Source organism: Oncorhynchus gorbuscha, unplaced genomic scaffold (genome assembly GCF_021184085.1).
Source record: "Oncorhynchus gorbuscha isolate QuinsamMale2020 ecotype Even-year unplaced genomic scaffold, OgorEven_v1.0 Un_scaffold_1107, whole genome shotgun sequence".
Taxonomy (NCBI): Eukaryota; Metazoa; Chordata; class Actinopteri; order Salmoniformes; family Salmonidae; genus Oncorhynchus; species Oncorhynchus gorbuscha.
The window spans coordinates 127,818-199,906 of record NW_025745986.1 but is presented as its reverse complement, the minus strand read 5'-3'; the positions used below and the strand labels follow the sequence as shown (position 1 = coordinate 199,906).

Here is a 72,089-nt window from a genome sequence, read left to right as displayed (position 1 = left end):
CTGAAATGTTTCATCTTTGGTTCAGACAGTTGGTTGTACTGTCTCCTCAGCAGTGTGATGGCACTCTGCTGTGATGGATCACGTTAGTAGACCAGGTACTGTAGAGAGGAGATGACTCAGGAGAGGAGATGACTCTGGAGAGGAGATGACTCTGGAGAGGAGATTACTCTGGAGAGGAGATGAGGAGATGACTCTGGAGAGGAGATGACTCTGGAGAGGAGATGACTCTGGAGAGGAGATGACTCTGGAGAGGAGATGATTCTGGAGAGAAGATGATTCTAGAGAGAAGATGATTCTGGAGAGGAGATGATTCTAGAGAGGAGATGATTCTGGAGAGGAGATGACTCTGGAGAGGAGATGACTCTGGAGAGGAGATGACTCTGGAGAGGAGATGACTCTGGAGAGGAGATGACTCTGGAGAGGAGATGACTCTGGAGAGGAGATGATTCTGGAGAGGAGATGATTCTGGAGAGGAGATGATTCTAGAGAGGAGATGATTCTGGAGAGGAGATGACTCTGGAGAGGAGATTACTCTGGAGACGAGATGACTCTGGAGTTGACACCCACCTGAGGAAAGAGAACAAAAACATTAAAGAAATTACATTAAATTTAATTGAACACATGATGAGTGTGTTAGTGTGTGTGTGTGTGTGTGTGTGTGTGTGTGTGTGTGTGTGTGTGTGTGTGTGTGTGTGTGTGTGTGTGTGTATGTGTGTGTTTGTTATGTGTATGTGTGTGTATGTAGTGTATGTGCATATGTGGGGAAACCAAGCCCCCCCACCTCCAAAAAAATTCATTTTACAACCTGTGTTGTGATAATTGTGTTGTTTGCCTTGACATCGTGATATATAGGCCTTGACATCGTGATATATACAGTGGGGCAAAAAAGTATTTAGTCAGCCACCAATTGTGCAAGTTCTCCCACTTAAAAAGATGAGAGAGGCCTGTAATTTTCATCATAGGTACACTTCAACTATGACAGACAAAATGAGAAAAAAAATCTAGGAAATCACATTGTAGGATTTTTAATGAATTTATTTGCAAATTATGGTGGAAAATAGGTATTTGGTCACCTACAAACAAGGCTCTCACAGGCCTGTAACTTCTTCTTTAAGAGGCTCCTCTGTCCTCCATTCGTTACCTGTATTAATGTTTGAACTTGTTATCAGTATAAAAGACACATGTCCACAACCTCAAACAGTCACACTCCAAACTCCACTATGGCCAAGACCAAAGAGCTGTCAAAGGACACCAGAAACAAATTGTAGACCTGCACCAGGCTGGGAAGACTGAATCTGCAATAGGTAAGCAGCTTGGTTTGAAGAAATCAACTGTGGGAGCAATTATTAGGAAATGGAAGACATACAAGACCACTGATAATCTCCCTCGATCTGGGGCTCCACGCAAGATCTCACCCCATGGGGTCAAAATGAACACAAGAACAGTGAGCAAAAATCCCAGAACCACACGGGGTACCTAGTGAATGACCTGCAGAGTTGGGACCAAAGTAACAAAGCCTACCATCAGTAACACACTACGCCACCAGGGACTCAAATCCTGCAGTGCCAGACGTGTCCCCCTGCTTAAGCCAGTACATGTCCAGGCCCGTCTGAAGTTTGCTAGAGAGCATTTGGATGATCCAGAAGAAGATTGGGAGAATGTCATATGGTCAGATGAAACCAAAATATAACGTTTTGGTAAAAACTCAACTCGTCGTGTTTGGAGGACAAAGAATGCTGAGTTGCATTCAAAGAACACCATACCTACTGTGAAGCATGGGGGTGGAAACATCATGTTTTGGGGCTGTTTTTTCTGCAAAGGGACCAGGACGACTGATCCGTGTAAAGGAAAGAATGAAAGGGGCCATGTATCGTGAGATTTTGAGTGAAAACCTCCTTCCATCAACAAGGGCATTGAAGATGAAATGTGGCTGGGTCTTTCAGCATGACAATGATCCCAAACACACCGCCCAGGCAACGAAGAAGTGGCTTCGTAAGAAGCATTTCAAGGCCCTGGAGTGGCCTACACAGTCTCCAGATCTCAACCCCATAGAACATCTTTGGAGGGAGTTGAAAGTCTGTGTTGCCCAGCAACAGCCCCAAAACATCACCGCTCAAAAGGTGATCTGCATGGAGGAATGGGCCAAAATACCAGCAACAGTGTGTGAAAACCTTGTGAAGACTTACAGAAAACGTTTGACCTCTGTCATTGCCAACAAAGGGTATATAACAAAGTTTTAAAATAACTTTTGTTATTGACCAAATACTTATTTTCCACCATAATTTACAAATAAATTCATTAAAAATCCTACAATGTGATTTTCTGGATTTTTTTTCTGTCATTTTGTCTGTCATAGTTGAAGTGGACCTATGATGAAAATTACAGGCCTCTCTCATCTTTTTAAGTGGGAGAACATGCACAATTGGTGGCTGACTAAATACTTGTTTGCCCCACTGTAGGCCTAAGGCCTTAACCGACTTGCCTAGTTATTAAAGGTTAAATAAACGTGAAATAAATGAACAGATGCCCCAAATGCCGACTTCAGTAGTTAGCTGTACGGAATGGCTGTGAGAAGGACCTGATCACGTGACGGGTTAATAAGAACTGAGATATCTGAGAGAGCCGTGCGTGTGAGTGGTGCTTCAGAGCAAGGCTATGGGGAGTACAGCCACGGCCAAGCCTTAGAATTATTACATACAGCCCAAGGGCACAATGGCCACTGTGGCAGCAAGGCATTCATTTAGTTAAAGGGCATTATGGCCACTGTGGCAGAAAGGCATTCATTTAGTTAAAGGGCATTATGGCCATTGTGGCAGAAAGGCATTCATTTAGTTAAAGGGCATTATGGCCACACAAGAGGGCATCAACGGCCATGGAAGCCGGGAAATTAGAGCCCTGGTATCAACAGCCTATACTGTTGGGATATTACAGTAAACAGGATAATAACTAGGGTATCAGCCTATAATGTTGACTACAGTAAACAGGATAATAACTACGGTATCAGTCTATAATGTTGACTACAGTAAACAGGATAATAACTAGGGTATCAGTCTATAATGTTGTGATATTACAGTAAACAGGATAATAACTAGGGTATCAGCCTATAATGTTGACTACAGTAAACAGGATAATAACTAGGGTAACAACAGCCTATAATGTTGACTACAGTAAACAGGATAATAACTAGGGTATCAGTCTATAATGTTGTGATATTACAGTAAACAGGATAATAACTAGGGTATCAGCCTATAATGTTGACTACAGTAAACAGGATAATAACTAGGGTATCAACAGCCTATAATGTTGACTACAGTAAACAGGATAATAACTAGGGTATCAACAGCCTATACTGTTGGGATATTACAGTAAACAGGATAATAACTAGGGTATCAGCCTATAATGTTGACTACAGTAAACAGGATAATAACTAGTGTATCAGTCTATAATGTTGTGATATTACAGTAAACATGATAATAACTAGGGTATCAGCCTATAATGTTGACTACAGTAAACAGGATAATAACTAGGGTATCAACAGTCTATAATGTTGTGATATTACAGTAAACAGGATAATAACTAGGGTATCAACAGCCTATACTGTTGACTACAGTAAACAGGACAATAACTAGGGCATCAGTCTATAATGTTGTGATATTACAGTAAACAGGATAATAACTAGGGTATCAACAGCCTATAATGTTGACTACAGTAAACAGGATAATAACTAGGGTATCAGTCTATAATGTTGTGATATTACAGTAAACAGGATAATAACTAGGGTATCAACAGTCTATAATGTTGACTACAGTAAACAGGATAATAACTAGGGTATCAGTCTATAATGTTGTGATATTACAGTAAACAGGATAATAACTAGGGTATCAGTCTATAATGTTGACTACAGTAAACAGGATAATAACTAGGGTATCAACAGTCTATAATGTTGACTACAGTAAACAGGATAATAACTAGGGTATCAGCCTATAATGTTGACTACAGTAAACAGGACAATAACTAGGGTATCAGTCTATAATGTTGTGATATTACAGTAAACAGGATAATAACTAGGGTATCAGTCTATAATGTTGACTACAGTAAACAGGATAATAACTAGGGTATCAACAGCATATAATGTTGTGATATTACAGTAAACAGGATAATAACTAGGGTATCAACAGCCTATAATATTGACTACAGTAAACAGGATAATAACTAGGGTATCAGTCTATAATGTTGTGATATTACAGTAAACAGGATAATAACTAGGGTAACAGCAATTTAAGGAATGGGATAACTCATCTCATATGTGTATACTGTATTCCATACTATTCTACCGTATCTTAGTCACTTAATAATGCTTACATATCTTGCATAACTCATCTCATATGTATATACTGTTATTCTATACTATTCTACTGTATCTTAGTCTATGCATAACTCATCTCATATGTATATACTGTTATTCTATACTATTCTACTGTATCTTAGTCTATGCATTACTCATCTCATATGTATATCCTGTACTTGTTAGATATTACTGCACTGTCGGAGCTAGAAGCACATGCATTTTGCTACACCTGCATCAACAACAACTGCTAATCACTCTCAAAGCTGATCCGTATCCACCATGTCTTAGATCTCTCAAAGCTGATCCGTATCCACCATGTCTTAGATCTATCAAAGCTGATCCGTATCCACCATGTCTTAGATCTATCAAAGCTGATCCGTATCCACCATGTCTTAGATCTATCAAAGCTGATCCGTATCCACCATGTCTTAGATCTATCAAAGCTGATCCGTATCCACCATGTTCTAATCTATCAAAGCTGATCCGTATCCACCATGTCTTAGATCTATCAAAGCTGATCCGTATCCACCATGTTCTAATCTATCAAAGCTGATCCGTATCCATGTTATAGATCTATCAAAGCTGATCCGTATCCACCATGTCTTAGATCTATCAAAGCTGATCCGTATCCACCATGTTCTAATCTATCAAAGCTGATCCGTATCCATGTTATAGATCTACATTTACATTTACATTACATTTAAGTCATTTAGCAGACGCTCTTATCCAGAGCGACTTACAAATTGGTGCATTCACCTTATGACATCCAGTGGGACAGTCACTTAACAATAGTGCATCTAGAACTTAGGGGGTGGGGTGAGAGGGATTACTTAACCTATCCTAGGTATTCCTTAAAGAGGTGGGGTTTCAGGTGTCTCCGGAAGGTGGTGATTGACTCCGCTGTCCTGGCGTCGTGAGGGAGTTTGTTCCACCATTGGGGGGCCAGGGCAGCGAACAGTTTTGACTGGGCTGAGCGGGAGCTGTACTTCCTCAGTGGTAGGGAGGCGAGCAGGCCAGAGGTGGATGAACGCAGTGCCCTTGTTTGGGTGTAGGGCCTGATCAGAGCCTGGAGGTACTGAGGTGCCGTTCCCCTCACAGCTCCGTAGGCAAGCACCATGGTCTTGTAGCGGATGCGAGCTTCAACTGGAAGCCAGTGGAGAGAACGGAGGAGCGGGGTGACGTGAGAGAACTTGGGAAGGTTGAACACCAGACGGGCTGCGGCGTTCTGGATGAGTTGAAGGGGTTTAATGGCACAGGCAGGGAGCCCAGCCAACAGCGAGTTGCAGTAATCCAGACGGGAGATGACAAGTGCCTGGATTAGGACCTGCGCCGCTTCCTGTGTGAGGCAGGGTCGTACTCTGCGGATGTTGTAGAGCATGAACCTACAGGAACGGGCCACCGCCTTGATGTTAGTTGAGAACGACAGGGTGTTGTCCAGGATCACGCCAAGGTTCTTGGCGCTCTGGGAGGAGGACACAATGGAGTTGTCGACCGTGATGGCGAGATCATGGAACGGGCAGTCCTTCCCCGGGAGGAAGAGCAGCTCCGTCTTGCCGAGGTTCAGCTTGAGATGGTGATCCGTCATCCACACTGATATGTCTGCCAGACATGCAGAGATGCGATTCGCCACCTGGTCATCAGAAGGGGGAAAGGAGAAGATTAATTGTGTGTCGTCTGCATAGCAATGATAAGAGAGACCATGTGAGGTTATGACAGAGCCAAGTGACTTGGTGTATAGCGAGAATAGGAGAGGGCCAAGAACAGAGCCCTGGGGGACACCAGTGGTGAGAGCGCGTGGTGAGGAGACAGATTCTCGCCACGCCACCTGGTAGGAGCGACCTGTCAGGTAGGACGCAATCCAAGCGTGGGCCGCGCCGGAGATGCCCAACTCGGAGAGGGTGGAGAGGAGGATCTGATGGTTCACAGTATCGAAGGCAGCCGATAGATCTAGAAGGATGAGAGCAGAGGAGAGAGAGTTAGCTTTAGCAGTGCGGAGCGCCTCCGTGATACAGAGGAGAGCAGTCTCAGTTGAATGACTAGTCTTGAAACCTGACTGATTTGGATCAAGAAGGTCATTCAGAGAGAGATAGCGGGAGAGCTGGCCAAGGACGGCGCGTTCAAGAGTTTTGGAGAGAAAAGAAAGAAGGGATACTGGTCTGTAATTGTTGACATCGGAGGGATCGAGTGTAGGTTTTTTCAGAAGGGGTGCAACTCTCGCTCTCTTGAAGACGGAAGGGACGTAGCCAACGGTCAGGGATGAGTTGATGAGCGAGGTGAGGTAAGGGAGAAGGTCTCCGGAAATGGTCTGGAGAAGAGAGGAGGGGATAGGGTCAAGCGGGCAGGTTGTTGGGCGGCCGGCCGTCACAAGACGCGAGATTTCATCTGGAGAGAGAGGGGAGAAAGAGGTCAGAGCACAGGGTAGGGCAGTGTGAGCAGAACCAGCGGTGTCGTTTGACTTAGCAAACGAGGATCGGATGTCGTCGACCTTCTTTTCAAAATGGTTGACGAAGTCATCTGCAGAGAGGGAGGAGGGGGGAGGGGGCGGAGGATTCAGGAGGGAGGAGAAGGTGGCAAAGAGCTTCCTAGGGTTAGAGGCAGATGCTTGGAATTTAGCGTGGTAGAAAGTGGCTTTAGCAGCAGAGACAGAGGAGGAAAATGTAGAGAGGAGGGAGTGAAAGGATGCCAGGTCCGCAGGGAGGCGAGTTTTCCTCCATTTCCGCTCGGCTGCCCGGAGCCCTGTTCTGTGAGCTCGCAATGAGTCATCGAGCCACGGAGCGGGAGGGGAGGACCGAGCCGGCCTGGAGGATAGGGGACATAGAGAGTCAAGGGATGCAGAGAGGGAGGAGAGGAGGGTTGAGGATGCAGAATCAGGAGATAGGTGGGAGAAGGTTTGAGCGGAGGGAAGAGATGATAGGATGGAAGAGGAGAGAGTAGCGGGGGAGAGAGAGCGAAGGTTGGGACGGCGCGATACCATCCGAGTAGGGGCAGTGTGGGAGGTGTTGGATGAGAGCGAGAGGGAAAAGGATACAAGGCAGTGGTCGGAGACTTGGAGGGGAGTTGCAATGAGGTTAGTGGAAGAACAGCATCTAGTAAAGATGAGGTCGAGCGTATTGCCTGCCTTGTGAGTAGGGGGAAGGTGAGAGGGTGAGGTCAAAAGAGGAGAGGAGTGGAAAGAAGGAGGCAGAGAGGAAAGAGTCAAAGGTAGACGTGGGGAGGTTAAAGTCGCCCAGAACTGTGAGAGGTGAGCCGTCCTCAGGAAAGGAGCTTATCAAGGCATCAAGCTCATTGATGAACTCTCCGAGGGAACCTGGAGGGCGATAAATGATAAGGATGTTAAGCTTGAAAGGGCTAGTAACTGTGACAGCATGGAATTCAAAGGAGGCGATAGACAGATGGGTAAGGGGAGAAAGAGAGAATGACCACTTGGGAGAGATGAGGATCCCGGTGCCACCACCCCGCTGACCAGACGCTCTCGGGGTGTGCGAGAACACGTGGGCGGACGAAGAGAGAGCAGTAGGAGTAGCAGTGTTGTCTGTGGTGATCCATGTTTCCGTCAGTGCCAAGAAGTCGAGGGACTGGAGGGAGGCATAGGCTGAGATGAACTCTGCCTTGTTGACCGCAGATTGGCAGTTCCAGAGGCTACCGGAGACCTGGAACTCCACGTGGGTCGTGCGCGCTGGGACCACCAGAGTAGGGTGGCCGCGGCCACGCGGTGAGAAGCGTTTGTATGGTCTGTGCAGAGAGGAGAGAACAGGGATAAACAGACACATAGTTGACAGGCTACAGAAGAGGCTACGCTAATGCAAAGGAGATTGGAATGACAAGTGGACTACACGTCTCGAATGTTCAGAAAGTTAAGCTACGTAGCAAGAATCTTATTGACTAAAATGATTAAAATGATACAGTACTGCTGAAGTAGGCCAGCTGGCAGTGGGTGCGTTGTTGACACTACACTAATCAAGTCGTTCCGTTGAGTGTAATAGTTTCTGCAGTGTTGCTATTCGGGGGCTAGCAGGCTAGCTAGCAGTGTTGTTTACGTTACGTTGCGTTAAAAGAACGACAATAGATGGCTAGCGAACCTAGAAAATCGCTCTAGACTACACAATTATCTTTGATACAAAGACGGCTATGTAGCTAGCTAAGTAGCTAGCTACGATCAAACAAATCAAACCGTTGTACTGTAATGAAATGAAGTGAAAATGTGATACTACCTGTGAGTGCGACCGGGTAGTTGAGATCTATCAAAGCTGATCCGTATCCACCATGTTCTAATCTTTCAAAGCTGATCCGTATCCACCATGTTCTAATCTATCAAAGCTGATCCGTATCCACCATGTTCTAATCTATCAAAGCTGATCCGTATCCACCATGTTCTAATCTATCAAAGCTGATCCGTATCCACCATGTTCTAATCTATCAAAGCTGATCCGTATCCACCATGTTCTAATCTATCAAAGCTGATCCGTATCCACCATGTTCTAATCTTTCAAAGCTGATCCGTATCCACCATGTTCTAATCTATCAAAGCTGATCCGTATCCACCATGTCTTAGATCTATCAAAGCTGATCCGTATCCACCATGTCTTAGATCTATCAAAGCTGATCCGTATCCACCATGTCTTAGATCTATCAAAGCTGATCCGTATCCATGTTATAGATCTATCAAAGCTGATCCGTATCCACCATGTCTTAGATCTATCAAAGCTGATCCGTATCCACCATGTCCTAATCTATCAAAGCTGATCCGTATCCACCATGTCTTAGATCTATCAAAGCTGATCCGTATCCACCATGTCCTAATCTATCAAAGCTGATCCGTATCCACCATGTCTTAGATCTATCAAAGCTGATCCGTATCCATCATGTCTTAGATCTATCAAAGCTGATCCGTATCCATCATGTCCTAATCTATCAAAGCTGATCCGTATCCACCATGTCTTAGATCTATCAAAGCTGATCCGTATCCACCATGTCTTAGATCTATCAAAGCTGATCCGTATCCACCATGTTATAGATCTATCAAAGCTGATCCGTATCCACCATGTCTTAGATCTATCAAAGCTGATCCGTATCCACCATGTCTTAGATCTATCAAAGCTGATCCGTATCCATGTTATAGATCTATCAAAGCTGATCCGTATCCACCATGTCTTAGATCTATCAAAGCTGATCCGTATCCACCATGTCTTAGATCTATCAAAGCTGATCCGTATCCACCATGTCTTAGATCTATCAAAGCTGATCCGTATCCACCATGTCTAATCTATCAAAGCTGATCCGTATCCACCATGTTATAGATCTATCAAAGCTGATCCGTATCCACCTTGTCCTAATCTATCAAAGCTGATCCGTATCCACCATGTCTTAGATCTATCAAAGCTGATCCGTATCCACCATGTCTTAGATCTATCAAAGCTGATCCGTATCCACCATGTCTTAGATCTATCAAAGCTGATCCGTATCCACCATGTCTTAGATCTATCAAAGCTGATCCGTATCCATGTTATAGATCTATCAAAGCTGATCCGTATCCACCATGTTCTAATCTATCAAAGCTGATCCGTATCCACCATGTCTTATATCTATCAAAGGGAAAGGAAGCACCATATGAAAACAAAACAAGACAAGCCGGTCGTGTACAACTCACGTCAGAAGAACCCACAGCCCTATTGATGAAATCTGATCACCATGACGATAACTCTTCAAAAGCTCTCCAACCTGATGAGTCTTCAGGGCTGTTTAAAATCCTTACCTTTCACTACTACAGGCTGCTGTGTTGTCCAACCATTGTCCTGTCGGTCTCAATACAGAGCTCTATAGGAGAGTGGGACTGGACACTTCCTGCAGTAGGAGGATATGTCCAAAATGGCACCCTATTCCCTACATAGTGCCCTGTGGGCCCTGGTCAAATGTAGTGCACTACATAGGGAATAGGGTGTCATTCGGGAGGCATGTTGTGAGGAACACTACTCTGTTATTGTACCCTTGGATGATGTCATCGTCAAGGGTGACGGAGACGTTATTAGACCATTTGATGTTTTCTCTGTCCATGCTGTTATCAGGCCGTCTCATGTTTTCTCTGCTGTTTCACAAGGCCTTCTGAGAAGCAGGAGACACATTTTTGAACGACAACAAATGAAACATTGAAAGACGTGTTTCTCACCTACAGGTAACATTCTGAGTATGTTGTCTAACAGCACCATATCACCAGGTAACACTGAGTATGTTGTCTAACAGCACCATATCACCAGGTAACATTCTGAGTATGTTGTCTAACAGCACCATATCACCAGGTAACACTGAGTATGTTGTCTAACAGCACCATATCACCAGGTAACACTGAGTATGTTGTCTAACAGCACCATATCACCAGGTAACATTCTGAGTATGTTGTCTATCAGCACCATATCACCAGGTAACACTGAGTATGTTGTCTAACAGCACCATATCACCAGGTAACATTCTGAGTATGTTGTCTAGCAGCACCATATCACCAGGTAACACTGAGTATGTTGTCTAACAGCACCATATCACCAGGTAACATTCTGAGTATGTTGTCTAGCAGCACCATATCACCAGGTAACATTCTGAGTATGTTGTCTATCAGCACCATATCACCAGGTAACATTCTGAGTATGTTGTCTATCAGCACCATATCACCAGGTAACACTGAGTATGTTGTCTAACAGCACCATATCACCAGGTAACATTCTGAGTATGTTGTCTAGCAGCACCATATCACCAGGTAACATTCTGAGTATGTTGTCTATCAGCACCATATCACCAGGTAACACTGAGTATGTTGTCTAACAGCACCATATCACCAGGTAACATTCTGAGTATGTTGTCTAGCAGCACCATATCACCAGGTAACATTCTGAGTATGTTGTCTAGCAGCACCATATCACCAGGTAACATTCTGAGTATGTTGTCTATAACTAGCAGCACCATATCACCAGGTAACATTCTGAGTATGTTGTCTAGAAGCACCATATCACCAGGTAACATTCTGAGTATGTTGTCTAGCAGCACCATATCACCAGGTAACATTCTGAGTATGTTGTCTATCAGCACCATATCACCAGGTAACATTCTGAGTATGTTGTCTATTACTAGCAGCACCATATCACCAGGTAACATTCTGAGTATGTTGTCTAGAAGCACCATATCACCAGGTAACATTCTGAGTATGTTGTCTATCAGCACCATATCACCAGGTAACATTCTGAGTATGTTGTCTATCACTAGCAGCACCATATCACCAGGTAACAATCTGAGTATGTTGTCTATCACTAGCAGCACCATATCACCAGGTAACATTCTGAGTATGTTGTCTATCACTAGCAGCACCATATCACCAGGTAACATCCTGAGTATGTTGTCTAACAGCACCATATCACCAGGTAACATTCTGAGTATGTTGTCTATCACTACCATATCACCAGGTAACATTCTGAGTATGTTGTCTAGCAGCACCATATCACCAGGTAACATTCTGAGTATGTTGTCTATCAGCACCATATCACCAGGTAACATTCTGAGTATGTTGTCTATCACTAGCAGCACCATATCACCAGGTAACATTCTGAGTATGTTGTCTAGAAGCACCATATCACCAGGTAACATTCTGAGTATGTTGTCTATCAGCACCATATCACCAGGTAACATTCTGAGTATGTTGTCTATCACTAGCAGCACCATATCACCAGGTAACAATCTGAGTATGTTGTCTATCACTAGCAGCACCATATCACCAGGTAACATTCTGAGTATGTTGTCTATCACTAGCAGCACCATATCACCAGGTAACATCCTGAGTATGTTGTCTAACAGCACCATATCACCAGGTAACATTCTGAGTATGTTGTCTATCACTGTGGTCCTGTGTAGCTCAGTTGGTAGAGCATGGCGCTTGTAACGCCAGGGTAGTGGGTTCGATCCCCGGGACCACCCATACGTAGAATGTATGCACACATGACTGTAAGTCGCTTTGGATAAAAGCGTCTGCTAAATGGCATATATTATTATATTACTACCATATCACCAGGTAACATTCTGAGTATGTTGTCTAGCAGCACCATATCACCAGGTAACATTCTGAGTATGTTGTCTAGCAGCACCATATCACCAGGTAACATTCTGAGTATGTTGTCTATCACGAGCAGCACCATATCACCAGGTAACATTCTGAGTATGTTGTCTATCAGCACCATATCACCAGGTAACATTCTGAGTATGTTGTCTATCACTAGCAGCACCATATCACCAGGTAACATTCTGAGTATGTTGTCTATCACTACCATATCACCAGGTAACATTCTGAGTATGTTGTCTATCAGCACCATATCACCAGGTAACATTCTGAGTATGTTGTCTAGCAGCACCATATCACCAGGTAACATTCTGAGTATGTTGTCTATCACTAGCAGCACCATATCACCAGGTAACATTCTGAGTATGTTGTCTATCACTAGCAGCACCATATCACCAGGTAACATTCTGAGTATGTTGTCTATCACTACCATATCACCAGGTAACATTCTGAGTATGTTGTCTATCACGAGCAGCACCATATCACCAGGTAACACTGAGTATGCTGTCTAGCAGCACCATATCACCAGGTAACACTGAGTATGCTGTCTAGCAGCACCATATCACCAGGTAACACTGAGTATGTTGTCTAGCAGCACCATATCACCAGGTAACACTGAGTATGCTGTCTAGCAGCACCATATCACCAGGTAACACTGAGTATGCTGTCTAGCAGCACCATATCACCAGGTAACACTGAGTATGCTGTCTAGCAGCACCATATCACCAGGTAACACTGAGTATGCTGTCTAGCAGCACCATATCACCAGGTAACACTGAGTATGCTGTCTAGCAGCACCATATCACCAGGTAACACTGAGTATGCTGTCTAGCAGCACCATATCACCAGGTAACACTGAGTATGTGTAAATGTACTTGGTAAATAAAGGTGATTCTGAAAAGAACACATTTCTTTTTTCAAAGGAATCTGTATTTTTGATATAAATGGAATGTTCTAGAATAGTTCCAGTTTCACTTGGTTCTTCTATGTGCCATCATGGGCAGGCATTTCTATCACCACAATGGGAAGGAGAAAGAACAGGCTTTTCCCCACTATCCCCATTTAGTTTCACTGGTCAGTAATAATGACCCTTTAAAGGTCAAGATAGAGCAGTGGCATGGATAGTTGATGGATGGATGAATGATGGACAATGGATGGATGCTGGATAGATGAATGGACAATGGATGAATGATGGATAATGGATGGATGCTGGATAGATGAATGGACAATGGATGGATGGATGGATGAATGATGGATAATGGATAGATGGATGCATGCTGGACAATGGATGGATGAATGATGGACAATGGATGGATGAATGATGGACAATGGATGGATGAATGATGGATAATGGATGAATGATGGATAATGGATAGATGGATGCATGCTGGACAATGGATGGATGAATGATGGACAATGGATGGATGAATGATGGATAATGGATAGATGGATGCATGCTGGACAATGGATGGATGAATGATGGACAATGGATGGATGAATGATGGACAATGGATGGATGAATGATGGACAATGGATGGATGGATGAATGGATGAATGATGGACAATGGATGGATGGATGAATGATGGATGGACAATGGATGGATGGATAATGAATGCTGGATGGATGATGGTCAATATGGAGAAGTGGAGCAGTCTTCCATGAGACAATAATTGAATCATATTATTAAACAATGTTTACCTCTTAGATTTTAATTTGTCAAATTAAATAGAAATAATAGGCTCTGTAACAGTGAACATTTACAAAACATTTACAAAAGTAAGAAGATATTGTATACAACATCATATTTACAAAGTCATGCTTAACATATAAAGAACCGTAACAGAACATCAAGGGTAACGTGATGCGTCAACCAGCAGATAAATAATATGGACATTAAAAGGAGTCCCAGAAGTTCAGTCCACAGCAGAGTTCAAGGTGTCAGATCTGAAAAGGTATGGATAGGAAACAGTCAAATGGATGCTGCTTCACCTTGCCCTCTGATTGGCAACATACTTGGACCTAGGGAAATCCTTTCAGATCTGTACAAGTGGCAATGGACCTAGGGGTTAGGAGCTAGAGATTAGGAGGGGTTAGGAGCTAGAGATTAGGAGGGGTTAGGAGCTAGGGATTAGGAGGGGTTAGGAGCTAGGGATTAGGAGCTAGGGGTTAGGAGCTAGAGATTATGAGGGGTTAGTAGCTAGGGATTAGGAGCTAGAGATTAGGAGGGGTTAGGCGCTAGGGATTAGGAGCTAGGGGTTAGGAGCTAGGGATTAGGAGGGGTTGGAGCTAAGGTTTAGGAGCTAGGGTTTAGGAGCTAGGGATTAGGAGCTAGGGATTAGGAGCTAGGGATTAGGAGCTAGGGATTAGGAGCTAGGGATTAGGAGTTTTGGGTTAGGGGTGTGGAGGTGTTAAGGACTAGGGATTAGGAGGGGTTAGGAGCTAGGGGTTAGGAGCTAGGAGGGGTTAGGCGCTAGGGATTAGGAGGGGTTAGGAGCTATGGGTTAGGGGTGTGGAGGTGTTAAGGACTAAGGATTAGGAGCTAGGGGTGTGGAGCTGCTAAAGACTAGGGATTAAGGAGCTAGGGGTTAGGGGTGTGGAGGTGTTAAGGACTAGGGGTTAAGGAGCTATGGGTGTGGAGGTGTTAAGGACTAGGGATTAGGAGCTATGGGTTAGGGGTGTGGAGGTGTTAAGGACTGGGGATTAGGACCTAGGGGTTAGGAGCTAAGGGTTAGGAGCTAAGGGTTAGGAGTGTGGAATGCTTAAGGACTAGGGATTAGGAGCTAGTGGTTAGGGACTAGGGGTTAGGGGCTAGGAGCTAAGGGTTGGGGTGTGGAAGGTTTAAGGACTAGGGATTAGGAGCTAGTGGTTAGGGGCTAGGGGTTAGCAGCTAGGGGTGTGGAGGGGTTAAAGACTAGGGAATAGGAGCTATGTTTAAGGGACTAGGGGTTAGGAGCTATAGGTTAGGATCTAGGGGTTAAAGACTAGGGAATATGAGCTACATTTAAGGGTCTAGTGAATAGGAGCTAGGGGCTAGGGATTAGGAGCTAGGTTTTAGGGACTAGGGTTTGATGTGTCGGCAGAGCGAGGCGATCTGTGTGATGCAGCTGGTGACAGCGGGGGGGACGGGCTGGGTGGTCTCTCCTCGCCATGACGCCAGCGCAGCCAGAGCCTCCTTGGGGTTGCTAGGCGACAGGTCGTAGACAGTGTAGACAGCTGCCAGCTGGACCTCCCAGGGAACACCTGGAAATGACATCACAGAGACTAATTGGTTGGCCATCTGTCCAATTCAGACACACAGATTTGTCCAGTCTCATCTGTAAAAACGAAACAAAAAGTAATTCTGCTCAGATGAGACTGGACAGATGTCTGCCCGGTACCGTCTGCCCGGTCCTGTCTGCCTGGTTCCATCTGAGCAGAATTACTTTTTGTTTTTAGCAGAAGAGTTAGGGTTACAGGTACATACATCCCACCCAGAAACTGAGGTAATCAGGAAACGAGGCGTACAGCGCCTTCAGAAGGTATTCAGAAACTGAGGTTATCAGGAAACGAGGCGTACAGCGCCTTCAGAAGGTATTCAGAAATTGAGGTTATCAGGAAACGAGGTGTACAGCGCCTTCAGAAGGTATTCAGAACCTGAGGTTATCAGGAAACGAGGCGTACAGCGCCTTCAGAAGGTATTCAGAAACTGAGGTTATCAGGAAACGAAGTATACAGCGCCTTCAGAAGGTATTCAGAAATTGAGGTTATCAGGAAACGAGGTGTACAGCGCCTTCAGAAGGTAATCAGAACCCTGGACTTTTTACACATTTTATGTTTACAGCCTTAACCTCAAATGGATTCAATTAAATACAAATATCAGCAATCTACACACAATACCCTATAACGACAAAGCGAAAATAGGTTTAGACAATTAAATATTAAATACCTTACTAAAAGTTTGGACACCTACTCATTCCAGAGTTTCTTTATTTTTAAAATGTTCTATATTGTAGAATAATAGTAAAGACATTAAAACTATGAAATAAAACACATGGAATGATGTAGTAACCAAAAGAAAGTGATAAATAAAATATATTTTATATTTGAGTATCTTCAAAGTAGCCACCCTTTGCCTTGACAGCTTTGCACAATCTTGGCAATCTCTCAACCAGCTTCACCTGGAATTATTTTTCAACCGTCTTGAATGAGTTCCCACATATGCTGAGCACTTGTTGGCTGCTTTTCATTCACTGGGCAGTCCAACTCATCCCAAACCATCTCAATTGGGTTGAGGTCAGGTGATTGTGAGCTCAGGTGCATCCGGTTTCCATTGATCATCCTTGAGATGTTCACACAACTTGATTGGAGTCCACCTGTTCAATTGATTGGACATGATTTGGAAAGGCCCACCCCTGTCTATATGAGGTCCCACAGTTGACAGTGCACGTCGGAGCAAAAACCAAGCCCTGAGGTTAAATAAAATTGTCCGTAGAGCTCCGAGACAGGATTGTGTCAAGGCACAGATCTGGAGAACAAACCAAAAAAATTCAGAAGGTCCCCAAGAACACAGTGGCCTCCATAATTCTTAAAATGGAAGAAGTTTTGAACCACCAAGACTCTTCCTAGAGCTGGCCCCCAGGCCAAACTGAGCAATCAGGGGAGAAGGGCCTTGGTCGGGGAGGTGACCAAGAACCCGATGGTGACTGACAGAGCTCCAGACTTACTCTGTGGAGATAGTAGAACCTTCCAGAAGGACAACCATCTCTGCAGCATTCCACCAATCAGGCCTTTATGGTAGAGCGGCCAGACGGAAGCCAATCCTCAATAAAAGGCACATTACAGCCCGCTTGGAGTTTACCAAAAGGCACCTAAAGGACTCTGAGACCATGAGAAACAAGTTTCTCTGGTCTGATGAAACCAATATGAATCACTTTGGCTTGAATGCCAAGCGTCACATCTGGAGGAAACCTGGCAACATCTGCAGCATCATGCTGTGGGAATGTCTTTCAGAGGCAGGTACTGGGAGACTAGTCAGGATCGAGGTTCACCATCCAACAGGACAACGACCCTAAGCACACAGCCAAGACAATGCAGAAGTGGCTTCAGGACAAGTCTCTGAATGTCCTTGAGTGGCCAAGTAAGAGCCTGAACATCTCTGGAGAGACCTGAAAATAGCTGTGCATCCAACCTGACAGAGCTTGAGAGGATCTGCAGAGAAGAATGGGAGAAACGCCCCAAATACAGGTGTGCCAAGCTTGTAGCGTCATACCCAAGAAGTCTCAAGGCTGTAATCGCTGCCAAAGGTTCTAAAACAAAGTACTGAGTAAAGGGTTTGAATACTGATGTAAATGTAATATTTCAGTTTTTATTTTTATAAATTAACAACGTGTCTTAACCTTTTTTTTGCTTTTTCATTATTGGGTATTGTGATGTCATTATTGGGTGTTGTGTTGTCATTATGGGGTGTCGTGATGTCATTATGGGGTGTCGTGATGTCATTATGGGGTGTCGTGATGTCATTATGGGGTGTCGTGATGTCATTATGGGGTGTCGTGATGTCATTATGGGGTGTCGTGATGTCATTATGGGGTGTCGTGATGTCATTATGGGGTGTCGTGATGTCATTATGGGGTGTCGTGATGTCATTATGGGGTGTCGTGATGTCATTATGGGGCATCGTGATGTCATTATGGGGCGTCGTGATGTCATTATGGGGCGTCGTGATGTCATTATGGGGCGTCGTGATGTCATTATGGGGCATCGTGATGTCATTATGGGCTATTGTGATGTCATTATGGGGTATTGTGATGTCATTATGGGGTATTGTGATGTCATTATGGGGTATTGTGATGTCATTATGGGGTATTGTGATGTCATTATGGGGCATTGTGACATCATTATGGGGCATTGTGATGTCATTATGGGGCATTGTGATGTCATTATGTGGTATCGTGTGTAGATTATGAGGGGGAAAACAACAGTGTCATCCATTCAGAATAAGTCTGTAACAAAAGTCAAGGAATCTGACTACATTCCGCATGTCCCACGTCACAGAAGCGGCATTTGTAAACGTAAACATGTTTTCTTCTAAATCAAAATGCATTTTTTTGACAGAAATGCCTTCTGGAATATGTTCATGTGCCTTAATAACAAACTTGTATCCATCCATAGTCAGTTAAGAACAAATTCTTATTTTCAATGACGGCCTAGGAACAGTGGGTTAACTGGTCTAGGAACAGTGGGTTAACTGGTCTAGGAACAGTGGGTTAACTGCCTGTTCAGGGGCAGAACGACAGATTTGTACCTTGTCAGCTCAGGGGTTTGAACTCGCAACCTTCCGGTTACTAGTCCAACGCTACCCTGCCGCCCCAACATTACAACATGGATAGATGGACCATTTCAGAGGCTTTACAGTAGACGGTTACCTTCTGACTGTCCGTGTCTGGCGAATGTGTTGATGACCCTGGCGATGTTCTTCACAGACGAGCCGCATCTCTCCTTTATTCCGAGCTGCCCGAGGCGCCCTAACGAGGAGGTTCTCATGGTTACACTTCATTGGTCAGTTCAAATTATATATATATTTTTTTTAAGTGTTGAATGAACAAAAATTCTACACAAACAAAACAGCCCCCACCTATGAGTCTGAGGACCGCAGCCACAGTGATATCCTGGATGGGTGTTTGTCTTGACCTGGGCTGGGTCACCCAGGAGTTCATCAACGGCCACAGCTCTGTACTTTAAACACAACACCTCAGATTCACCGACTGATAAACACACTCCTACATACTGTATCTACTGTCTACAGTCTGTCATGTTGTCTCTGACTGATAAACACACTCCTACATACTGTATCTACTGTCTACAGTCTGTCATGTTGTCTCTGACTGATAAACACACTCCTACATACTGTATCTACTGTCTACAGTCTGTCATGTTGTCTCTGACTGATAAACACACTCCTACATACTGTATCTACTGTCTACAGTCTGTCATGTTGTCTCTGACTGATAAACACACTCCTACATACTGTATCTACTGTCTACAGTCTGTCATGTTGTCTCTGACTGATAAACACACTCCTACATACTGTATCTACTGTCTACAGTCTGTCATGTTGTCTCTGACTGATAAACACACTCCTACATACTGTATCTACTGTCTACAGTCTGTCATGTTGTCTCTGACTGATAAACACACTCCTACATACTGTATCTACTGTCTACAGTCTGTCATGTTGTCTCTGACTGATAAACACACTCCTACATACTGTATCTACTGTCTACAGTCTGTCATGTTGTCTCTGACTGATAAACACACTCCTACATACTGTATCTACTGTCTACAGTCTGTCATGTTGTCTCTGACTGATAAACACACTCCTACATACTGTATCTACTGTCTACAGTCAGTCACGTTGTCTCTATCTGACTGATAAACACACTCCTACATACTGTATCTACTGTCTACAGTCTGTCATGTTGTCTCTGACTGATAAACACACTCCTACATACTGTATCTACTGTCTACAGTCTGTCATGTTGTCTCTGACTGATAAACACACTCCTACATAATGTATCTACTGTCTACAGTCTGTCATGTTGTCTCTGACTGATAAACACACTCCTACATACTGTATCTACTGTCTACAGTCTGTCATGTTGTCTCTGACTGACTGATAAACACACTCCTACATACTGTATCTACTGTCTTCAGTCTGTCATGTTGTCTCTGACTGATAAACACACTCCTACATAATGTATCTACTGTCTACAGTCTGTCATGTTGTCTCTATCTGACTGATAAACACACTCCTACATACTGTATCTACTGTCTACAGTCTGTCATGTTGTCTCTGACTGATAAACACACTCCTACATACTGTATCTACTGTCTACAGTCTGTCATGTTGTCTCTATCTGACTGATAAACACACTCCTACATACTGTATCTACTGTCTACAGTCAGTCACGTTGTCTCTATCTGACTGATAAACACACTCCTACATACTGTATCTACTGTCTACAGTCAGTCACGTTGTCTCTATCTGACTGATAAACACACTCCTACATACTGTATCTACTGTCTACAGTCTGTCATGTTGTCTCTGACTGATAAACACACTCCTACATACTGTATCTACTGTCTACAGTCTGTCATGTTGTCTCTGACTGATAAACACACTCCTACATAATGTATCTACTGTCTACAGTCTGTCATGTTGTCTCTGTCTGACTGATAAACACACTCCTACATACTGTATCTACTGTCTACAGTCTGTCATGTTGTCTCTGACTGATAAACACACTCCTACATACTGTATCTACTGTCTACAGTCTGTCATGTTGTCTCTGACTGATAAACACACTCCTACATACTGTATCTACTGTCTACAGTCTGTCATGTTGTCTCTATCTGACTGATAAACACACTCCTACATACTGTATCTACTGTCTACAGTCAGTCACGTTGTCTCTATCTGACTGATAAACACACTCCTACATACTGTATCTACTGTCTACAGTCAGTCACGTTGTCTCTATCTGACTGATAAACACACTCCTACATACTGTATCTACTGTCTACAGTCTGTCATGTTGTCTCTGACTGATAAACACACTCCTACATACTGTATCTACTGTCTACAGTCTGTCATGTTGTCTCTGACTGATAAACACACTCCTACATAATGTATCTACTGTCTACAGTCTGTCATGTTGTCTCTGTCTGACTGATAAACACACTCCTACATACTGTATCTACTGTCTACAGTCTGTCATGTTGTCTCTGACTGATAAACACACTCCTACATACTGTATCTACTGTCTACAGTCTGTCATGTTGTCTCTGACTGATAAACACACTCCTACATACTGTATCTACTGTCTACAGTCTGTCATGTTGTCTCTGACTGATAAACACACTCCTACATACTGTATCTACTGTCTACAGTCTGTCATGTTGTCTCTGACTGATAAACACACTCCTACATACTGTATCTACTGTCTACAGTCTGTCATGTTGTCTCTGACTGATAAACACACTCCTACATACTGTATCTACTGTCTACAGTCTGTCATGTTGTCTCTGACTGATAAACACACTCCTACATACTGTATCTACTGTCTACAGTCATCAGTCACGTTGTCTCTATCTGACTGATAAACACACTCCTACATACTGTATCTACTGTCTACAGTCTGTCATGTTGTCTCTGACTGATAAACACACTCCTACATACTGTATCTACTGTCTACAGTCTGTCATGTTGTCTCTGACTGATAAACACACTCCTACATACTGTATCTACTGTCTACAGTCTGTCATGTTGTCTCTGACTGATAAACACACTCCTACATAATGTATCTACTGTCTACAGTCTGTCATGTTGTCTCTGACTGATAAACACACTCCTACATAATGTATCTACTGTCTACAGTCTGTCATGTTGTCTCTATCTGACTGATAAACACACTCCTACATACTGTATCTACTGTCTACAGTCTGTCATGTTGTCTCTGACTGATAAACACACTCCTACATACTGTATCTACTGTCTACAGTCTGTCATGTTGTCTCTATCTGACTGATAAACACACTCCTACATACTGTATCTACTGTCTACAGTCAGTCACGTTGTCTCTATCTGACTGATAAACACACTCCTACATACTGTATCTACTGTCTACAGTCAGTCACGTTGTCTCTATCTGACTGATAAACACACTCCTACATACTGTATCTACTGTCTACAGTCTGTCATGTTGTCTCTGACTGATAAACACACTCCTACATACTGTATCTACTGTCTACAGTCTGTCATGTTGTCTCTGACTGATAAACACACTCCTACATACTGTATCTACTGTCTACAGTCTGTCATGTTGTCTCTGACTGATAAACACACTCCTACATACTGTATCTACTGTCTACAGTCTGTCATGTTGTCTCTGACTGATAAACACACTCCTACATACTGTATCTACTGTCTACAGTCTGTCATGTTGTCTCTGACTGATAAACACACTCCTACATACTGTATCTACTGTCTACAGTCTGTCATGTTGTCTCTGACTGATAAACACACTCCTACATACTGTATCTACTGTCTACAGTCTGTCATGTTGTCTCTGACTGATAAACACACTCCTACATACTGTATCTACTGTCTACAGTCTGTCATGTTGTCTCTGACTGATAAACACACTCCTACATACTGTATCTACTGTCTACAGTCAGTCACGTTGTCTCTATCTGACTGATAAACACACTCCTACATACTGTATCTACTGTCTACAGTCTGTCATGTTGTCTCTGACTGATAAACACACTCCTACATACTGTATCTACTGTCTACAGTCTGTCATGTTGTCTCTGACTGATAAACACACTCCTACATACTGTATCTACTGTCTACAGTCTGTCATGTTGTCTCTGACTGATAAACACACTCCTACATAATGTATCTACTGTCTACAGTCTGTCATGTTGTCTCTGACTGATAAACACACTCCTACATAATGTATCTACTGTCTACAGTCTGTCATGTTGTCTCTATCTGACTGATAAACACACTCCTACATACTGTATCTACTGTCTACAGTCTGTCATGTTGTCTCTGACTGATAAACACACTCCTACATACTGTATCTACTGTCTACAGTCTGTCATGTTGTCTCTATCTGACTGATAAACACACTCCTACATACTGTATCTACTGTCTACAGTCAGTCACGTTGTCTCTATCTGACTGATAAACACACTCCTACATACTGTATCTACTGTCTACAGTCAGTCACGTTGTCTCTATCTGACTGATAAACACACTCCTACATACTGTATCTACTGTCTACAGTCTGTCATGTTGTCTCTGACTGATAAACACACTCCTACATACTGTATCTACTGTCTACAGTCTGTCATGTTGTCTCTGACTGATAAACACACTCCTACATAATGTATCTACTGTCTACAGTCTGTCATGTTGTCTCTGTCTGACTGATAAACACACTCCTACATACTGTATCTACTGTCTACAGTCTGTCATGTTGTCTCTGACTGATAAACACACTCCTACATACTGTATCTACTGTCTACAGTCTGTCATGTTGTCTCTGACTGATAAACACACTCCTACATACTGTATCTACTGTCTACAGTCTGTCATGTTGTCTCTATCTGACTGATAAACACACTCCTACATACTGTATCTACTGTCTACAGTCAGTCACGTTGTCTCTATCTGACTGATAAACACACTCCTACATACTGTATCTACTGTCTACAGTCAGTCACGTTGTCTCTATCTGACTGATAAACACACTCCTACATACTGTATCTACTGTCTACAGTCTGTCATGTTGTCTCTGACTGATAAACACACTCCTACATACTGTATCTACTGTCTACAGTCTGTCATGTTGTCTCTGACTGATAAACACACTCCTACATAATGTATCTACTGTCTACAGTCTGTCATGTTGTCTCTGTCTGACTGATAAACACACTCCTACATACTGTATCTACTGTCTACAGTCTGTCATGTTGTCTCTGACTGATAAACACACTCCTACATACTGTATCTACTGTCTACAGTCTGTCATGTTGTCTCTGACTGATAAACACACTCCTACATACTGTATCTACTGTCTACAGTCTGTCATGTTGTCTCTGACTGATAAACACACTCCTACATACTGTATCTACTGTCTTCAGTCTGTCATGTTGTCTCTGACTGATAAACACACTCCTACATAATGTATCTACTGTCTACAGTCTGTCATGTTGTCTCTGTCTGACTGATAAACACACTCCTACATACTGTATCTACTGTCTACAGTCTGTCATGTTGTCTCTGACTGATAAACACACTCCTACATACTGTATCTACTGTCTACAGTCTGTCATGTTGTCTCTATCTGACTGATAAACACACTCCTACATACTGTATCTACTGTCTACAGTCTGTCATGTTGTCTCTGACTGATAAACACACTCCTACATACTGTATCTACTGTCTACAGTCTGTCATGTTGTCTCTGACTGATAAACGCACTCCTACATACTGTATCTACTGTCTACAGTCTGTCATGTTGTCTCTGACTGATAAACACACTCCTACATACTGTATCTACTGTCTACAGTCTGTCATGTTGTCTCTGACTGATAAACACACTCCTACATACTGTATCTACTGTCTATAGTCTGTCATGTTGTCTCTGACTGATAAACACACTCCTACATACTGTATCTACTGTCTACAGTCAGTCATGTTGTCTCTGACTGATAAACACACTCCTACATACTGTATCTACTGTCTACAGTCTGTCATGTTGTCTCTGACTGATAAACACACTCCTACATACTGTATCTACTGTCTACAGTCAGTCATGTTGTCTCTGACTGATAAACACACTCCTACATACTGTATCTACTGTCTACAGTCTGTCATGTTGTCTCTATCTGACTGATAAACACACTCCTACATACTGTATCTACTGTCTTCAGTCTGTCATGTTGTCTCTGACTGATAAACACACTCCTACATACTGTATCTACTGTCTACAGGCTGTCATGTTGTCTCTGACTGATAAACACACTCCTACATACTGTATCTACTGTCTACAGTCTGTCATGTTGTCTCTGACTGATAAACACACTCCTACATACTGTATCTACTGTCTACAGTCAGTCACGTTGTCTCTATCTGACTGATAAACACACTCCTACATACTGTATCTACTGTCTACAGTCTGTCATGTTGTCTCTGACTGATAAACACACTCCTACATACTGTATCTACTGTCTACAGTCTGTCATGTTGTCTCTGACTGATAAACACACTCCTACATAATGTATCTACTGTCTACAGTCTGTCATGTTGTCTCTGACTGATAAACACACTCCTACATACTGTATCTACTGTCTACAGTCTGTCATGTTGTCTCTGACTGACTGATAAACACACTCCTACATACTGTATCTACTGTCTTCAGTCTGTCATGTTGTCTCTGACTGATAAACACACTCCTACATAATGTATCTACTGTCTACAGTCTGTCATGTTGTCTCTATCTGACTGATAAACACACTCCTACATACTGTATCTACTGTCTACAGTCTGTCATGTTGTCTCTGACTGATAAACACACTCCTACATACTGTATCTACTGTCTACAGTCTGTCATGTTGTCTCTATCTGACTGATAAACACACTCCTACATACTGTATCTACTGTCTACAGTCAGTCACGTTGTCTCTATCTGACTGATAAACACACTCCTACATACTGTATCTACTGTCTACAGTCAGTCACGTTGTCTCTATCTGACTGATAAACACACTCCTACATACTGTATCTACTGTCTACAGTCTGTCATGTTGTCTCTGACTGATAAACACACTCCTACATACTGTATCTACTGTCTACAGTCTGTCATGTTGTCTCTGACTGATAAACACACTCCTACATAATGTATCTACTGTCTACAGTCTGTCATGTTGTCTCTGTCTGACTGATAAACACACTCCTACATACTGTATCTACTGTCTACAGTCTGTCATGTTGTCTCTGACTGATAAACACACTCCTACATACTGTATCTACTGTCTACAGTCTGTCATGTTGTCTCTGACTGATAAACACACTCCTACATACTGTATCTACTGTCTACAGTCTGTCATGTTGTCTCTATCTGACTGATAAACACACTCCTACATACTGTATCTACTGTCTACAGTCAGTCACGTTGTCTCTATCTGACTGATAAACACACTCCTACATACTGTATCTACTGTCTACAGTCAGTCACGTTGTCTCTATCTGACTGATAAACACACTCCTACATACTGTATCTACTGTCTACAGTCTGTCATGTTGTCTCTGACTGATAAACACACTCCTACATACTGTATCTACTGTCTACAGTCTGTCATGTTGTCTCTGACTGATAAACACACTCCTACATAATGTATCTACTGTCTACAGTCTGTCATGTTGTCTCTGTCTGACTGATAAACACACTCCTACATACTGTATCTACTGTCTACAGTCTGTCATGTTGTCTCTGACTGATAAACACACTCCTACATACTGTATCTACTGTCTACAGTCTGTCATGTTGTCTCTGACTGATAAACACACTCCTACATACTGTATCTACTGTCTACAGTCTGTCATGTTGTCTCTGACTGATAAACACACTCCTACATACTGTATCTACTGTCTACAGTCTGTCATGTTGTCTCTGACTGATAAACACACTCCTACATACTGTATCTACTGTCTACAGTCTGTCATGTTGTCTCTGACTGATAAACACACTCCTACATACTGTATCTACTGTCTACAGTCTGTCATGTTGTCTCTGACTGATAAACACACTCCTACATACTGTATCTACTGTCTACAGTCAGTCACGTTGTCTCTATCTGACTGATAAACACACTCCTACATACTGTATCTACTGTCTACAGTCTGTCATGTTGTCTCTGACTGATAAACACACTCCTACATACTGTATCTACTGTCTACAGTCTGTCATGTTGTCTCTGACTGATAAACACACTCCTACATACTGTATCTACTGTCTACAGTCTGTCATGTTGTCTCTGACTGATAAACACACTCCTACATAATGTATCTACTGTCTACAGTCTGTCATGTTGTCTCTGACTGATAAACACACTCCTACATAATGTATCTACTGTCTACAGTCTGTCATGTTGTCTCTATCTGACTGATAAACACACTCCTACATACTGTATCTACTGTCTACAGTCTGTCATGTTGTCTCTGACTGATAAACACACTCCTACATACTGTATCTACTGTCTACAGTCTGTCATGTTGTCTCTATCTGACTGATAAACACACTCCTACATACTGTATCTACTGTCTACAGTCAGTCACGTTGTCTCTATCTGACTGATAAACACACTCCTACATACTGTATCTACTGTCTACAGTCAGTCACGTTGTCTCTATCTGACTGATAAACACACTCCTACATACTGTATCTACTGTCTACAGTCTGTCATGTTGTCTCTGACTGATAAACACACTCCTACATACTGTATCTACTGTCTACAGTCTGTCATGTTGTCTCTGACTGATAAACACACTCCTACATACTGTATCTACTGTCTACAGTCTGTCATGTTGTCTCTGACTGATAAACACACTCCTACATACTGTATCTACTGTCTACAGTCTGTCATGTTGTCTCTGACTGATAAACACACTCCTACATACTGTATCTACTGTCTACAGTCTGTCATGTTGTCTCTGACTGATAAACACACTCCTACATACTGTATCTACTGTCTACAGTCTGTCATGTTGTCTCTGACTGATAAACACACTCCTACATACTGTATCTACTGTCTACAGTCTGTCATGTTGTCTCTGACTGATAAACACACTCCTACATACTGTATCTACTGTCTACAGTCTGTCATGTTGTCTCTGACTGATAAACACACTCCTACATACTGTATCTACTGTCTACAGTCAGTCACGTTGTCTCTATCTGACTGATAAACACACTCCTACATACTGTATCTACTGTCTACAGTCTGTCATGTTGTCTCTGACTGATAAACACACTCCTACATACTGTATCTACTGTCTACAGTCTGTCATGTTGTCTCTGACTGATAAACACACTCCTACATACTGTATCTACTGTCTACAGTCTGTCATGTTGTCTCTGACTGATAAACACACTCCTACATAATGTATCTACTGTCTACAGTCTGTCATGTTGTCTCTGACTGATAAACACACTCCTACATAATGTATCTACTGTCTACAGTCTGTCATGTTGTCTCTATCTGACTGATAAACACACTCCTACATACTGTATCTACTGTCTACAGTCTGTCATGTTGTCTCTGACTGATAAACACACTCCTACATACTGTATCTACTGTCTACAGTCTGTCATGTTGTCTCTATCTGACTGATAAACACACTCCTACATACTGTATCTACTGTCTACAGTCAGTCACGTTGTCTCTATCTGACTGATAAACACACTCCTACATACTGTATCTACTGTCTACAGTCAGTCACGTTGTCTCTATCTGACTGATAAACACACTCCTACATACTGTATCTACTGTCTACAGTCTGTCATGTTGTCTCTGACTGATAAACACACTCCTACATACTGTATCTACTGTCTACAGTCTGTCATGTTGTCTCTGACTGATAAACACACTCCTACATAATGTATCTACTGTCTACAGTCTGTCATGTTGTCTCTGTCTGACTGATAAACACACTCCTACATACTGTATCTACTGTCTACAGTCTGTCATGTTGTCTCTGACTGATAAACACACTCCTACATACTGTATCTACTGTCTACAGTCTGTCATGTTGTCTCTGACTGATAAACACACTCCTACATACTGTATCTACTGTCTACAGTCTGTCATGTTGTCTCTATCTGACTGATAAACACACTCCTACATACTGTATCTACTGTCTACAGTCAGTCACGTTGTCTCTATCTGACTGATAAACACACTCCTACATACTGTATCTACTGTCTACAGTCAGTCACGTTGTCTCTATCTGACTGATAAACACACTCCTACATACTGTATCTACTGTCTACAGTCTGTCATGTTGTCTCTGACTGATAAACACACTCCTACATACTGTATCTACTGTCTACAGTCTGTCATGTTGTCTCTGACTGATAAACACACTCCTACATAATGTATCTACTGTCTACAGTCTGTCATGTTGTCTCTGTCTGACTGATAAACACACTCCTACATACTGTATCTACTGTCTACAGTCTGTCATGTTGTCTCTGACTGATAAACACACTCCTACATACTGTATCTACTGTCTACAGTCTGTCATGTTGTCTCTGACTGATAAACACACTCCTACATACTGTATCTACTGTCTACAGTCTGTCATGTTGTCTCTGACTGATAAACACACTCCTACATACTGTATCTACTGTCTTCAGTCTGTCATGTTGTCTCTGACTGATAAACACACTCCTACATAATGTATCTACTGTCTACAGTCTGTCATGTTGTCTCTGTCTGACTGATAAACACACTCCTACATACTGTATCTACTGTCTACAGTCTGTCATGTTGTCTCTGACTGATAAACACACTCCTACATACTGTATCTACTGTCTACAGTCTGTCATGTTGTCTCTATCTGACTGATAAACACACTCCTACATACTGTATCTACTGTCTACAGTCTGTCATGTTGTCTCTGACTGATAAACACACTCCTACATACTGTATCTACTGTCTACAGTCTGTCATGTTGTCTCTGACTGATAAACGCACTCCTACATACTGTATCTACTGTCTACAGTCTGTCATGTTGTCTCTGACTGATAAACACACTCCTACATACTGTATCTACTGTCTACAGTCTGTCATGTTGTCTCTGACTGATAAACACACTCCTACATACTGTATCTACTGTCTATAGTCTGTCATGTTGTCTCTGACTGATAAACACACTCCTACATACTGTATCTACTGTCTACAGTCAGTCATGTTGTCTCTGACTGATAAACACACTCCTACATACTGTATCTACTGTCTACAGTCTGTCATGTTGTCTCTGACTGATAAACACACTCCTACATACTGTATCTACTGTCTACAGTCAGTCATGTTGTCTCTGACTGATAAACACACTCCTACATACTGTATCTACTGTCTACAGTCTGTCATGTTGTCTCTATCTGACTGATAAACACACTCCTACATACTGTATCTACTGTCTTCAGTCTGTCATGTTGTCTCTGACTGATAAACACACTCCTACATACTGTATCTACTGTCTACAGGCTGTCATGTTGTCTCTGACTGATAAACACACTCCTACATACTGTATCTACTGTCTACAGTCTGTCATGTTGTCTCTGTCTCCACTGACTGATATGGTGATGAATACAGGTTTTGGCTGAAAGTTTTCAGAATGAGCTAGCTAGAATAGCTACATACATTATCTAACTGGCTGAGTTAGCTACATACATTATCTAACTGGCCGAGTTAGCTACATACATTATCTAACTGGCCGAGTTGGCTACATACATTATCTAACTGGCCGAGTTGGCTACATACATTATCTAACTGGCCGAGTTGGCTACATACATTATCTAACTGGCCGAGTTGGCTACATACATTATCTAACTGGCCGAGTTGGCTACATACATTATCTAACTGGCCGAGTTGGCTACATACATTATCTAACTGGCCGAGTTGGCTACATACATTATCTAACTGGCCGAGTTGGCTACATACATTATCTAACTGGCCGAGTTGGCTACATACATTATCTAACTGGCCGAGTTGGCTACATACATTATCTAACTGGCCGAGTTGGCTACATACATTATCTAACTGGCCGAGTTGGCTACATACATTATCTAACTGGCCGAGTTGGCTACATACATTATCTAACTGGCCGAGTTGGCTACATACATTATCTAACTGGCCGAGTTGGCTACATACATTATCTAACTGGCCGAGTTAGCTACATACATTATCTAACTGGCCGAGTTAGCTACATACATTATCTAACTGGCCGAGTTAGCTACATACATTATCTAACTGGCCGAGTTAGCTACATACATTATCTAACTGGCCGAGTTAGCTACATACATTATCTAACTGGCCGAGTTAGCTACATACATTATCTAACTGGCCGAGTTAGCTACATACATTATCTAACTGGCCGAGTTAGCTACATACATTATCTAACTGGCCGAGTTAGCTACATACATTATCTAACTGGCCGAGTTAGCTACATACATTATCTAACTGGCCGAGTTAGCTACATACATTATCTAACTGGCCGAGTTAGCTACATACATTATCTAACTGGCCGAGTTAGCTACATACATTATCTAACTGGCCGAGTTAGCTACATACATTATCTAACTGGCCGAGTTAGCTACATACATTATCTAACTGGCCGAGTTAGCTACATACATTATCTAACTGGCCGAGTTAGCTACATACATTATCTAACTGGCCGAGTTAGCTACATACATTATCTAACTGGCCGAGTTAGCTACATACATTATCTAACTGGCCGAGTTAGCTACATACATTATCTAACTGGCCGAGTTAGCTACATACATTATCTAACTGGCCGAGTTAGCTACATACATTATCTAACTGGCCGAGTTAGCTACATACATTATCTAACTGGCCGAGTTAGCTACATACATTATCTAACTGGCCGAGTTAGCTACATACATTATCTAACTGGCCGAGTTAGCTACATACATTATCTAACTGGCCGAGTTAGCTACATACATTATCTAACTGGCCGAGTTAGCTACATACATTATCTAACTGGCCGAGTTAGCTACATACATTATCTAACTGGCCGAGTTAGCTACATACATTATCTAACTGGCCGAGTTAGCTACATACATTATCTAACTGGCCGAGTTAGCTACATACATTATCTAACTGGCCGAGTTAGCTACATACATTATCTAACTGGCCGAGTTAGCTACATACATTATCTAACTGGCCGAGTTAGCTACATACATTATCTAACTGGCCGAGTTAGCTACATACATTATCTAACTGGCCGAGTTAGCTACATACATTATCTAACTGGCCGAGTTAGCTACATACATTATCTAACTGGCCGAGTTAGCTACATACATTATCTAACTGGCCGAGTTAGCTACATACATTATCTAACTGGCCGAGTTAGCTACATACATTATCTAACTGGCTGAGTTAGCCCCACCACGCTGTCTAGCTAGATTAATATTTATCTGGACGGTCATAATGACATTAAAAGAGTTTACTAAATGTATGCATCTGGTTTTGTCTGCATTGTTTTGTTAGCTGGTGAATTTCAGTCCAGCTGTGGCAGTCAACAACAACCAATAGCAGGCCTGCTTTCTACCTCAGTAGGTTGTCATGAGTCCACTTCAACAACCAATAGCAGGCCTGCTTTCTACCTCAGTAGGTTGTCATGGGTCCACTTCAACAACCAATAGCAGGCCTGCTTTCTACCTCAGTAGGTTGTCATGAGTCCACTTCAACAACCAATAGCAGGCCTGCTTTCTACCTCAGTAGGTTGTCATGGGTCCACTTCCAGTGTGTATGAGAGCAGAGCAGCTCCAGGGTGAAGACGTGTTGCCAGGCAACGGGGTTCAGGTCCCGTCCCTGTCGCGGGTGTTTCTGGAAGGTCATCTCAGCTGCAGCTCTGACGGACGACAACGTGCGGGACACCAACTGATCCACGTCACTCGGAGGACTCTGGGGACACAGACATGGCATGAAGTACAAACAGATGTTATGCCAAGCTTCACAATACGCAAACAGGAAATGGCCTTCTCAGCGACGGGAATACTGACAACTCTTCCCTCTGTTGATTGATCAAAAGGCAGAGACCAACAGACAACAGCAGATCCATAAAACCTGTTCATGACCACAGACCAAGATTACAGAGATGCCATACCGTCTCCCATCCCAGGTAAGCAGTTAGGCAGTGGAGCACCTCTCCGTGAGCTTTGACCTTGGTGACCGTGTGGATGGCCTGGCACACTACAGTCCTGCAGGAGAACACATTGGGCCATGTGGTCACCATGAACAGAACCAGCTTGGTTGACTCAGGGAAATCTGGGGGGGAAAACAACAACAGAAACAATGTCAACTCAAACCGTGAAGTCACGTGATGCCAGTCAACTCAAGCCGTGAAGTCACGTGATGCCAGTCAACTCAAGCCGTGAAGTCACGTGACGCCAGTCAACTCAAGCCGTGAAGTCACGTGACGCCAGTCAACTCAAGCCGTGAAGTCACGTGACGCCAGTCAACTCAAGCCGTGAAGTCACGTGACGCCAGTCAACTCAAGCCGTGAAGTCACGTGACGCCAGTCAACTCAAGCTATTCAATGAAGCCATGTTACCTTCTCTAAGGACGCCATAGGCCAGGATGTGTTACCTTCTCTAAGGACGCCATAGGCCAGGATGTGTTACCTTCTCTAAGGATACTGTAGGCCAGGATGTGCTACCTTCTCTAAGGATACTGTAGGCCAGGATGTGCTACCTTCTCTAAGGACGCTGTAGGCCAGGATGTGCTACCTTCTCTAAGGATGCCGTACCTTCTCTAAGGATACTGTAGGCCAGGATGAGTTACCTTTTCTAAGGACGCCGTAGGCCAGGATGTGTTACCTTCTCTAAGGATGCTGTAGGCCAGGATGTGTTACCTTCTCTAAGGACGCCGTAGGCCAGGATGTGTTACCTTCTCTAAGGATGCTGTAGGCCAGGATGTGTTACCTTCTCTAAGGATGCTGTAGGCCAGGATGTGTTACCTTCTCTAAGGATACCGTAGGCCAGGATGTGTTACCTTCTCTAAGGATACCGTAGGCCAGGATGTGTTACCTTCTCTAAGGATGCTGTAGGCCAGGATGTGTTACCTTCTCTAAGGACGCCATAGGCCAGGATGTGTTACCTTCTCTAAGGATGCTGTAGGCCAGGATGTGTTACCTTCTCTAAGGATGCTGTAGGCCAGGATATGTGCTCTGTCCCAGTCCCTCCTCCGTCGGCACAGAGCAGTGTAGACTCTAACCAGAGCCTGGAGGTGAGACCCAGGCAGCTCAGTCCTCTCAGTCTTCAGCTTAGTCAGCATCACCGACATCAGATCATCTGCCAGAGGCTGACAAGTCACAGGACAGCCATGTACCAATGATTCACAGTACCAACGATTCACAGGACAGCCATGTACCAACGATTCACAGGACAGCCATGTACCAATGATTCACAGGACAGCCATGTACCAACGATTCACAGCACCAATGATTCACAGGACAACCATGTACCAATGATTCACAGGACAACCATGTACCAACGATTCACAGCACCAATGATTCACAGGACAACCATGAACCAATGATTCACAGCACCAATGATTCACAGGACAACCATGTACCAATGATTCACAGGACAACCATGAACCAATGATTCACAGTACCAATGTACCAATGATTCACAGGACAGCCATGTACCAACGATTCACAGGACAACCATGTACCAACGATTCACAGCACCAATGATTCACAGGACAACCATGTACCAATGATTCACAGGACAACCATGAACCAATGATTCACAGCACCAATGATTCACAGGACAACCATGTACCAATGATTCACAGGACAACCATGAACCAATGATTCACAGTACCAATGTACCAATGATTCACAGGACAACCATGTACCAATGATTCACAGGACAACCATGAACCAATGATTCACAGTACCAATGTACCAACGATTCACAGGACAGCCATGTACCAATGATTCACAGGACAGCCATGTACCAACGATTCACAGCACCAATGATTCACAGGACAACCATGTACCAATGATTCACAGGACAACCATGTACCAATGATTCACAGGACAACCATGAACCAATGATTCACAGTACCAATGTACCAATGATTCACAGGACAGCCATGTACCAATGATTCACAGGACAACCATGAACCAATGATTCACAGTACCAATGTACCAACGATTCACAGGACAACCATGTACCAATGATTCACAGGACAACCATGTACCAACGATTCACAGCACCAATGATTCCCAGGACAACCATGTACCAATGATTCACAGGACAACCATGTACCAACGATTCACAGCACCAATGATTCACAGGACAACCATGTACCAATGATTCACAGGACAACCATGAACCAATGATTCACAGCACCAATGATTCACAGGACAACCATGTACCAATGATTCACAGGACAACCATGAACCAATGATTCACAGTACCAATGTACCAATGATTCACAGGACAGCCATGTACCAATGATTCACAGGACAACCATGTACCAACGATTCACAGGACAACCATGTAAGAGGTGTTACCGTCTACAAATTAAAGGGATACTTTAGGATCTCTGCTAGCAGATACCATAGACTCCTAGTCATTATGCTAACGCTAGTTAGCAACTACGTTCAAACTGCACGGAGACATACAAATGGTATCCACGAGTTTATCTGACTCTGGGGAAGTCGATAAAGGGTCTCATTGACAAAATCCAGAATAGAGGTCGACCGATTAAAATCGGAATGGCCGATTAATTAGGGCCGATTTCAAGTTATCATTTATACCTTTATTTAACCAGGCGAGTCAGTTAAGAACACATTCTTATTTTCAATGACGGCCTAGGAACGGTGGGTTAACTGCCTCGTTCAGGGGCAGAACGACAGATTTTCACCTTGTCAGCTCAGGGGATCCAATCTTGCAACCTTACAGTTAACTAGTCCAACGCTCTAACCACCTGCCTCTCATTGCACTCCACGAGGAGCCTGCCTGTTACGCGAATGCAGTAAGCCAAGGTAAGTTGCTAGCTAGCATTAAACTTATCTTATAAAAAACAATCAACCATAATCACTAGTTAACTTCTTGCGTGGAGCCATGCCGGATCCGGTAGCGTAATCATAGCCTCAAGCTCAATACCATAACGCAGCGTTAACTATTCATGAAAATCGCAAATGAAATGAAATTAATATGCTAGCTCTCAAGCTTAGCCTTTTGTTAACAACACTGTCATCTCAGATTTTCCAAAATATGCTTCTCAAGCATAGCAAACTAGCATTTGTGTAACAGTACTGATAGCTAGCGTAGCATTTAGCGTTAGCATCAGCAGGAAACATTTTCACAAAAACCAGAAAAAACATTCAAATAAATAATTTACCTTTGAAGAACTTTGGATGTTTTCAACAAGGAGATTCTCAGTTAGATAGCAAATGTTCAGTTTTTCCTGAAATATTTTTTGTGCAGGAGAAATCGGTCCGTTTGGTGCGTCATGTTTGGCTACCAAAACAAAACGAAAATTCAGTTATCCAAACGGCAAACTTTTTTTCCAAATTAACTCCATAATATCGACTGAAACATGGCAAACGTTGTTTAGAACCAATCCTCAAGGTGTTTTTCACATATCTCTTCAATAATGCACACTTCCAGGAACGATACTTCTCTGTCTGTGTCGCATGGTAAAATCATTGCCACTGAGAGTTACGCACCAACGTAGACAAAGGACACCGGACGGGCCCCTGGCAAATGTAGTCTCTTATGGCCAATCTTCCAATGATATGCCTACAAATACGTCACAATGCTGCAGACACCTTGGAGGACCGGCAGAGCGTATAAGCTCGTTCACAGCATATTCACAGCCATATAAGGAGACAATGGAAAACAGAGTCAAAAATTCTGCTCATTTCCGGTTTGAAGTTGCATCTTGGTTTTGCCTGTAAGATCAGTTCTGGGGCACCCACAGATAATATCTTTGCAGTTTTGAAAATGTCAGAGTGTTTCCTTTCCAAAGCTGGCAATTATATGCATAGTCGAGCATCTTTTTGTGACAAAATATTGCGCTTAAAACGGGCATGTTTTTTTTATCCAATAATGAAATAGCGCCCGCCCCCCTAGCTTCAACTGGTTAACTACACCTGGTTGATGATATTACTAGATATTATCTAGCGTGTCCTGCGTTGCATATAATCTGACTGAGCATACAATCATACAAGCATCTAAGTATCTGACTGAGCAGTGGTAGGCAGAAGCAGGCGTGTAAACATTAATTCAAACAGCACTTTTGTGCATTTTGCCAGCAGCTCTTCGTTGTGCGTCAAGCATTGCGCTGTTTATGACTTCAAGCCTATCAACTCCCGAGATGAGGCTGGTGTAACCGAAGTGAAATGGCTAGCTAGTTAGTGCACGCTAATAGCGTTTCAAACATCACTCGCTCTGAGCCTTCTAGTAGTTGTTCCCCTTGCTCTGCATGGGTAACGCTGCTTCGATGGTGGCTGTTGTCGTTGTGTTGCTGGTTCGAGCCCAGGGAGGAGCGAGGAGAGGGACGGAAGCTATACTGTTACACTGGCAATATCAAAGTGCCTATAAGAACATCCAATAGTCAAAGGTTAATGAAATACAAATGGTATAGAGGGAAATAGTATTATATTAAGTTAACTTCTTCGATATAGGGGGCGCTCTTTTAATTTTTGGATTAAAAACATTCCCGTTTTAAACAAGATATTTTGCCACGAAAAGATGCTCGACTATGCATATAATTGACAGCTTTGGAAAGAAAACACTCTGACGTTGCCAAAATTGCAAAGATATTGTCTGTGAGTGCCACAGAACTGATGTTACAGAAAAAAACTGATAAAAATACAATCAGGAAGTGCCACATTTTTTGAAACCGCCTCATGGCAATGACTCCTTATATGGCTGAGGAGGAGCTAGGAGTCAGCTTACCTTTTCCACGTTTTCCCCAAGGTGTCTGCAGCATTGTGACGTATTTGTAGGCATATCATTGGAAGATTGACCCTAAGAGACTACATTTACCAGGTGGTCGCTTGGTGTCCTCCGTCGCAATTATTGCGTAATCTCCAGCTGCAGTATTTTTCTGTTTTCTTCGGATGAGAAGCCAACTGCCACCACTGATAGATTATCGAATAGATATGTGAAAAACACCTTGAGGATTGATTCTAAACAACGTTTGCCATGTTTCTGTCGATATTATGGAGCTAATTTGGAAAAGTTTGGCGTTTTAAGTGACTGCATTTTCGTTTTTTTTCTTAGCCAAACGTGATTAAAAAACGGAGCCATCTCTCTTACACAAAATCTTTTTGGAAAAAATGAACATTTGGTATCTAACTGAGAGTCTCGTCATTGAAAACATCCGAAGTTCTTCAAAGGTAAATTATTTTATTTGAATGCTTTTCTTGTTTTTGTGAAAATGTTGCCTCTGATGAATGCTAGGCTTAATGCTATGCTAGGCTATCAATACTCTTACACAAATGCTTGTGTAGCTTTGGTTGAAAAGCATATTTTGAAAATCTGAGGTGACAGTGTTGTTAACAAAAGGCTAAGCTTGTGTTTCAATATATTTATTTCATTTCATTTGCGATTTTCATGAATAGGAAACGTTGCGTTATGGTAATGAGCTTGAGGCTATGATTACGCTCCCGGATACGGGATTGCTCGACGCTAGAGGTTAAAATAAGTGTTCATTCAGTATGGTTGTAATTGTCATTATTACAAATAAATAAATAAATAAAAATTGTCCGATTAATCGGTAGCGGCTTTTTTGGTCCTCCAATAATCGGCACGGGCGTTGAAAAATCATATAATCGGTCGACCTCTACTCCAGAAACCTTTAAATGATCCTACGGTAAATATGCTATGTAGGCAAAGCTGTTCGTGACTAACCTGATTGTCTGAGAACTCAGAGAGGACCTCCTTCTCCTCATCCCGTAACACAGGCTTCCTAGACAGATTCCCAACAAACAGGTGACTCTTAATGACTGGCAACAGGTCAAAACACTGGGCTGCTATCTTCTCTAAGGCCTGGGATATGGAGGCTTCGCCTGCTGCTTTCCCAACCAGTTTCTCCTTCTCTAAGGCCTGGGATACGCCTGCTGGTTTCCCAACCAGTTTCTCCTTCTCTAAGGCCTGGGATATGGAGGCTTCGCCTGCTGGTTTCCCAAACAGTTTCTCCTTCTCTAAGGCCTGGGATACGCCTGCTGGTTTCCCAAACAGTTTCTCCTTCTCTAAGGCCTGGGATACGCCTGCTGGTTTCCCAACCAGTTTCTCCTTCTCTAAGGCCTGGGATATGGAGGCTTCGCCTGCTGGTTTCCCAACCAGTTTCTCCTTCTCTAAGGTCTGGGATATGGAGGCTTCGCCTGCTGCTTTCCCAACCAGTTTCTCCTTCTCTGTAGGCTGTGAAGAACTCCCATGTTGAGGTGTCCTGAGTAGTGGGTCAGGACTGGCTGATGTCCTGGATGATATCCCCTTCGCAGCAGGGCCGGCCGTCGCTCCAGCAGGGCCGGCCGTCGCTCCAGCAGGGCCGGCCGTCGCTCCAGCAGGGCCGGCCGTCGCTCCAGCAGGGCCGGCCGTCGCTCCAGCAGGGCCGGGGGAGCAGTTATCCAGCCTCAGTCTTTTGGCACTCTTTGGTAGAAGCATGTTGACTCCACTTCGCTTCCCTCTTTGCTCTGTTTTGGTGAAAGCCGTGGACGAGGAGTTGATGGTTTTGAAGCCAGATATCTGACTGACAGAGCTGGAAGGTGTGGTCCCCGTCTCAGCAGAAGACATAGAGAGGTTTCCTCGGAGGATACTGAGAGTCCAGGCACGGGCAGACAGTTCTGGATACATGCTGTCTAGAATCCTCATGGAGTTCTCCTGGGCGGGACTAGTGGAGGAAGAGGAAGGGCTGAAGGCAGGAAGTCTCCCTGGAACAGGAACAGCGTGTTTAGGAGTGGCTGAACCAAACTGTAGTGGTGAGGAAGGGGTGGTTCGAGACGGGGAGCTCAACATCTGACCATCAGGTGCTGTTTGGGACCCCACAGGGGAAACAGGCCCTTCCATTGGTGAGGGAAAGGACAGTTTACCAATCACCTGTCTTGGATTGCCAGGTTTTGCTGGTCTCGGAGGAGTTACAGTGAGAGGCATCAGAAGAGGAGGTAGTGGAGGACCCATTTCAAAGCGAACCTTCCCAATGGGAACTTTCCATGTACGTTCTGGGGAGTGGCCCACAGGCAAGGCTGCTGGCCTGATCCCTTCACTCATGTCAGGGCTGAGTCTTTCAATAATAACTTTACATGAAAGAGTGGTCGTTTGCTGGCCGTCCCTGGGAGCCGCGCCGTCCCTGGGAGCCGCGCCGTCCCTGGGAGCCGCGCCGTCCCTGGGAGCCGCGCAGTCCCTGGGAGCCGCGCCGTCCCTGGGAGCCGCGCCGTCCCTGGGAGCAGCTCCGTCCCTGGGAGCCGCGCCGTCCCTGGGAGCCGCGCCGTCCCTGGGAGCCGCGCCGTCTTTCCCTGAGCTGGTTTGGACTGCGTTTGATCTAACAAGACTCTTCCTGACACGCCCACTTCTAGTGCTGATCATCTCAGTCTCGTCTTTCCCACCTAGTTTCTCATCTGTCAGCTGGGACTCAGACCTTGACTCAGAGATGCAGTCGGTGGTGGTCGGACGCTTACGGTCAGCTTTCATATCCTGGTGTTGTAGAACATGGACTGGGCGATCACAATCTTTCAGCATCCCGTTGTTCAAAGGCTCGTCACTCTGTAACTCTGTTGGAGACGGTGGATTCCTAACGTCAGACCCTGGGTCTTCAGCATCTTTCCTTCCATTCATCCTCTTCGGTTGTGTACCAGATCTCAGGAGCTTCACGTTCACCACTGGGGAAAGACATATGGGACTATGTAACCTCTTGCAAACTGTATGGTTTCTGCTACTCTGAGCATTGGGTTTTGTTGCCTGGATGTCTTCATGGAGTTCAGATGTCGTAGTACAGTCCTCTACGTTCTTTACAGAGCTCGTTAAACTGTCAGGAGAGATGTGGACACTTGTTTTTGTCAGAGGTGCCAGAGACTTCTGTTCAGATGATGATTCCTCTGCCCCAGAATGCACCGTGATGACGGTTGATACTATACCTACATCCTTCAGTCCTTCTGTAGGGTGACTGGGGGAGACCAGTCCTTCTGTAGGGTGACTGGGGGAGGCCAGTCCTTCTGTAGGGTGACTGGGGGAGGCCAGTCCTTCTGTAGGGTGACTGGGGAGGCCAGTCCTTCTGTGACTGGGGTGACTGTAGGGGACTGGGGGGCCAGTCCTTCTGTAGGGTGACTGGGGGAGGCCAGTCCTTCTGTAGGGTGACTGGGGGAGACCAGTCCTTCTGTAGGGTGACTGGGGGAGGCCAGTCCTTCTGTAGGGTGACTGGGGGAGGCCAGTCCTTCTGTAGGGTGACTGGGGGAGGCCAGTCCTTCTGTAGGGTGACTGGGGGGGAACAGTACATCACCAACCTGTTTCCAAGAGAAACCCACTTCATCGTCTTTATCTGATTCCTGGCCTCTAAACAACTTGTCTTGTTTATGGGGACATGCTTGAGGAGCTGCTTTCTGATCAGTTGTGTTACATTGAGTGTTAGGAGCCCATTCAGTCAGTTGTTCTGGACCAGTCACTGTCTCCGCAGAACAATCAACCAGAAGACTGGGTTCCAGCTGTTTAGTGGAGGGAGTTTGAGACACGCTGGCCTCTCCTGACTGATCTTTAATGCTTTCTACTTTCTCTGAGTCCCCATGGTTGATGCTCTGACCCGCCAAGACACAGCCATTATAACACGGGTTAGTCTCAACATCCATCTCTGTCATGTCTGGTGAGAAGTCCTGCACTTCTTCTCCTTGTGTCTGGGTGAGTGAGGTCTGAACGGCCCCAGTATGGACCGAGAGGTTGCCTGGATGCTCTACTGAGTTTGGGAGACACTCTGTGGCTTTGGTAAAGGAAGGCAGATCATTAGAGGAGGTTTGAGTCTCTCCTGATGGGGACTGGATGGTTTCAGCAGCTGGTTCTACCTGCATGTCTTCCTGTTCACAGACAGCCACACTGTTCCTCTCGGTCTCTCCTGAGGTCCCTGTGGCCAGATCAGGGCTTTTTCTCAGAATAGAATTAGTGCTATCTGAAACAGGGCTTTCTCTTGGAGTAAAATTAATTCTGTCTGATGGTAGTTCCACTGAGGAGTCTGCAGGTTGTTGTCCTGACAACACAAGGGCCATCTGATTGGCTGGTCCAGTTTTCTGTCCTGCTGTCTGATTGGCTGGTCCAGGCTGCTGTCCTGCTGTCTGATTGGCTGGTCCTGTAGTGTAGACAGAGTGGTTTCTATTCTCTAGAGGAAATCTGGTCCCTCGAGCTCTGGACTCCAAGACATCATCCAACCTCTTCTGACCTGAGGACCAGGGTAAGGGGGAGAGGATAGGGGGCAGCGGCTTGAACCAGTCCAGGATCTCCTCAACTGATCTACTATGTTTATGGCCTGGCGGGTCAATGTTCCTGCCGGGTCCATGGCCTGGCGGGTCAATGTTCCTGCCGGGTCCATGGCCTGCCGGGTCACTGTTCCTGTCGGGTCCAGGGCCTGCCGGGTCACTGTTCCTGCTGGGTACATAGCCTGCCGGGTCACTGTTCCTGCTGGGTCCAGGGCCTGCCGGGTCACTGTTCCTGCTGGGTCCAGGGCCTAGCGGGTTACTGTTCCTGCTGGGTCCATGGCCTGCCGGGTCACTGTTCCTGCTGGGTATATGGCCTGGCGGGTCACTGTTCCTGCTGGGTATATGGCCTGGCGGGTCACTGTTCCTGCTGGGTCCATGGCCTGCCGGGTCACTGTTCCTGCTGGGTCCATGGCCTGCCGGGTCACTGTTCCTGCTGGGTCCAGGGCCTCCCGGGTCACTGTTCCTGCTGGGTCTATGGCCTGCCGGGTCACTGTCAGGTCTGTGGGGTTCAACTGTGCTACGGTCTTGTAGGTGCTCCTTTAACTGCTGTTTCCTCCTGGCTGTGAGTGAGACAGACAGAGACATAATGATATTCTGGTCTGTTGTAACAAGGGAAGGTCCATTATATCATATGACATCATTACAATGCGTCTTGAATACATACCAGGGAGGTGTGATGAGGGAGGAGCTACACACACCCATAGATCCTCCAGCAGCCTCTGGATCTTCTCTGTAAAACACACCACCGTATCAACACCATGACGACTGTAGGTACTACACCCCACCGTATCAACACCATGACAACTGTAGGTACTGCACCCCACCGTATCAACACCATGACAACTGTAGGTACTACACCCCACCGTATCAACACCATGACAACTGTAGGTACTACACCCCACCGTGACGACTGTAGGTACTACACCCCACCGTGACGACTGTAGGTACTACACAACACCGTGACGACTGTAGGTACTACACCCCACCGTGACGACTGTAGGTACTACACCCCACCGTGACGACTGTAGGTACTACACAACACCGTGACGACTGTAGGTACTACACAACACCGTGACGACTGTTGGTACTACACCCCACCGTGACGACTGTAGGTCCTACACCCCACCGTGACGACTGTAGGTACTATACAACACCGTGATGACTGTAGGTACTACACCCCTCCGTGACTACTGTAGGTCCTACACCCCACCGTGACTACTGTAGGTACTATACAACACCGTGATGACTGTAGGTACTATACCCCATCGTGACTACTGTAGGTACTATACAACACCGTAGCAACACCATGACGACTGTAGGTACTACACCCCACCGTGACGACTGTAGGTACTACACCCCACCGTGACGACTGTAGGTGCTACACCCCACCGTGACGACTGTAGGTGCTACACCCCACCGTGACGACTGTAGGTACTATACCCCACCGTGACGACTGTAGGTACTATACAACACCGTGATGACTGTAGGTCCTACACCCCACCGTATCAACACCGTGATGACTGTAGGTGCTATACCCCACCGTGACGACTGTAGGTACTACACCCCACCGTGATGACTGTAGGTACTATACAACACCGTGATGACTGTAGGTACTATACCCCATCGTGACTACTGTAGGTACTATACAACACCGTAGCAACACCATGACGACTGTAGGTACTACACCCCACCGTGACGACTGTAGGTACTACACCCCACCGTGATGACTGTAGGTGCTACACCCCACCGTGACGACTGTAGGTGCTGCACCCCACCGTGACCACTGTAGGTACTATACAACACCGTGACCACTGTAGGTACTATACAACACCGTGACCACTGTAGGTGCTACACCCCACCGTATCAACACCATGACGACTGTAGGTACTACACCCCACCGTGACGACTGTAGGTACTACACCCCACCGTGACGACTGTAGGTACTACACCCCACCGTGACCACTGTAGGTACTACACCCCACCGTAACGACTGTAGGTACTATACAACACCGTGACGACTGTATGTACTATACTACACCCCACCGTGACGACTGTAGGTACTACACCCCACCGTGACGACTGTAGGTACTACACCCCACCGTGACGACTGTAGGTACTACACCCCACCGTGAGACTGTAGGTACACACCCCACCGTATCAACACCATGACGACTGTAGGTACTACACCCCACCGTATCAACACCATGACGACTGTAGGTACTACACCCCACCGTGATGACTGTAGGTAATATACAACACCGTGACGACAGTAGGTGCTATACCCCACCGTGACGACTGTAGGTAATATACAACACCGTGAACACTGTAGGTACTATACAACACCGTGACCACTGTAGGTGCTACACCCCACCGTATCAACACCATGACGACTGTAGGTACTACACCCCACCGTGACGACTGTAGGTACTACACCCCACCGTGACGACTGTAGGTACTACACCCCACCGTGACGACTGTAGGTACTACACCCCACCGTGACGACTGTAGGTACTATACAACACCGTGACGACTGTATGTACTATACAACACCGTGACGACTGTAGGTACTACACCCCACCGTGACGACTGTAGGTACTACACCCCAAGGGTATTAGTGTGTGGTATCAACTTGGGTTATAGTGTAATAAAAACATACCTTTATCCAGGAACAGTGGGTTAACTGTAATAACTCAACCTTTCGGTTACTGGCCCAACGCTCTAACCCCTAGGCTCCCTGCTGCCCCAAAGGTATTAGTGTTACTCGGTTACTGGCCCAACGCTCTAACCCCTAGGCTCCCTGCCACCCCAACGCTCTAACCCCTAGGCTCCCTGCCGCCCCAAAGGTATTAGTGTTACTCGGTTAGTGGCCCAATGCTCTAACCCCTAGGCTCCCTGCCGCCCCAAAGGTATTAGTGTTACTCGGTTACTGGCCCAACGCTCTAACCCCTAGGCTCCCTGCCGCCCCAAAGGTATTAGTGTTACTCGGTTACTGGCCCAACGCTCTAACCCCTAGGCTCCCTGCCGCCCCAAAGGTATTAGTGTTACAAAGGTATTAGTGTTACTCGGTTAGTGGCCCAACGCTCTAACCCCTAGGCTCCCTGCCACCCCAAAGGTATTAGTGTGTGGTATCAACTTGGGTTATAGTGTAATAAAAACATACCTTTATCCACCTGTGTTTCTTCAGGTGCCGTTGCTTGAGTTGATGTGCTCTTCAATACTGAACAAAGACAAGATTGAACTTAATTAACAAACGCTGTGATACTACTACTGACACTACTGCTACTACTGATACTACTACTACTGATACTACTACTACTGACACTACTGCTACTACTGATACTACTGCTACTACTGATACTACTGATACTACTGATACTACTACTACTGATACTACTACTACTGACACTACTGCTACTACTGATACTACTACTACTGATACTACTGATACTACTACTACTGATACTACTACTACTGATACTACTAATACTACTACTACTACTGCTACTACTGCTACTACTGATACTACTACTGATACTACTGCTACTACTGATACTACTACTACTGATACTACTGCTACTACTGATACTACTGCTACTGATACTACTGCTACTGATACTACTACTACTGATACTATTAATACTACTACTACTACTGCTACTACTGCTACTACTGATACTACTACTACTGATACTACTACTACTGATACTACTGATACTACTACTACTGCTACTACTAATACTACTACTACTACTGCTACTACTGCTACTACTGATACTACTGATACTACTACTACTACTGATACTACTACTACTACTGATACTACTACTACTACTACTACTACTGCTACTACTGATACTACTGCTACTACTACTACTACTGATACTACTACTACTACTACTACTACTGCTACTACTACTACTACTACTACTGCTACTACTACTACTGATACTACTACTACTGATACTACTGATACTACTACTACTGCTACTACTGCTACTACTGATACTGCTACTACTGATACTACTGATACTACTGATACTGCTACTACTACTGCTACTACTGCTGATACTGCTACTACTGCTACTACTACTACTACTGCTACTGCTACTACTGCTACTGCTGCTACTACTGATACTGCTTCTACCACTACTACTACTACTACTACTGATACTGCTTCTACCACTACTACTACTACCACTACTGATACTGCTACTACTGCTTCTACCACTACTACTACTACTACTACCACCACTACTACTACTGATACTACTACTACAACTGCTGCTACTGCTACTACTGATACTGCTTCTACCACTACTACTACTACTACTACCACTACTACTACTGATACTGCTTCTACCACTACTACTGCTACTGCTGCTACTACTGCTACTACGGATACTACTGCTACTGCTACTGCTTCTACCACTACTACTACTGATACTGCCACTACTGATACTACTACTACTACTACTACTGATACCTCTTCTACCACTACTACTACCACTAACACTACTACTACAACCACTACTACCACTACTACTACCACTACTACTACTACCACTACCACACTACTACTACTACTACTACTGATACTGATACTGCTTCTACCACTACTACTGCTACTGCTGCTACTACTACTACTGCTACTACTGATACTACTACTGATACTGCCACTACTGATACTACTACTACTACTACTACTGATACTGCTTCTACCACTACCACTACTACTACTACTGCTACTACTACAACCACTACTACCACTACTACTACCACTACCACTACTACTACCACTACTACTGCTACCACTACTACCACTACTACTACTACTACTACCACTACTACCACTACTGATACCACTACTACTGCCACTACTGATACTGCTACTACTGATACTGCTTCTACCACTACTACTGATACTACTACTACTGATACTACTACTACTACTACTGATACTACTACTACTGATACTACTACTACTACTGATACTACTACTACTACTACTACTGCTACTACCACTACCACTACCACTACTATTACTACTGATACTACTACTACTACTACTACTACTACTACTACTACTACTACTACTGCTACTACCACTACCACTACTACTACCACTACTATTACTACTACCACTACTACTACCACTACTACTATGAACAGCACTGTTACCTTTATTCTTCTCCGTCTCCAGTTTCTCTAGTCGTTCCTGGAATAGAAAGAGGGTCCAATCAGACCGTTTCAAAACACTTTACAGTTGATACTACAGCCAATGAGAAAGTCTAACAGCCAATGAGAGTCTCTAACAGCCAATGAGAGTCTCTAACAGCCAATGAGAGTCTCTAACAGCCAATGAGAGTCTCTAACAGCCAATGAAAGTCTCTAACAGCCAATGAGAAAGTCTCTAACAGCCAATGAGAAAGTCTCTAACAGCCAATGAGAAAGTCTAACAGCCAATGAGAAAGTCTAACAGCCAATGAGAAAGTCTAACAGCCAATGAGAGTCTCTAACACTCAACAACAGTGGTCACCAACCTTTTGAGTCAAGATCATCGAGTCAAAATGCAAGCTGAGATCTACCGCTCTGATTATTTTTAAACATGACTTTAAAAAACATAACTAATTAGAAACAGTTCTGTAGCAATGAGGTTTGAGCAGTAGACTATAGGCCCAATACATTACCCCTGCATATTGTCTATGCTCAGTAGACTATAGGCCCAATACATTACCCCTGCATATTGTCTATGCTCAGTAGACTATAGGCCCAATACATTACCCCTGCATATTGTCTATGCTCAGTAGACTATAGGCCCAATACATTACCCCTGCATATTGTCTATGCTCAGTAGACTATAGGCCCAATACATTACCCCTGCATATTGTCTATGCTCAGTAGACTATAGGCCCAATACATTATCCCTGCATATTGTCTATGCTCAGTAGACTATAGGCCCAATACATTACCCCTGCATATTGTCTATGCTCAGTAGACTAGAGGCCCAATACATTACCCCTGCATATTGTCTATGCTCAGTAGACTATAGGCCCTATACATTACCCCTGCATATTGTCTATGCTCAGTAGGCTATAGGCCCTATACATTACCCCTGCATATTGTCTATGCTCAGTAGACTATAGGCCCAATACATTACCCCTGCATATTGTCTATGCTCAGTAGGCTATAGGCCCAATACATTACCCCTGCATATTGTCTATGCTCAGTAGGCTATAGGCCCAATACATTACCCCTGCATATTGTCTATGCTCAGTAGACTATAGGCCCAATACATTACCCCTGCATATTGTCTATGCTCAGTAGACTATAGGCCCAATACATTACCCTTGCATATTGTCTATGCTCAGTAGACTATAGGCCCAATACATTACCCCTGCATATTGTCTATGCTCAGACTATAGGCCCAATACATTACCCCTATATTGTCTATGCTCAGTAGACTATAGGCCCAATACATTACCCCTGCATATTGTCTATGCTCAGTAGACTATAGGCCCAATACATTATCCCTGCATATTGTCTATGCTCAGTAGACTATAGGCCCAATACATTACCCCTGCATATTGTCTATGCTCAGTAGACTAGAGGCCCAATACATTACCCCTGCATATTGTCTATGCTCAGTGCTATAGGCCCTATACATTACCCCTGCATATTGTCTATGCTCAGTAGGCTATAGGCCCTATACATTACCCCTGCATATTGTCTATGCTCAGTAGACTATAGGCCCAATACATTACCCCTGCATATTGTCTATGCTCAGTAGGCTATAGGCCCAATACATTACCCCTGCATATTGTCTATGCTCAGTAGGCTATAGGCCCAATACATTACCCCTGCATATTGTCTATGCTCAGTAGACTATAGGCCCAATACATTACCCCTGCATATTGTCTATGCTCAGTAGACTATAGGCCCAATACATTACCCTTGCATATTGTCTATGCTCAGTAGACTATAGGCCCAATACATTACCCCTGCATATTGTCTATGCTCAGTAGACTATAGGCCCAATACATTATCCCTGCATATTGTCTATGCTCAGTAGACTATAGGCCCAATACATTACCCCTGCATATTGTCTATGCTCAGTAGACTATAGGCCCAATACATTACCCCTGCATATTGTCTATGCTCAGCAGGCCCAATACATTACCCCTGCATATTGTCTATGCTCAGCAGGCCCAATACATTACCCCTGCATATTGTCTATGCTCAGTAGGCTATAGGCCCAATACATTATCCCTGCATATTGCCTATACTCAGTAGGCTATAGGCCCAATACATTACCCCTGCATATTGTCTATGCTCAGTAGGCTATAGGCCCAATACATTACCCCTGCATATTGTCTATGCTCAGTAGGCTATAGGCCCAATACATTACCCCTGCATATTGTCTATGCTCAGTAGACTATAGGCCCAATACATTACCCCTGCATATTGTCTATGCTCAGTAGACTATAGGCCCAATACATTACCCCTGCATATTGTCTATGCTCAGCAGGCCCAATACATTACCCCTGCATATTGTCTATGCTCAGTAGGCTATAGGCCCAATACATTATCCCTGCATATTGCCTATACTCAGTAGGCTATAGGCCCAATACATTACCCCTGCATATTGTCTATGCTCAGTAGGCTATAGGCCCAATACATTACCCCTGCATATTGTCTATGCTCAGTAGGCTATAGGCCCAATACATTATCCCTGCATATTGCCTATACTCAGTAGGCTATAGGCCCAATACATTACCCCTGCATATTGTCTATGCTCAGTAGGCTATAGGCCCAATACATTACCCCTGCATATTGTCTATGCTCAGTAGGCTATAGGCCCAGTACATTATCCCTGCATATTGCCTATGCTCAGTAGACTAGAGGCCCAATACATTATCCCTGCATATTGCCTATGCTCAGTAGGCTATAGGCCCAGTACATTATCCCTGCATATTGCCTATGCTCATTAGGCCCTGCATATTGTCTATGCAGTAGACTATGCCCAATACATTACCCCTGCATATTGCCTATGCTCAGTAGACTAGAGGCCCAATACATTATCCCTGCATATTGCCTATGCTCAGTAGGCTATAGGCCCAGTACATTATCCCTGCATATTGCCTATGCTCAGTAGGTAATAGGCCCAATACATTATCACTGCATATTTTTTAAATTTTATTTTACCTTTATTTAACGAGGCAAGTCAGTTATTTCCCTCCCTCCGCCCTCCTTCCCTCCGCTGAGAAAAGGGGACACAGCCTTCTAGCTGATGGTCAGTCTGAGGGAGGGAGGGAGCAGTGGTAAGGCTGCCTCTCACCTGACTCACCTGCCCTCTGCTCTCCCTCCCTCCGCCCTCCCTCCCTCCCTCCGCTGAGAAAAGGGGACACAGCCTTCTAGCTGATGGTCAGTCTGAGGGAGGGAGGGAGCAGTGGTAAGGCTGCCTCTCACCTGACTCACCGTCCCTCTGCTCTCCCTCCCTCTGCTCTCCCTCCCTCCGCTGAGAAAAGGGGACAGTCTGATGGTTCTAGCTGCCTCTCACCTGATGCTGATGATGAAACTCAAGTCACTCTGCATTATTTCTGCCTCTTACACCAATTCACATAGTTAATCCTATGACCAGAGGAGGTGAAATATTCCTCCATGTTGAAAAAGACAAGCCTCTAATAAAAACAAGGCTTATCGGAACACTTTGTTAAACGCCTTCATCGCAGCTGCAGTGCTGGTTGTAGCGTGAGTGGAAGTAGGGAGAACATGCAAACCTGAAGATGTAGAAGCTCGTTCTCCAGTACAATCTTCTCTGTTTTCAGCCTGGTAATGTCACGCTCTTGCTTGAGTTGAGAATCTAAACAGAACAACCCAGGCACATGGCCAATAAGACAAGGCAGGTAAAGGCTGTGTGACAGATCACAATAGGAATATTGTAAATGATGTTTCCCACAGACTAGAAAAATAATGGTAATATCAACCTTGAAACAGTACAAGTTGTTTTTCCAGGTCGTATTTTCTGTTGGTGAAATCAGAAGGTAGAAACATGAGTACAGCAACACCATGACTTATTTCATCCACTTGTTGTTTTAGTGTTCGGTGTTTAGTGTTCGGTGTTTAGTGTTCGGTGTTTTAGTGTTCGGTGAAAAACCCCCTTACAGAACGGATGTCCTGGCGTTGTCCTCCTTCAACTGCTGCACTTCCTCTGCTACCTTCTGAACGGTCTTCAACGACACCTGACAAGACAAACACACATCAAACACTTTGACACCAATACTTCACCATGGTTCTTAGTTCAGTGGGTTGAAACCACGCAGACAAACATTGGATAAGTGTTAGAACGAGGAGGATTTACTGTCCCGTTCGATAATACTGTTACCTGTGTTGTCAGCAGGTCTTTCTGCAGTGCCGTCTTCTCCTGTCTCAGCTGGACATTATCCACACACTGCTTCTCCGTTGTCTCTTCATAATGAAAACAGAGGAAAGACTGAGTTTACATACCTCAGACAGTGGACTATTACAATGTGGGTATATCAGCGGTCGAGGGTTTTACAGAAAGTACAATTATAACCGGAGATAATACCTGCTACCATCTTCAGCTGGTCCTCAAGTCTCTTCTTTCTGGAGAACAGAGAAAAGAGTCAGTGGAAACTAGAACCAAACTAAATATGCTGTAAAATGTTCTTGATGAGTCCTTACAGAGACTCTGTGTTGTTGTTCTGCTCCTTCAGCCTCTCCACTTCCTCCAAAAGCTGCTGGGTCAACTTCTCAGCGCTCTACAGGACAGGGATAAACAGCCCTGTTAGAGCTCTACAGGACAGAAACACAGCTCTGTTAGAGCTCTACAGGACACAGCTCTGTTAGAGCTCTACAGGACAGAAACACAGCTCTGTTAGAGCTCTCCAGGACCATAGGACACAACTCTGTTCGAGCTCTCCAGGACACAACACTGTTCGCGCTCTCCAGGACACAACACTGTTCGCGCTCTCCAGGACACAACACTGTTCGCGCTCTCCAGGACACAACACTGTTCGCGCTCTCCAGGACACAACACTGTTAGAGCTCTCCAGGACAATAGGACACAACTCTGTTAAAGCTCTCCAGGACACAGCTCTGTTAGAGCTCTCCAGGACACAACACTGTTAGAGCTCTCCAGGACAATAGGACACAACTCTGTTAGAGCTCTCCAGGACACAACACTGTTCGCGCTCTCCAGGACACAACACTGTTAGAGCTCTCCAGGACAATATGACACTACTCTGTTAAAGCTCTCCAGGACAATATGACACAACTCTGTTAGAGCTCTCCAGGACAATATGACACAACTCTGTTAGAGCTCTCCAGGACAATATGACACAGCTCTGTTAGAGCTCTCCAGGACACAGCTCTGTTAGAGCTCTCCAGGACACAGCTCTGTTAGAGCTCTCCAGGACACAGCTCTGTTAGAGCTCTCCAGGACACAGCTCTGTTAGAGCTCTCCAGGACACAGCTCTGTTAGAGCTCTCCAGGACACAACACTGTTAGAGCTCTCCAGGACACAACACTGTTAGAGCTCTCCAGGACACAACACTGTTAGAGCTCTCCAGGACACAACACTGTTAGAGCTCTCCAGGACACAACACTGTTAGAGCTCTCCAGGACACAACACTGTTAGAGCTCTCCAGGACACAACACTGTTAGAGCTCTCCAGGACACAACACTGTTAGAGCTCTCCAGGACACAACACTGTTAGAGCTCTCCAGGACACAACTCTGTTAGAGCTCTCCAGGACAATAGGACACAACTCTGTTAGAGCTCTCCAGGACACAACTCTGTTAGAGCTCTCCAGGACACAACTCTGTTAGAGCTCTCCAGGACAATATGACACAACTCTGTTAAAGCTCTCCAGGACAATATGACACAACTCTGTTAGAGCTCTCCAGGACACAACTCTGTTAGAGCTCTCCAGGACAATAGGACACAACTCTGTTAGAGCTCTCCAGGACACAACTCTGTTAGAGCTCTCCAGGACACAACTCTGTTAGAGCTCTCCAGGACACAACTCTGTTAGAGCTCTCCAGGACACAACTCTGTTAGAGCTCTCCAGGACACAACTCTGTTAGATCTCTCCAGGACAATAGGACACAACTCTGTTAGAGCTCTCCAGGACCATAGGACACAACTCTGTTAGAGCTCTCCAGGACCATAGGACACAACTCTGTTAGAGCTCTCCAGGACAGAAACACAGCTCTGTTAGAGCTCTCCATGACAATAGGTCACAGCTCTGTTAGAGCTCTCCAGGACACAACACTGTCATGATGAGTAGAATGGAGCAGTTCACATCTCTTACCTGCTTAGCCTCCAGCTCTGCCCGCACGGCTTCGTACTCTGCATGTTGCTTTACCAGAGAAGCTACTTTCAACTGCAGATCATCAAGTTGTATACGCTGCTTACTGGTCTCCCTGGAACAACGTGACAGAAATAATGAACATCTTTATGTTGTCGACCATATACGTTTACAAAACATGTCAAATACTTACAAAGACATAGAAGAGCATTTAGTAAAGAGGAAGTAGAGAAGTGAAACGTGTCGTACCTCTGGGATCTCTGAAGCTGTAAACAAACTGTCAAGGAAAACACTTCGTAATAATGGAATTCAGCAGAGCCTTTTATCCAAAGCATTCATGCGTGCATACATTTTAGGTACGGGTGGTTCTGGGAATCGAACACACTATCCTAGCGTTGCCAGCGCTACGCTCTATCAACTGAGCCAGACGAACACTTCTAACAACACTGACAGTAGTGCAATGGGGGTGGCAGGTCGCCTTGTGGATAAGGCTGTTGGGCCAATGGGGGTGGCAGGTAGTCTTGTGGAGAAGACTGTTGGGCCAATGGAGGTGGCAGGTAGTCTTGTGGAGAAGACTGTTGGGCCAATGGGGGTGGCAGGTAGTCTTGTGGAGAAGACTGTTGGGCCAATGGGGGTGGCAGGTAGTCTTGTGGAGAAGACTGTTGGGCCAATGGGGGTGGCAGGTCGCCTTGTGGATAAAACTGTTGGGCCAATGGGGGTGGCAGGTAGTCTTGTGGAGAAGACTGTTGGGCCAATGGGGGTGGCAGGTAGTCTTGTGGAGAAGACTGTTGGGCCAATGGGGGTGGCAGGTAGTCTTGTGGATAAGGCTGTTGGGCCAATGGGGGTGGCAGGTAGTCTTGTGAAGAAGACTGTTGGGCCAATGGGGGTGGCAGGTAGTCTTGTGGAGAAGACTGTTGGGCCAATGGGGGTGGCAGGTAGTCTTGTGGAGAAGACTGTTGGGCCAATGGAGGTGGCAGGTAGTCTTGTGGAGAAGACTGTTGGGCCAATGGGGGTGGCAGGTAGTCTTGTGGATAAGGCTGTTGGGCCAATGGGGGTGGCAGGTAGTCTTGTGGAGAAGACTGTTGGGCCAATGGAGGTGGCAGGTAGTCTTGTGGAGAAGACTGTTGGGCCAATGGGGGTGGCAGGTAGTCTTGTGGATAAGGCTGTTGGGCCAATGGGGGTGGCAGGTAGTCTTGTGGAGAAGACTGTTGGGCCAATGGGGGTGGCAGGTAGCCTTGTGAAGTCAAAACAGACTTGTTATGATGGTGTTATATTGTAACACTAGTGAAGTCAAAACAGACTTGTTATGATGGTGTTATATTGTAACCAGTGAAGTCTAAACAGACTTGTTATGATGGTGTTATATTGTAACACTAGTGAAGTCAAAACAGACTTGTTATGATGGTGTTATATTGTAACACTAGTGAAGTCAAAACAGACTTGTTATGATGGTGTTATATTGTAACACTAGTGAAGTCAAAACAGACTTGTTATGATGGTGTTATATTGTAACACTAGTGAAGTCAAAACAGACTTGTTATGATGGTGTTATATTGTAACACTAGTGAAGTCAAAACAGACTTGTTATGATGGTGTTATATTGTAACACCAGTGAAGTCAAAACAGACTTGTTATGATGGTGTTATATTGTAACACTAGTGAAGTCAGAACAGACTTGTTATGATGGTGTTATATTGTAACACTAGTGACAGGAGTGAAGTCAGAGGAGTGAAGTCAAAACAGTGGTCATCAGTAGCAGAGCCAGCCAATCAGAACAGTTCTGTTCATTCCAAGGGAGGCACTGAAACCTAATTAACGACTGAAGAGAGGCTGAAGAGCATGAATGGCTGAGACCTAATGGATGGCTGAGACCTAATGGATGGCTGAGACCTAATGAATGGCTGAGACCTAATGGATGGCTGAGACCTAATGGATGGCTGAGACCTAATGGATGGCTGAGACCTAATGGATGGCTGAGACCTAATGGATGGCTGAGACCTAATGGATGGCTGAGACCTAATGGATGGCTGAGACCTAATGGATGGCTGAGACCTAATGGATGGCTGAGACCTAATGGATGGCTGAGACCTAATGGATGGCTGAGACCTAATGGATGGCTGAGACCTAATGGATGGCTGAGACCTAATGGATGGCTGAGACCTAATGGATGGCTGAGACCTAATGGATGGCTGAGACCTAATGGATGGCTGAGACCTAATGGATGGCTGAGACCTAATGGATGGCTGAGACCTAATGGATGGCTGAGACCTAATGGATGGCTGAGACCTAATGGATGGCTGAGACCTAATGGATGGCTGAGACCTAATGGATGGCTGAGACCTAATGGATGGCTGAGACCTAATGGATGGCTGAGACCTAATGGATGGCTGAGACCTAATGGATGGCTGAGACCTAATGGATGGCTGAGACCTAATGGATGGCTGAGACCTAATGGATGGCTGAGACCTAATGGATGGCTGAGACCTAATGGATGGCTGAGACCTAATGGATGGCTGAGACCTAATGGATGGCTGAGACCTAATGGATGGCTGAGACCTAATGGATGGCTGAGACCTAATGGATGGCTGAGACCTAATGGATGACTGAGACCTAATGGATGGCTGAGACCTAATGGATGGCTGAGACCTAATGGATGGCTGAGACCTAATGGATGGCTGAGACCTAATGGATGGCTGAGACCTAATGGATGGCTGAGACCTAACAACTGAAGAGCATGAATGGCTGAGTCCTAACAACTGAAGAGAGTGAATGGCTGAGTCCTAACAACTGAAGAGAGTGAATGGCTGAGTCCTAATGGATGGCTGAGTCCTAATGGATGGCTGAGACCTAATGGATGGCTGAGACCTAATGGATGGCTGAGTCCTAACAACTGAAGAGAGTGAATGGCTGAGTCCTAACAACTGAAGAGAGTGAATGGCTGAGTCCTAACAACTGAAGAGAGTGAATGGCTGAGTCCTAACAACTGAAGAGAGTGAATGGCTGAGTCCTAATGGATGGCTGAGACCTAATGGATGGCTGAGACCTAATGAATGGCTGAGACCTAATGGATGGCTGAGACCTAATGGATGGCTGAGACCTAATGGATGGCTGAGACCTAATGGATGGCTGAGACCTAATGGATGGCTGAGACCTAATGGATGGCTGAGACCTAACAACTGAAGAGCATGAATGGCTGAGTCCTAACAACTGAAGAGAGTGAATGGCTGAGTCCTAACAACTGAAGAGAGTGAATGGCTGAGTCCTAATGGATGGCTGAGTCCTAATGGATGGCTGAGACCTAATGGATGGCTGAGACCTAATGGATGGCTGAGTCCTAACAACTGAAGAGAGTGAATGGCTGAGTCCTAACAACTGAAGAGAGTGAATGGCTGAGTCCTAATGGATGGCTGAGTCCTAACAACTGAAGAGAGTGAATGGCTGAGTCCTAACAACTGAAGAGAGTGAATGGCTGAGTCCTAATGGATGGCTGAGTCCTAACAACTGAAGAGAGTGAATGGCTGAGTCCTAATGGATGGCTGAGTCCTAACAACTGAAGAGAGTGAATGGCTGAGTCCTAATGGATGGCTGAGTCCTAACAACTGAAGAGAGTGAATGGCTGAGTCCTAACAACTGAAGAGAGTGAATGGCTGAGTCCTAATGGATGGCTGAGTCCTAATGGATGGCTGAGTCCTAACAACTGAAGAGAGTGAATGGCTGAGTCCTAATGGATGGCTGAGTCCTAACAACTGAAGAGAGTGAATGGCTGAGTCCTAATGGATGGCTGAGTCCTAACAACTGAAGAGAGTGAATGGCTGAGTCCTAATGGATGGCTGAGTCCTAACAACTGAAGAGAGTGAATGGCTGAGTCCTAATGGATGGCTGAGTCCTAACAACTGAAGAGAGTGAATGGCTGAGTCCTAATGGATGGCTGAGTCCTAACAACTGAAGAGAGTGAATGGCTGAGTCCTAATGGATGGCTGAGTCCTAACAACTGAAGAGAGTGAATGGCTGAGTCCTAATGGATGACTGAGTCCTAATGGATGGCTGAGACCTAACAACTGAAGAGAGTGAATGGCTGAGTCCTAACAACTGAAGAGCATGAATGGCTGAGTCCTAATGGATGACTGAGTCCTAATGGATGGCTGAGACCTAACAACTGAAGAGAGTGAATGGCTGAGTCCTAATGGATGGCTGAGTCCTAACAACTGAAGAGAGTGAATGGCTGAGTCCTAATGGATGGCTGAGTCCTAACAACTGAAGAGAGTGAATGGCTGAGTCCTAACAACTGAAGAGAGTGAATGGCTGAGTCCTAATGGATGGCTGAGTCCTAACAACTGAAGAGAGTGAATGGCTGAGTCCTAATGGATGGCTGAGTCCTAACAACTGAAGAGAGTGAATGGCTGAGTCCTAATGGATGGCTGAGTCCTAACAACTGAAGAGCATGAATGGCTGAGTCCTAACAACTGAAGAGCATGAATGGCTGAGTCCTAACAACTGAAGAGAGTGAATGGCTGAGTCCTAACAACTGAAGAGCATGAATGGCTGAGTCCTAACAACTGAAGAGAGTGAATGGCTGAGTCCTAATGGATGACTGAGTCCTAACAACTGAAGAGAGTGAATGGCTGAGTCCTAACAACTGAAGAGAGTGAATGGACTTTTGAAAGGATATCTTCACACTTCCCTTGATATTCACTCAGCAGGTGACTGAAAAAAAAAGAAGTTAAACAGATGACATTAGTAGCCTACCGTTTCTAAAACATACTAGTCATTCACTCCACCTGTTACATTAAACATGGTAGGCCTAGCTCCATAGCTACATGGTAGGCCTAGCTCCATAGCTACATGGTAGGCCTAGCTCCATAGCTACATGGTAGGCCTAGCTCCATAGCTACATGGTAGGCCTAGCTCCATAGCTACATGGTAGGCCTAGCTCCATAGCTACATGGTAGGCCTAGCTCCATAGCTACATGGTAGGCCTAGCTCCATCAGCTAGCTACATCAGATGAGTCTATGGGTCCTAGTCAGTCAAACCAGGCACCGGGTCAATGACAACACTGTTGCTGCTCTGTGACATGTGTAGCAGACAGGCCTATAGCTTTGACGTCGTGTCTGGTTCCGTTTCCACACGGATGTTTATTGACAAGTGGAATGAAACTGGAATCAGAATTCAGACGATGCAGGTTTGTTTTCAACTTCCAGGGAACCAGACTACGGAGTTCGTTTGAATAGCCCTCCACCCTGAGTATATATGTAGTTAACTGTTTGATTGAATAGCCCCCACCCTGAATATATATGTAGTTAGCTGTTTGATTGAATAGCCCCCCCCACCCTGAGTATATATGTAGTTAACTGTTTGATTGAATAGCCCCCCCACCCTGAGTATATATGTAGTTAGTTAGCTGTTTGATTGAATAGCCCCCCACCCTGAGTATATATGTAGTTAGTTAGCTGTTTGATTGAATAGCCCCCCACCCTGAGTATATATGTAGTTAACTGTTTGATTGAATAGCCCCCCCACCCTGAGTATATATGTAGTTAACTGTTTGATTGAATAGCCCCCCACCCTGAATATATATGTAGTTAGTTAACTGTTTGATTGAATAGCCCCCCACCCTGAGTATATATGTAGTTAGTTAGCTGTTTGATTGAATAGCCCCCCACCCTGAGTATATATGTAGTTAGCTGTTTGATTGAATAGCCCCCCACCCTGAGTATATATGTAGTTAACTGTTTGATTGAATAGCCCCCACCCTGAGTATATATGTAGTTAGCTGTTTGATTGAATAGCCCCCCACCCTGAGTATATATGTAGTTAACTGTTTGATTGAATAGCCCCTCCACCCTGAGTATATATGTAGTTAACTGTTTGATTGAATAGCCCCCCACCCTGAGTACATATGTAGTTAACTGTTTGATTGAATAGCCCCCCACCCTGAGTATATATGTAGTTTGCTGTTTGATTGAATAGCCCCCCACCCTGAGTATATATGTAGTTAACTGTTTGATTGAATAGCCCCCCACCCTGAGTATATATGTAGTTAGCTGTTTGATTGAATAGCCCCCACCCTGAGTATATATATGTAGTTAACTGTTTGATTGAATAGCCCCCACCCTGAGTATATATGTAGTTAACTGTTTGATTGAATAGCCCCCCACCCTGAGTATATATGTAGTTAGCTGTTTGATTGAATAGCCCCCACCCTGAGTATATATGTAGTTAACTGTTTGATTGAATAGCCCCCCACCCTGAGTATATATGTAGTTAACTGTTTGATTGAATAGCCCCCCACTCTGAGTATATATGTAGTTAACTGTTTGATTGAATAGCCCCCCACCCTGAGTATATATGTAGTTAACTGTTTGATTGAATAGCCCCCCACCCTGAGTATATATGTAGTTAACTGTTTGATTGAATAGCCCCCCACCCTGAGTATATATGTAGTTAACTGTTTGATTGAATAGCCCCCCCACCCTGAGTATATATGTAGTTAACTGTTTGATTGAATAGCCCCCACCCTGAGTATATATATGTAGTTAACTGTTTGATTGAATAGCCCCCCACCCTGAGTATATATGTAGTTAACTGTTTGATTGAATAGCCCCCCACCCTGAGTATATATGTAGTTAGCTGTTTGATTGAATAGCCCCCACCCTGAGTATATATGTAGTTAACTGTTTGATTGAATAGCCCCCCACCCTGAGTATATATATGTAGTTAACTGTTTGATTGAATAGCCCCCCACCCTGAGTATATATATGTAGTTAACTGTTTGATTGAATAGCCCCCCACCCTGAGTATATATGTAGTTAACTGTTTGATTGAATAGCCCCCCACCCTGAGTATATATGTAGTTAACTGTTTGATTGAATAGCCCCCCCACCCTGAGTATATATGTAGTTAACTGTTTGATTGAATAGCCCCCCACCCTGAGTATATATGTAGTTAACTGTTTGATTGAATAGCCCCCCACCCTGAGTATATATGTAGTTAACTGTTTGATTGAATAGCCCCCCACCCTGAGTATATATATGTAGTTAACTGTTTGATTGAATAGCCCCCCACCCTGAGTATATATGTAGTTAACTGTTTGATTGAATAGCCCCCCACCCTGAGTATATATGTAGTTAACTGTTTGATTGAATAGCCCCCCACCCTGAGTATATATGTAGTTAACTGTTTGATTGAATAGCCCCCCACCCTGAGTATATATGTAGTTAGCTGTTTGATTGAATAGCCCCCCACCCTGAGTATATATGTAGTTAACTGTTTGATTGAATAGCCCCCCACCCTGAGTATATATGTAGTTAGCTGTTTGATTGAATAGCCCCCCACCCTGAGTATATATGTAGTTAGCTGTTTGATTGAATACCCCCCCCCCACCCTGAGTATATATGTAGTTAACTGTTTGATTGAATAGCCCCCCACCCTGAGTATATATGTAGTTAGCTGTTTGATTGAATAGCCCCCCACCCTGAGTATATATGTAGTTAACTGTTTGATTGAATACCCCCCCACCCTGAGTATATATGTAGTTAGCTGTTTGATTGAATAGCCCCCCACCCTGAGTATATATGTAGTTAACTGTTTGATTGAATACCCCCCCCACCCTGAGTATATATGTAGTTAACTGTTTGATTGAATAGCCCCCCACCCTGAGTATATATGTAGTTAGCTGTTTGATTGAATACCCCCCCCCCCACCCTGAGTATATATGTAGTTAGCTGTTTGATTGAATAGCCCCCCACCCTGAGTATATATGTAGTTAGCTGTTTGATTGAATAGCCCCCCACCCTGAGTATATATGTAGTTAACTGTTTGATTGAATAGCCCCCCACCCTGAGTATATATGTAGTTAACTGTTTGATTGAATAGCCCCCCACCCTGAGTATATATGTAGTTAGCTGTTTGATTGAATAGCCCCCCACCCTGAGTATATATGTAGTTAACTGTTTGATTGAATAGCCCCCCACCCTGAGTATATATGTAGTTAGCTGTTTGATTGAATAGCCCCCCACCCTGAGTATATATGTAGTTAGCTGTTTGATTGAATACCCCCCCCCACCCTGAGTATATATGTAGTTAACTGTTTGATTGAATAGCCCCCCACCCTGAGTATATATGTAGTTAGCTGTTTGATTGAATAGCCCCCCACCCTGAGTATATATGTAGTTAACTGTTTGATTGAATACCCCCCCCCACCCTGAGTATATATGTAGTTAGCTGTTTGATTGAATAGCCCCCCACCCTGAGTATATATGTAGTTAACTGTTTGATTGAATACCCCCCCACCCTGAGTATATATGTAGTTAGCTGTTTGATTGAATAGCCCCCCCACCCTGAGTATATATGTAGTTAACTGTTTGATTGAATAGCCCCCCCACCCTGAGTATATATGTAGTTAGTTGTGCTTTAGGGGCCTGTACAGACTCATCTCATCACACAAGTCTAATAACGTTAGTTACTTACTCGGAGTCAATCGTTTTCTGTTTCAAAACCAGGAGAGCTGCCACATATTCGTTTAGGTTCTACAATGAGAGAGAGCATGGATTGTCCGTCAGTATAGTTTGGTGAAATATTAGCTAACTATCTTTTTCTCCATGTTTGAAGCAAGTATTGACCAGTAGCCAGAGCCTTTCTCTCCTCACCTGGTGAAGCACAGTGCAGTTTTGACAGGCTCCAGTTGTTGCTCCTGAAGCGAATTTGGAAAGATTCTCCCCCGGCATCATGATAAGTTACTGTCCAATATCCCAAACTAGTAATGTCAAAAATATGTCAAAATAGAACTACTGACATTAAAAAACACAAACACTTGACAACAAATTCGGCATGACGCAAACGCACTGTCCCACGTTGACTCAGGACCCGAAATATTACACGGGGTTGTCTATAGAAATGCCGGTATGAAAAAGTCAGAACTTAGCGATATCTTTTTTCAGATTTTTTATATATTACATGTTTGTATTATTATTATAAACAACAAATTAATACAAAAAGTCCACGGGGGAACACAAGCACATATAAAGAATATCCCAAGGACAATGGGCTAGGGGAGGGGCTGGAGGCGGGGCTGGGGGCGGGGCCGGGGGCGGGGCTTGGGGTACAATTATCACGTTACACAAGGACCTTCAGGGGAATATACACGTTAATCATTCTAACAGCTTATTTGTTGTATTTAATTGTCTTAAAATAAAGTTCCATTTATTTTTGTAATGTAAACTAAATGTGGTGTTTTGTTTGTACATTTACATTTGTGAATATGGCCAAAAGAATAATGAAATTAATTGTTTCAACTTATTTCTATCGTAGGTAAAGAATCCAAGCAGTACATCTCTCCACAACAGTGTAAAATCCTCATAAATGTGTTTGATTATAAATCTACTGATGTCTTGCCACAGATTCCTTAAATGCATAAAATACCGAAAAAGATACAACACTGTTTCTGGCTGGTCATTACAAAAGGTACAATTTGAATTTATATTTTTCTTAAAACTTCTTCATGATATGGTGGTTGGCAGGATAATATGTATTAATCATTTTAAAAGAAACATCCTTAATTTTGTTAATATGTAGGTATGTGTATGGCAATATCCAAACATTTTCCCAACAGACATGATCAATAAAACCGTTCCAATATGGCATGACATGAGGTATAGAATCAACATCCTGTTGAAACAAGGTTCCTATAGTTCTATTGTTGTTGAATGGACCAACATGAGGTATAGAATCAACATCCTGTTGAAACAAGGCTCCTATAGTTCTATTGTTGTTGAATGGACCAACATGACATGAGGTATAGAATCAACATCCTGTTGAAACAAGGTTCCTATAGTTCTATTGTTGTTGAATGGACCAACATGACATGAGGTATAGAATCAACATCCTGTTGAAACAAGGTTCCTATAGTTCTATTGTTGTTGAATGGACCAACATGACATGAGGTATAGAATCAACATCCTGTTGAAACAAGGTTCCTATAGTTCTATTGTTGTTGAATGGACCAACATGAGGTATAGAATCAACATCCTGTTGAAACAAGGTTCCTATAGTTCTATTGTTGTTGAATGGACCAACATGAGGTATAGAATCAACATCCTGTTGAAACAAGGTTCCTATAGTTCTATTGTTGTTGAATGGACCAACATGAGGTATAGAATCAACATCCTGTTGAAACAAGGTTCCTATAGCTCTATTGTTGTTGAATGGACCAACATGACATGAGGTATAGAATCAACATCCTGTTGAAACAAGGCTCCTATAGTTCTATTGTTGTTGAATGGACCAACATGAGGTATAGAATCAACATCCTGTTGAAACAAGGTTCCTATAGTTCTATTGTTGTTGAATGGACCAACATGACATGAGGTATAGAATCAACATCCTGTTGAAACAAGGTTCCTATAGTTCTATTGTTGTTGAATGGACCAACATGACATGAGGTATAGAATCAACATCCTGTTGAAACAAGGCTCCTATAGTTCTATTGTTGTTGAATGGACCAACATGAGGTATAGAATCAACATCCTGTTGAAACAAGGTTCCTATAGTTCTATTGTTGTTGAATGGACCAACATGAGGTATAGAAGCAACATCCTGTTGAAACAAGGTTCCTATAGTTCTATTGTTGTTGAATGGACCAACATGAGGTATAGAATCAACATCCTGTTGAAACAAGGTTCCTATAGTTCTATTGTTGTTGAATGGACCAACATGAGGTATAGAATCAACATCCTGTTGAAACAAGGTTCCTATAGTTCTATTGTTGTTGAATGGACCAACATGAGGTATAGAATCAACATCCTGTTGAAACAAGGCTCCTATAGTTCTATTGTTGTTGAATGGACCAACATGACATGAGGTATAGAATCAACATCCTGTTGAAACAAGGTTCCTATAGCTCTATTGTTGTTGAATGGACCAACATGAGGTATAGAATCAACATCCTGTTGAAACAAGGTTCCTATAGTTCTATTGTTGTTGAATGGACCAACATGAGGTATAGAATCAACATCCTGTTGAAACAAGGTTCCTATAGTTCTATTGTTGTTGAATGGACCAACATGACATGAGGTATAGAATCAACATCCTGTTGAAACAAGGTTCCTATAGTTCTATTGTTGTTGAATGGACCAACATGACATGAGGTATAGAATCAACATCCTGTTGAAACAAGGTTCCTATAGTTCTATTGTTGTTGAATGGACCAACATGAGGTATAGAATCAACATCCTGTTGAAACAAGGTTCCTATAGTTCTATTGTTGTTGAATGGACCAACATGAGGTATAGAATCAACATCCTGTTGAAACAAGGTTCCTATAGTTCTATTGTTGTTGAACAGACCGACAGAAAAACTCATCTTTCCTGCTGATGAGTCAACATGGTTAATCGTAGGTATGTTCTGAGGGTGAGGTCTTGACAGGGTCAGGTCTTGACAGGGTCAGGTCTTGACAGGGTCAGGTCTTGACATGGTCAGGTCTTGACATGGTCAGGTCTTGACGGGGTCGGGTCTTGACGGGGTCAGGTCTTGACGGGGTCAGGTCTTGACGGGGTCAGGTCTTGACGGGGTCAGGTATTGACATGGTCAGGTCTTGACGGGGTCAGGTCTTGACGGGGTCAGGTCTTGACGGGTTCAGGTCTTGACGGGGTCAGGTCTTGACGGGGTCAGGTCTTGACGGGGTCAGGTCTTGACGGGGTCAGGTCTTGACAGGGTCAGGTCTTGACAGGGTCAGGTCTTGACGGGGTCAGGTCTTGACAGGGTCAGGTCTTGACGGGGTCAGGTCTTGACAGGGTCAGGTCTTGACGGGGTCAGGTCTTGACGGGGTCAGGTCTTGACGGGGTCAGGTCTTGACAGGGTCAGGTCTTGACGGGGTCAGGTCTTGACAGGGTCAGGTCTTGACGGGGTCAGGTCTTGACGGGGTCAGGTCTTGACGGGGTCAGGTCTTGACAGGGTCAGGTCTTGACGGGGTCAGGTCTTGACGGGGTCAGGTCTTGACGGGGTCAGGTCTTGACAGGGTCAGGTCTTGACAGGGTCAGGTCTTGACGGGGTCAGGTATTGACGGGGTCAGGTATTGACGAGGTCAGGTCTTGACGGGGTCAGGTCTTGACGGGGTCAGGTCTTGACAGGGTCCTGAATAATACAGCAACACCAGAGGGAATGGCGTCTAAAACAATCGCAACATCTTTAGGTCTTACAGGGATCTTGTAAAGGAATAAGAATTCTTTATAACTGAGTAAAAGACCCTCTGCATTTACCAGTTGGCTCACCAATAGGATATTATTTTAGAACCAATATTCTAAAAACAAACAAGTATTTTTATACAATATGTCCTGATTATTCCATAAATACAATCTGTGCTTATAAATGAAGGACCGTGACAAGAACACTTGCTGATGAAAAACAGAGAGCTTCACTAGAAAACATGCTGATGAAAAACAGAGAGCTTCACTAGAAAACATGCTGATGAAAAACAGAGAGCTTCACTAGAAAACATGCTGATGAAAAACAGAGAGTTTCACTAGAAAACATGCTGATGAAAAACAGAGAGCTTCACTAGAAAACATGCTGATGAAAAACAGAGAGTTTCACTAGAAAACATGCTGATGAAAAACAGAGCGCTTCACGAGAAAACATGCTGATGAAAAACAGAGAGCTTCACTAGAAAACATGCTGATGAAAAACAGAGAGCTTCACTAGAAAACATGCTGATGAAAAACAGAGAGCTTCACTAGAAAACATGCTGATGAAAAACAGAGAGTTTCACTAGAAAACATGCTGATGAAAAACAGAGAGTTTCACTAGAAAACATGCTGATGAAAAACAGAGAGCTTCACTAGAAAACATGCTGATGAAAAACAGAGAGCTTCACTAGAAAACATGCTGATGAAGAACAGAGAGTTTCACTAGAAAACATGCTGATGAAAAACAGAGAGCTTCACTAGAAAACATGCTGATGAAAAACAGAGAGTTTCACTAGAAAACATGCTGATGAAAAACAGAGAGCTTCACTAGAAAACATGCTGATGAAAAACAGAGAGTTTCACTAGAAAACATGCTGATGAAAAACAGAGCGCTTCACGAGAAAACATGCTGATGAAAAACAGAGAGCTTCACTAGAAAACATGCTGATGAAAAACAGAGAGCTTCACTAGAAAACATGCTGATGAAAAACAGAGAGCTTCACTAGAAAACATGCTGATGAAAAACAGAGAGTTTCACTAGAAAACATGCTGATGAAAAACAGAGAGTTTCACTAGAAAACATGCTGATGAAAAACAGAGAGCTTCACTAGAAAACATGCTGATGAAAAACAGAGAGCTTCACTAGAAAACATGCTGATGAAGAACAGAGAGTTTCACTAGAAAACATGCTGATGAAAAACAGAGCTTCACTAGAAAACATGCTGATGAAAAACAGAGAGTTTCACTAGAACTTTGACAATATTCTAATTCCAAACCAACGTCCTGTTGGTCCTGTCAAGGCCACCGAAAGCAGAGAACACAGGAGTACAGTTCAACATAGAAGTGGGTCTTCTTAGGAATTGTTTTATCCAATTGATCTCAAAAGGTGTATTTAAGGTAGTAAAGTCCAGAGAATTCAACCCACCATTCTCATGTGTTCATTTACAACAGCTTTCCTAACGTAAAGGGTACGGTTTCTCCACAGACAGTTGAAAAGCATCTGTTCTATCTCCTTGGTTATTTTACCATCAAGATATAAAGATAGAGTGGCCGTATGTTAGTCTAGAGATACCTTCAGCCTTGGTTATTAGGACTCTTCCTTTTAAAAGAGAAGTCCCTCTGTAGCCATTGATTTAGCTTCTTCTGTTGAAAAAAGAATAAGATGGTTTAAATGTAGTAAAGCCTGTAGACTTCTGATCCTTAGTGACGGTTATGCCTAAATATGTCATATATTATTTCACTGGAAAACCATCATATGTCCAATCTTTGACAGCCATGAGTTCACATGTTGTTAAGACATAATACATGACACGTCACATTGTTCGAAATGGTAATCTGACTCGTGTCTTTCAGAACAAGTGTAGTATCGTCAGCCAGCTGGATTATAATAATCGCTTTACCATCTACGGAAATACCTTGTACTGGACTATTTAAATCATTTGTAAGAAGTTGGGTGATTAATAGAAACAGATACAGTGAGATAGGACGAGTTGACCTAGTTCCTCTCTTCAACTCAAATCTAGGTGAGGGGCCATGTTTCACTTTGATAGAGCTGTTACCATTCGTATAGAGAGTTTTAATAGCCTTACAGAAAAAATTCCCCAAAGCCAAATGTCTCAAGGGAGTGGAAGAGGAACTGATGCTCTACTGTGTCAAATGCTTTATTAAAATAATACGAAGCTATCCACTATTATCAGGTCTGAGTAGTCAATAAAGATCATACGAAGCTATCCACTGTTATCAGGTTTGAGTAGTCAATAAAGATCATACGAAGCTATCCACTGTTATCAGGTCTGAGTAGTCAATAAAGATCATACGAAGCTATCCACTGTTATCAGGTCTGAGTAGTCAATAAAGATCATACGAAGCTATCCACTGTTATCAGGTCTGAGTAGTCAATAAAGATCATACGAAGCTATCCACTGTTATCAGGTCTGAGTAGTCAATAAAGATCATACGAAGCTATCCACTGTTATCAGGTCTGAGTAGTCAATAAAGATCATACGAAGCTATCCACTGTTATCAGGTCTGAGTAGTCAATAAAGATCATACGAAGCTATCCACTGTTATCAGGTCTGAGTAGTCAAGTATGTCTACTACTAGTCTGTTATTGTTAGAAATATGTCTGTTCCTCATAAGGCCAGTCTGTGTTTCATCAATGATTGCATCCAGTACTTCTTTAATTATTTGTGCAAGTAGTAAGGCTAATATCGTGTAGTCATTATTCAAATCAAATCAAATCAAATTTATTTATATAGCCCTTCGTACATCAGCTGATATCTCAAAGTGCTGTACAGAAACCCAGCCTAAAACCCCAAACAGCAAACAATGCAGGTGTAAAAGCAGGTGTCTGGAACCTGTTTTGTTACTCCAAGCGAATGATCTGTCGGCCAGAAACCTCTCCCTCCATATATCAGTAAGATCAAACTTTTCTGTAAAAAAGTATTAAACCCAAATTCTGATTGGTTGGACTCCATGGGGGCCATCTATCAGTTGAATTATCTATAGTGATGTTAAAGTCCCCTCCTATCAATAATAACGAATTGGGACATTTAGATAACCAATGAATTATATGTTTCTCTACAGATTCAAGCAACTCATCATTCTCATGTTTGGTGTTGTACCCCTAGAAGTTTACAGTAATGAGCGTAATGTCATTGTTACTGATCACATGATAAATAAAGTGACCAAAGGGGTCACAGTCCGAGTGTAGAATATTATCACCAAAGGGGTCACAGTCCGAGTGTAGAATATTACCACCAAAGGGGTCACAGTCCGAGTGTAGAATATTATCACCAAAGGGGTCACAGTCCGAGTGTAGAATATTACCACCAAAGGGGTCACAGTCCGAGTGAAGAATATTACCACCAAAGGGGTCACAGTCCGAGTGTAGAATATTACCACCAAAGGGGTCACAGTCCGAGTGTAGAATATTACCACCAAAGGGGTCACAGTCCGAGTGTAGAATATTATCACCAAAGGGGTCACAGTCCGAGTGTAGAATATTACCACCAAAGGGGTCACAGTCCGAGTGTAGAATATTACCACCAAAGGGGTCACAGTCCGAGTGTAGAATATTACCACCAAAGGGGTCACAGTCCGAGTGTAGAATATTGCCACCAAAAGGGTCACAGTCCGAGTGTAGAATATTACCACCAAAGGGGTCACAGTCCGAGTGTAGAATATTACCACCAGAGGGGTCACAGTCCGAGTGTAGAATATTACCACCAAAGGGGTCACAGTCCGAGTGTAGAATATTACCACCAAAGGGGTCACAGTCCGAGTGTAGAATATTACCACCAAAGGGGTCACAGTCCGAGTGTAGAATATTACCACCAAAGGGGTCACAGTCCGAGTGTAGAATATTACCACCAAAGGGGTAGAATATTACCACCAAAGGGGTCACAGTCCGAGTGTAGAATATTACCACCAAAGGGGTCACAGTCCGAGTGTAGAATATTGCCACCAAAGGGGTCACAGTCCGAGTGTAGAATATTACCACCAAAGGGGTCACAGTCCGAGTGTAGAATATTACCACCAAAGGGGTCACAGTCCGAGTGTAGAATATTACCACCAAAGGGGTCACAGTCCGAGTGTAGAATATTACCACCAAAGGGGTCACAGTCCGAGTGTAGAATATTACCACCAAAGGGGTCACAGTCCGAGTGTAGAATATTACCACCAAGGGGTCACAGTCCGAGTGTAGAATATTACCACCAAGGGGTCACAGTCCGAGTGTAGAATATTACCACCAAAGGGGTCACAGTCCGAGTGTAGAATATTACCACCAAAGGGGTCACAGTCCGAGTGTAGAATATTACCACCAAAGGGGTCACAGTCCGAGTGTAGAATATTACCACCAAAGGGGTCACAGTCCGAGTGTAGAATATTACCACCAAAGGGGTCAGGGGTCAGTCCGAGTGTAGAATATTACCACCAAAGGGGTCACAGTCCGAGTGTAGAATATTACCACCAAAGGGGTCACAGTCCGAGTGTAGAATATTACCACCAAAGGGGTCACAGTCCGAGTGTAGAATATTACCACCAAAGGGGTCACAGTCCGAGTGTAGAATATTACCACCAGAGGGGTCACAGTCCGAGTGTAGAATATTACCACCAGAGGGGTCACAGTCCGAGTGTAGAATATTACCACCAGAGGGGTCACAGTCCGAGTGTAGAATATTACCACCAAAGGGGTCACAGTCCGAGTGTAGAATATTACCACCAGAGGGGTCACAGTCCGAGTGTAGAATATTACCACCAGAGGGGTCACAGTCCGAGTGTAGAATATTACCACCAAAGGGGTCACAGTCCGAGTGTAGAATATTACCACCAAAGGGGTCACAGTCCGAGTGTAGAATATTACCACCAGAGGGGTCACAGTCCGAGTGTAGAATATTACCACCAAAGGGGTCACAGTCCGAGTGTAGAATATTACCACCAAAGGGGTCACAGTCCGAGTGTAGAATATTACCACCAAAGGGGTCACAGTCCGAGTGTAGAATATTACCACCAAAGGGGTCACAGTCCGAGTGTAGAATATTACCACCAGAGGTATTTTCCAGTGTAATGACCCCAGCGGAGCGTTAAGAAGTTGGAATCAGCAAAAATTGAGCGCGACTCCTAAAAAATATATATTTTTTTGAAGTTGTTTAGCAAATAAAAATAAGGCCTTGTGCTTCACATTGTTTCGTAACCCCCAGACCTTTGCAATTTTAAAATCAGTTTCTAAACCCAGAGGCGCTACAATGCGAGACTTGTGGGAACGCTTGGGAAGTGGACCACATATTATCCATTATATTGATAGGTGAGAGTTAGGACTTTGTGGCTGTGGTAACTAGGGACGAACAGGCACAACTTCGAAGTGTTTTTTTTTCAAAGTTGCCGGGATGTCACGTGTCCTAGTTATATCAGTACCCTCATAGCAACCTAATCATTACGACACGTCTATTCGATTAAATAAACCACATGTAGCAAATAATCCATTAGATTTTTTGTTAACCAAATTCGACACTCTCTCATTGATCTCCATAAAAATACTCCTCGCTTGGTGAGCGGAAAACAACGCCACCTACTGGAGAAGACAGATTTAGGTCCCAGCTTCGCCTCTTCCTCTCAGAGAAGACCAAGCAGGACGTTCTTCTTCTTCGGTGGAGTTTAACGGCGGTTGGCATCCAATATGTTGCATTACCGCCACCAACTGAACTATACTATAAACCCATTCAACTTTGTGACGGAAAAAGTGGAAACGGGAAAAATAAAATATATATTTAAATGTTTTAATTAACCCTTATTTTACCAGATAAGTTGACTGAGAACACATTCTCATTTACAGCAATGACCTGGGGAATAGTTACAGGCGAGAGGAGGGGGGATGAATGACCCAATTGTAAACTGGGGATTATTAGGTGACCATGGTGGTACCAACTAGCCCTCATTAATACCCACCGCCTTATTCCACTACTTTAACCCCATCTAATCCTACCCCAGGCCAATGACCTGAGAGGACAGACCTTATTCCACTACTTTAACCCCATCTAATCCTACCCCAGGCCAATGACCTGAGAGGACAGACCTTATTCCACTAGAGAGGACAGACGTTATTCCACTACTTTAACTCCATCTAATCCTACCCCAGGCCAACGACCTGAGAGGACAGACCTTATTCCACTACTTTAACCCCATCTAATCCTACCCCAGGCCAACGACCTGAGAGGACAGACCTTATTCCACTACTTTAACCCCATCTAATCCTACCCCAGGCCAACGACCTGAGAGGACAGACCTTATTCCACTACTTTAACCCCATCTAATCCTACCCCAGGCCAACGACCTGAGAGGACAGACCTTATTCCACTACTT

At 44.0% G+C, this 72,089-nt stretch overlaps 1 protein-coding gene across 1 annotated transcript; it reads right to left on the bottom strand.

Moving 5' to 3' along the window:
* Positions 1-14,129: 14,129 nt before the first annotated feature.
* On the bottom strand, positions 14,130-62,424 carry LOC124021421. Its single transcript, XM_046336611.1, has 23 exons — positions 62,196-62,424; positions 62,017-62,075; positions 58,219-58,253; positions 53,799-53,817; positions 53,553-53,664; positions 51,923-51,999; positions 51,807-51,844; positions 51,603-51,685; positions 51,383-51,459; positions 51,205-51,242; positions 50,998-51,080; positions 47,399-47,435; positions 45,381-45,437; positions 42,885-42,950; positions 41,061-42,780; positions 39,383-41,016; positions 38,679-39,298; positions 33,933-34,101; positions 32,906-33,066; positions 32,513-32,703; positions 19,055-19,155; positions 18,846-18,944; positions 14,130-15,681 (listed from the first exon to the last, which is right to left on the bottom strand). The coding sequence occupies exons 1-23, from the start codon at positions 62,274-62,276 to the stop codon at positions 15,500-15,502; spliced, it is 5,739 nt and encodes a 1,912-aa protein (XP_046192567.1). The 5' UTR covers positions 62,277-62,424; the 3' UTR covers positions 14,130-15,499.
* Between the last annotated feature and the right edge of the window lie 9,665 nt (positions 62,425-72,089).

What these genes read in the sequence shown, in the direction of transcription:
- LOC124021421 (XM_046336611.1), bottom strand. Translation starts at nt 62,276, where the DNA reads ATGATGCCGGGGGAGAATCTTTCCAAATTCGCTTCAGGAGCAACAACT. An exon ending in ACTGCACTGTGCTTCACCAG is followed by an intron (nt 62,076 to 62,195) that starts GTGAGGAGAGAA and finishes CTCTCATTGTAG; the next exon opens with AACCTAAACGAATATGTGGC. An exon ending in CAGAGCTGGAGGCTAAGCAG is followed by an intron (nt 52,000 to 53,552) that starts GTAAGAGATGTG and finishes CCTGTCCTGTAG; the next exon opens with AGCGCTGAGAAGTTGACCCA.